The sequence below is a fragment of the Pocillopora damicornis genome, chromosome 7 (assembly GCF_964200805.1).
Source record: "Pocillopora damicornis chromosome 7, jaPocDami1.2, whole genome shotgun sequence".
NCBI classification, from domain to species: domain Eukaryota; kingdom Metazoa; phylum Cnidaria; class Anthozoa; order Scleractinia; family Pocilloporidae; genus Pocillopora; species Pocillopora damicornis.
In genome coordinates this window covers 8,200,901-8,261,848 of record NC_142676.1, presented here as the reverse complement: position 1 = coordinate 8,261,848, position 60,948 = coordinate 8,200,901, and the positions used below count along the sequence as shown (strand labels likewise).

The window sequence follows — 60,948 nt, the reverse complement described above, 5'->3', positions numbered from 1 at the left end:
GAAAACTAAAGAAGCAAACTTCAACCCTAAAAACGTTCAAATTAGTCATAGGGTTTAATACAGTGGTAGAGTTAGTGAAATTGTAGTGTTTTTCTGTCGGCTAGATTATACCGTAATATAAAAAAAAAAAGTTATTGGTCGCCAATTAAAGAGAAATAACAGATTAGAATCATCCTGAAGTACGAAAGTTATCAACTCCATTTCTTGGTGTTAAAAAAAGAGGGGGGGGGGAGGTTTTCATATTGAATCGGTTAACTTATATTTTACAGAAGTAAATTAAAAGTGTATTATAATCGTGCTCAATAATCAGTTCCTTAATGGATTGATGGTACTTTTGCATGTTCGAGAGAACTGCGACAAAATTGCAAAGCTCTCAAGACATCGGATCAAACGTGGGTCTCCACTTGTTGTTTGCACTTTATCTTTAAATCAGCATTAGTTTAAAAATTTATGCAGTGACGACGTTCTAATTAAAGGAGAGTCTTTTCAGATATCAACGAATGTGCTACAGGAAGACAGAACTGCAGTGCTGATGCTGTGTGTAACAATACTAAGGGATCGTACAACTGTACATGCAAACAAGGATACTATGGAGATGGAAATATCTGCCGTTCGGGTAACATTTTACCTGCTGTATTTCTTAAGCTGGGTAAATTCGCGGCTTCGCTGCTTTATTCTCATATCTAGCGCATTAGATACCGCTAACAATTCAAGTTACGAAAACACGAGTGACCAAGAACGTTGTGTATTTCCTATTCCACGCGTAAATTTTCCCTTTGAGAGCATTTCAAAACTTCATCCCATCTTTTTTTCCTAAAGGGTTTATCACTGTTGATATGCCTTTTCTTTTTTTCAGGTTCGACTTGTAAGGAAATTTTCGACCGGAATGTGTAAGTCAATTATTCACTAAGAACAAAACCGGCGCGGAATTTAATGAGAGAATATGAAAATAACAGTAGTTCTAAAAATGATAATTCTGAAAATGATACTGCGCTAAGCATAGCAACCTTCATAATAAACTTGCACACTAGCCTCCATCTTGAAAACTTTCGCCCCATCGAAAAGTACTTTGTGTCATTTACTAAATATATGGAAGCCATGGCCCTCATCAAGTTTCAACTGAATCTCTCTATTTAGGAAGATTCTTTATTTAGTAGATCGAAAAATAGTGGCGAGGTAACCCTGCACTTATACCCCATTCACACCAGCAAAACATGTTTTGTTAAACTGGTTTTCATTGAATGAAAATTATAAACAGAGAACTGAAAAACTTGATTTTCCCTTGGATTCAAGTACTTGCTAACTTGCATTTCCAATGTGCTACATTCAAGTCAAAAATATTCGGCTAAATAGTTTCTATGAAGAAAAAAAAATTAAACTGTGTTTAACAAAACAACTTTTAAACATGTTTAAGCTTTGGTGTGAATGGGGCATTAGACTCAAAGCCAATGTCTGTTTTCTCTCAAATGGGAGACTTTGGATGCGGAGATGAAGGGTGGACGCCGATCATGAAGACTAATCGCAATAAGGTAGCAATTTATCCGCGAAGAAATTCAGTGTTGATACAGGACAGTGGGATAAACGAGAAAGGGGATTAGAAAAATCTGCGGCTGTTTCCCTGAAAAACGTCAACGGTTGTCAAGAGTCGCTGACCTTTCAGGTTTGAGTTCCTTCTGTATCCGCTTCCCTACGACAGTATACATAATGGCGTCATCCTTCAGTTACGTTGGGGCCACTAAATTCTTCGCCAGCTGGTAAGTTTCTACTGAAATATTTGCTAAAAGTACGGCCTCCTTCGTTTTAGCCTCCGTGACTCCATTTGCGAGAAAATAAAAACCCAGCTGTTCGGTGTATAACTCCCAGTCCGTTCCCACAACCTACTTTGTCACTTTTCCGATGGCTTGACTCGTGTTGACGTTCGACGCTTCGTTCGGCATTTCCTGTCGTGCCTTCGTCAACTTCAGACGTGATTCGTGTTTACCGCTTGTGCTTGGCCAAAAAAAGATCCCATCCTCGTCGCCAGCTTTGATGTATTAGTCCAAGGTCCAGAAAACAAGACAATATTAGTGAGACAAGATCTGCCAAAAACTTCAACCACATGGTCAAATCCAAATATGGAAAACTGGTCGCGTGACATTGGGTATAAGGAAAAATCCAAACGGAAGGATTTAACAGTTCTAGTATCGATGGACTTTTCTAGCTTGTAAACAAATATACCTCAAGAAGAAGGAACGAAGATAGTGTGTGAAGCATACGAAAGTTCCAAAACCATAAAGCACCGATCCCAACGCACTACCTCAGGGAAATTTTTGGATTAATACTTAGAGAAAATTCGTTTTAATTCAATTAGGAGAACTTCCTCCAAACACATAGAACCGCTGTGGGTACGAAAATGGCAGTGTCATTCGCTAATATTTTCATGGCGTTAACTGAAGCGAAATTAATCCAACAAAGCGAAACTAAGCATAGAGAATGGAAATGTTGTATAGATGACGTTTTGTTTTCTCTTTCTCTCGCTGACCGAGCCTTTTTTTAAATTTGCATACCTTGCCTCGTGCTAGCGACCAGACGTAAAATACGGTATCAAGAAAGGCGAGGCAATAACATGGCCTGGAACTAACTCTTCGAAAGAAACATTTGAGGAGGACCTTTTGAAATTCAAACAAGGCCTCAAAGCGAGAAGGTACCCAGAAAACATCATGGAATGGTCTCTGTCAGGGGTCAGCTTTGCCTCTAGACAATCGTTTCTTGCACGTACACAAAAGCTAAAAGGTCACCAACGTTTATTGTGGAGGGGGACAGGGGGCGGGAGAGGGCAGGAGGCGGGAGAACAAGGGGCGGGAAGCAGGATCTATATGAGGGCGGGAAGCGGGAGCAGAAATAAAGAAGGCGGTAGTTTGTTGTTTATTACTGGGTATTATTTAGTCAAAAACACTCATCTATTAAAGTTTTGAAATTTCCATTTAATATCCACCAAAGGCCAGAAAATGAACAAGAATGTTAAGTTTTGGCATAGTTTGAAAATTAAACCGGGGTTTTTGATCCTCTTGATTAACCTGAAGACGGGAGCAAGACAATGAAGGGTGAGAGTCGGGAGTTAAAGTGGCATAAAAGTACGGGAGGTGGGAGAACATTGTAGGGGGAAGCAGGAGACTCTGACCCCCCTGTTTCCCCACCCCCCTCTTCCACTTAATTGTCTTTTATCACAACGTACCACCAGGCAGTTAAAAACTTACAGATACTACAAATACTGATGGAGCATTGGAGTGTAATACGCAATCAGCTCTTACTGAAAACAAATGGTGAAACAGAGAATTAACTCTGAAGTGTAAATTAAAGTGCTATTTAAACCCATGAATAACCCACAGGGCGTTAGCCCTAATAAAAGGAAACAGGGAACCACACGAGGCAAAGAAAAAATCTTTTGACCTCGGTGGGAATCGAACCCACGACCTCCGGATTAGATCTACCGTTACTCTGCCGACTGAGCTACGAGGTCGCACAGAGAAAGTCGGGGACGATTTAGGATGGTGAATCGCGGCGAAGAGAAAGTAAGGGTACATATGAATGTTGTGCCGCGTAGCACTGGGAACACAAATGGTGAAACAGAGAATTAACTCTGAAGTGTAAATTAAAGTGCTATTTAAACCCATGAATAACCCACAGGGCGTTAGCCCTAATAAAGGGAAACAGGGAACCACACGAGGCAAAGAAAAAATCTTTTGACCTCGGTGGGAATCGAACCCACGACCTCCGGATTAGATCTACCGTTACTCTGCCGACTGAGCTAAGAGGTCGCACAGAGAAAGTCGGGGACGATTTAGGATGGTGAATCGCGGCGAAGAGAAAGTAAGGGTACATATGAATGTTGTGCCGCGTAGCACTGGGAACACAAATGGTGAAACAGAGAATTAACTCTGAAGTGTAAATTAAACTAACGCCCTGTGGGTTATTCATGGGTTTAAATAGCACTTTAATTTACACTTCAGAGTTAATTCTCTGTTTCACCATTTGTGTTCCCAGTGCTACGCGGCACAACATTCATATGTACCCTTACTTTCTCTTCGCCGCGATTCACCATCCTAAATCGTCCCCGACTTTCTCTGTGCGACCTCGTAGCTCAGTCGGCAGAGTAACGGTAGATCTAATCCGGAGGTCGTGGGTTCGATTCCCACCGAGGTCAAAAGATTTTTTCTTTGCCTCGTGTGGTTCCCTGTTTCCCTTTATTAGGGCTAACGCCCTGTGGGTTATTCATGGGTTTAAATAGCACTTTAATTTACACTTCAGAGTTAATTCTCTGTTTCACCATTTGTGTTCCCAGTGCTACGCGGCACAACATTCATATGTACCCTTACAGAAAACAAGTTTTCAAAACATCCAATCATCTCGTAAAAAAAAGGGAGTATCCCTTAAGGACACGCCTGTGAAAGTAGAAACATAATTTGATGGCGATTATGGGACGCGACTACAAAAGCCACATGGGGAGTCCGTGCTGGTCTCTCTATCCCTTATCAGATTTCAAGAAAGTAAGCAAGATTTGATTGATTCATCTATGCTTAACAAGCGGGAGACTGGTTCAAGTTAAAATCGATGACAAGTCGATTCTAGCACTAACAATTGAGTTTTATCACTAGCGATTGATGTTTTAGCACGAATAATTGAGTTTATCACTAGAGATTGATATTTTAGCACTAACAATTGAGTTTGTTACTAGCGATGGATATTTTGGCACAAATGGCTACCCATAAGCTGATTCAATCTTTTTTAATTCCTCTTTTTCTTTAAGGTCGCGACGAAGCCAAGTATACCCGCTGATGTTTGGTTCACAAACGATTCCTGTTTTCTGTCACATGAATAATTCTGGATGTGGGGATGGAGGATGGACGCTGGCCATGAAGATTGCCGGCACGCAGGTTAACTCCCTGTCTCCTTTGCGAAACTCTTGATATCACTGAAATGAACATAGGCAAATCAAAAAAGTAATTCTTGTCTTTCAGAGAACTTTCCATTACGATTCCCAATTCTGGAGCAACAGAAATGGTTATAACTTTGCTGGAGGCAAGACTGGCTTTGACTCACAAGAGACCAAGTTACCAACCTACTGGAGCACACCCTTCTCCAAGATCTGCCTCGGTATGAAGATTGGTCATCAGCTCAGGTTCATTGTCATCAACAGGCACGCCAACTCACTGTTCTCACTGATCGCTGATGGGAAATACCGTGCCACCTCATTGGGTCGTAACACGTGGAAGTGGCTGATTGGTTCCCCGGCCTCCCTGCAGCGCAACTGCAGTAAGGAAGGATTCAATGCAGTGGGAAGCAACCCTCGTTATTCCAAAGCAAGAATCGGCATCACTGCTAACCAGCAGAATGACTGTGGTTCCTGTAACTCCCGAATTGGTTTTGGCACCGGAGGTCTATTTAATGATTCTAACACGTGTGGAAATGAGGCAACGCACTCGCCAGATAATGGAAACAAGCACATCAAAGCCATGGGGTACATCCTGGTACAGTGACAGGGGACACAATCCAACTTCCCACATTTTGAGCCGAGAAGCCATCATGAAGAAGAAAATGTCGTGTCCTAAAGCTTAAAGGCTAATAAAGCAATAGGTTTAACCTTATATTCTCCTCTGGTTAGCTTTGTCTCTAGTATAATTTTTTCAATGAAATTCAAAGCATTCCATTTGCGCAAGGCTAATTCAGGATTTTTCTACGAAGTAAATCTTGGCAAAGAAGCCATATTCGATGTTTGTAATACGTCCACGTCATTAAGTGTGAGCGGTGAGCGAATCAAGGGAGTGTAACACAGAAAAGAAGAAGCACAGAAAATGTGACTTCCTTTTTTTTTTTTTTTTTTTTAAATCGCTCGTGTTGTTCTTTACGCTCACCTCGCGCATCTTTCTGCTTTAGCGAAAAACATGAAAAATGTCGCCGGTTCAAAGTAACTACGAGGCCACGGGCGTTAACGATTTTTATAGAAAATAATTAGCTCAGATGTGAGAATTAACAGAATACAAAAGTAATACCCTTTTGAAGTATTGCTTACCTTTCTCGCTTTCACCAGAATGACAGAATTTTTATGTATTATATGTTCGAGACGTCAGTCTTTGTGTTAAATATGAACGTACATATTAACAAGATGATTATTAGCTCACCATTCGAACGAAGCTCTTGCCGGGATATTTCCCGAGGTCATGACGTCCTAAACCACAATTTCACATATCTTCCGTTAAATTCGAAAAATTGGCCTAAAAAGATCTGTACGATCTCATCTCGTGATGTCACTGGCTTTTTTACTCGAGCCACATAAATCGGTCCTGGTTGGTTTAAAGTTCAGATCATGGGGAAGAGATAAAATCAGGAAGTAACGGACATTTAAAAAAAACGATGAAGAAGAATGCCACACAAAACTATCTTTTTCTGTCTGTAATTACACGTTTAGCTCGCGATTTTCGGACTTTATGATTCTAGGGAAACAAAAGTTACACCAACACCACTCTTAAGCCAAACTGTTCATGGGATGGTGTCAGTTGTCTCTTTTTTGCAGACGCACACGTGTGCTGAAAAAAAAGGAAACGAAAATCCAAAATTGCACTATTTCATCATATAACTAGCATGATGAAAGTTAACCATTGGTATCCTTATCCTCGGCAGGCCACCAAATTTGGCAATTTCATGACCTTGTTTCAAAAGGATGGTAATTTTATCTATCACAACCTATTAGATCCCGTACAACCATTTTTTGCCTTTCTTCAGTCTTTTGGGAACTGTAGCAATTAAATGAACAAACTTATCTGGAAATTTTCAATTAAGCAATTGTTATATTATGAAAGCATGATTGAAAACTATTACTCTTTCTTTCCTTTCCTATCTGGGGTAAACTCCAATGGCAGTTCTCAGGCCCTTCCTAACAGTCTCCCGGTTACGACTCCGACAATTCGATAGGATTTCACTAGAACCTAAGCGACGGAGTTGTGAGAGATAACGATATTTTTCTTCCGTTTCTTTGTTTTGATTTTCACCCGATCATATCGCTCTGCTCTTTTGATTACGACTGCAATCGAATGTATAATTAAACCTCTGGAAGTGTTGGCTTGATGCAGCCTTTGGATCACAGAGGGTTCAATCTTAATAAACGCAGGGTGCTGACCACAAAATAAATTTTGTAAGTAAAATGGCTTTGAAATGATTGAACCGTTTAAGCTCTAAGTGTTCCAGTTTTCACAATATGATTAATCAGAATTTATACTTGTACAACAACTTTATTCTTGTTGGCTGAACCGTATTTAACTGTAAAATTAACATATTTGAAATAATTTATTTACAATTGCGTAATCTCAATAAAAGTGTTGATGTACCTGCAAATTCTTAGGCGTGTTACTTGACGCACGACTACCGCATGAGTCATACTTAGCCAGTTCCAAATGGCAAACGGCGCTATAGGAGCGAGGGAAGCTTGGGTCATTACCAACCTACTGGAACTTACGCACTCGACCCAAAATCTCCCTCGTATTTTTTTTCACTCCTCCACCACTCTAGGGTGGTTTAGTATAGCACTTCGTTTTCCTGACAGAACGCCTGAAACAGGATGGTGATGCTAGGCCACTACATAATTTTGATCTTTATCTGCTTTGAGACTACTATAATTTATGCGGTTTGCATCAAATTCCAAGGTCTGCCTGAACTTGGAAGGTTACCGGTAGTAGTGGGGCGAAACCTCCAGATACGCGAAAAGGAGACCACTCAATTAGCAAAATCGGATGTAAACTGAATTTACTCTGAAACACCTTGAAACACTTTCAATCGGTTTCACGTAGGAAACACTTATTTGATTGACATTTCACTTAATGGATTCAGAGAAACTGTTTACGTGTTCTTTCTGTGCTCTGGCCTAATCTTGAACAGATTTAATTTTCAGGGAAGGAGAATTTGTTTCTTATATTAGAGTAAAAAGTTAAAAAATCTTCAGAGTTTGGGGCAACCTTGTTATTGTGCTTTGAGAGTGCAGACAGTCATGACAGACAAATGATCTCCCACAAGTTGTTTCAAACATGGAAAGCAACTGTAACGCTTATCGAGCAGCACGATCCACAAACGAAGTATTGAAGGCCATAAAGGCTGTAAATGTACAGAAGTTATAGTCATGTTAAACAGCCCCGGTCACTTTATTTAGATGCTGCCTAAGCTTGTATTATCAACATTTGTAAACAAAGTTTATAAGGACTGAGGAGGTTGAAGCTGGTCCTCAAGTTGGTCCCGGAATTAAGGTTTCAGTTTCCCGTTTTAAATCTGTATTAGCCCAACAAATGTTTTATGTTGAACCAAGGCAGAATGTCAACATAGAGTGATCTGATATCTTTTTGATTTTGTGTAAAGCTTTAATTTATACGAGATAATTTGGTTTTGTTTACTGAGTTGTTAATATTCGAGCGTAGCCCTTGAACAGAGCTTTCGAGCTTTCGCTCTGAACAAGGGCTAACAATCGAAATATAAACTTTAGATGATGTTTACAGTTGCCAAATTAGATTATCAACTTAGCTGAAAGAACCAAACTATCGTGTAATATCCCACCGACGCAAAACCCCAGTATCCCTGGAAACCCAGCCACTTTATGTATTTATACAACTCCGTTAAATGGCAATATCTCACTTTATTCATTGACCGGGAAAATGCGAAACTAGTGAATGTAACATTCCGGTTGCCAAAAGCACAGCCCTCGATAAGCCCATCACCGTCTTTACCGTTTTACTCATTTATATCAAAATATATGGACCAAAGACAAAACAATCAGTGTCTTCGTTGAATATGTGGGCATGCATGCATGCAAAAATCATGTAGTCAATTCCTTAAGATAAACAGAAAATTAGTTTGAATTTATTAAATTGCATTATCACCGCTCAAAAATCGGCCGTTCAACGATTTTTCATCAGATAGACAGCTATACTGTGAGCAGATTTTCAAAGTATATTTCAAAGCCCAGTGAATTAACTTAAAAATAATCTTCAACTTGGAACCTGTCTATTGGATGTCGCTGAGTGCGAGCAAGAAAATTCTAGTTGTGTTTGACGATGATAACTTACAATTACGAAGCAAAATCATCATAATCAGTTATTGACAGGTTGAGCAGCACAGAAAATATTTTCCAAAGTCAATCAATTCTCAAAATGGGCTTGCTGTTTGCAGTTCATTTCATCGCAAATATCCTTGCGGTGTTCCCTGTTTTAAGCGACGCCAGACAACAGTCATGTACCGCCATTAAGACTCTAGAAACGAAAGTGGACAATCTTATTGCGCTGGTTAAGGACGCTTTGCCTCGAAAGCCTTCAGGTACATTTTCGATGATATTGGGATATGGTATTTAATGTTTTCATATTTCAATTATTCTCAACACGCTCAGATCTTAAAATGGCGGTCTTATTTGTCTCACAGCCGGTCACTTCTCCTCTTGCAAGGAACAGTTCGACACGGCAAAGTAAGTATAGAGCAATCTGTTTTGATTGCAAGATTCCAAATCACTAACTTGATGCATATTTACATTCCATTGTGGTAGATATGAGGACGTTACGTTTGCATACAGACTGACTCAGTATTTTTGACTTCCTCTTTTTACATAAGGTCGAGACGAAGCCAAGCCATACCCGCTAATGTTTGGTTCCCAAAAGATCCCTGTTTTCTGTCACATGGGAAACTTTGGATGTGAGGATGGGGGATGGACGCTGGCCATGAAGATTGATGATGTGAAGGTTAACTACCTCCTTCTTTTATAAAACTCTCCATATCGCTGAAATTAACGAGGGCAAATAAAAAATGCAATTCTTTTTTTTCAGAGAACCTTCCATTACGATTCCCATTTCTGGAGCAACAGAAATGGTTATAACTTTGCTGGAGTCAAGACTGGCTTTGACTCACAAGAGACCAAGTTACCGACCTATTGGAACACACCCTTCTCCAAGATCTGCCTCGGTATGAAGACTGGTCATCAGCTCAGGTTCATTGTCATCAACAGGCACGCCAACTCACTGTTCTCACTGATCGCTGATGGGAAATACCGCGCTACCTCACTGGGTCGTAACACGTGGAAGTGGCTGATTGGTTCACGGGCCTCCTTGCAGCCCAACTGCAATAAGGAAGGATTCAATGCAGTGGGAAGCGACCCTCGTCTATCCAAAGCAAGAATCGGCATCACCGCTAACCAGCAGAATCACTGTGGTTCCTGTGACTCCCGAATTGGTTTTGGCACAGGAGGTCTACAAGATGATTCCAACACCTGCGGAAATGAGGCAACGCACTCGCCAGATAATGGAAACAAGCACATCAAAGCCATGGGGTACATCCTGGTACAGTGACAGGGGACACAATCCAACTTCCCAAATTTTAAGCCGAGAAGCTATCATGAAGAAGAAAATGTCGTGTCCTAAAACTTAAAGGCTAATAAAGCACTGAGTTTAACCTTATATTCTTCTTTGTTAAGGCTTGTCTCTAGTATAATTTTTCATTGAAATTCAAAGCATTTCATTTGTGCAAAGACAATTCAGGATTTGTTGACGAGGTAAATATTGGCAAAGAAGCCATATTCGATGTTTATGATACGACCACGTCGTTAAGTGCGAGGGAATCAAAGGAGTGTAACATAGAAAAGAAGAAGCACAGAAAATGTGACTTCTTTTATGTTCTTTTTGTTTTTTCTTTCCCGCACGTATTGTTCTTTACGCTCGCCTCGCGCATCTTTCCGCTCGAGTGAAAAACATGAAAAAGAACGCCAGGTCTACAAAGTAACTAGGAACCCACGGGCGTTAACGATTTTTCTAGTCAATAATTAGCTCAGATATGAGAACTAACAGAATGCAAAAGTAATACCCTCCCGAAGTATTGCTTGCCTTTCTCGCTTTCACCAGAATGACCGAATTTTTGGGTACCATTTGTTCCAGACGTCATTGTCTAAGTTAAATACGATACTAATATTAACAAGATGATTATTAGCTCACCATTCGAACGGACTTCTTTCCGGAATATTTCCGGAAGTCATGACAGATATTCTTCGTTAAATTCGAAAAATTGGCCGAAAAGGATCGGTACGATCTCATCTCGTGATGTCATTGACTTTTCTACTCGAGCCTCGTAAATCGGTCCCATTTGGTTTAAAGTTCAGATTGGAAGATATAACAGGAAGTAACGACCATTTTAAAGCACGATGAAGAAGAGTGCCCCACCAAACTATCTTTTTATGTCTTTAGTTACACTTTTAGCTCGCGACTTTTGGATTTTACGATCCTAGGGAAACAAAGGTTACATTAACACCACTCTTAGGCCAAACTGTTCATGGGATGGTGTCTCCTCACACCTTTTCAGTTGTCTCTTTTCGCAGACGCGGACGTCTGCTGATACAAAAAAGAAACGGAAATCCAAAATTGCAATAAACACTACCTTTAAAAACAAATTTTGTTAGTAAAATGGCTTTGAAATGGTTGAACCGTTTAAGCTCTCCTTTGCAACATTTATTTGATTTAATAGCAATCAAAACCGAAATGATGATGATGATGATGTGGAAGGTTTGGATGCAGTGTTCCTGTTTTTACAATATGATTTATCAGAATTTACCCATGTATAGGCCTTTCCTGATTATGCTACTAAAACTGGCATTGTATGCTCCTAGAAATTCCGCTCTACGCCAAAAAAAAAATGCTCAAATTATGCTCGATTCTCAAAATAATGCTACTTTGGTTTCAGAAAATGCTTTGTTTAATTTCAAGCAAAACGCAGAAACTCAGGCATCATGTGTGTATCAGCAACTGATTAAAGTTAACAGTGTTAAATCGTTTGTTTATAAAACTTCTGATACAGTAAAAACTTGTCCAGTGATTAACAGTTAATTAATGTTCGAAGTCCTTAGCTTGTTGTACTGAGACATGACGCTGGCTTGGAGGTAGCCAACAAGAGCACAATTCCGTTGCTCGTTGAAGGACGCCTTTAGTATTGAAAATACTCTTTCTGCCGTAGCAGATGATGGTTGGACAAGGAGAACTTGCTTCACTGTGGAAGCCCAACGAGGAAGTTGCTCCTCGTTCCCACACCACCATTCGACTTTCTTCTCTTCTGTCGGGATAACAACATCTTCAGCGGCAGCCAAATAGGCAGGAAGCTCAGCTTTGAGACCGTCGATAGTAGTATCACTATCCAAATGCTCTCAGGGACTTTACTAATGCATATGTGGGCTTAAAACATTGGATCCTAACGGGGCAGAATAGTCTGGCAGCCTTGAATACTACCACTAAATCATAAAGATTGACATTGAACTTTCTCAGAAACCACGTAATTGCCGGCTCAACACAAGCCTTCGCACTCCCTTTAGGTGCCGTTACGTTCTGACATGGGTCTTCCTTGGCAATTGCAGTTGCAATTGCACGGACGTTTGGGAAACAAGAAGTTTGAAAAAATTGGGAAACGGCGCTTAGTTTCTCGTAACAAGAAAAAACCAAAGGACCATCCCCTTCCAAAAAATACGTGGCTTTCACAAAATGTTTGCCAACATCAACTGATAATACACCTCCCATTTGGACCACTATCTGTTAGATCCTTCTATAACAGCTTGGCTTTACAACTATGGCGAAACATTCTAATCCAAAGGCTTCCGAACTCTACCAGTGTATGAGAGAAGCACACGACATTCAGCATCTTAGAGAATATAAATGCCATTCTGTCCAGTGCTGCTTGGTTAACGCTTGCACCGTCTCTCATGGCTGCTAGCAAGGAATTTGCTCTGACCCCATAATCGACAGACAGGTACTGATTAAGAACTTGTGCTAGTTTGTTGGCATTAACTGACTTAGAGCAAACATTAATTCTCACAAGCCGTTGGATGTTCCAGTTATTGTCCACAAAACGAACTATTATAGCAATTGCTTCCCCTTGTCTGGTGTTGCCGTCAAAAATGATTGAAAGGTCCCATGCCAACTTGGCCAGGCATTTCCGATTCTTGTTTAATCCGTTCAATTTCCTGTTTCAAAGTCATGGAAACATACTGTCCTATATAGGAGTTTCCAGTGAGTCGATAGCTGTTCTTCTCCAACAGAGACCGTAGCAAGTCTATTTTACCGATCGGGATATCTGCCTTCAAAAACTCACTGACAACTTCTTCATTCTTCCACGGCAACGTGCTATTTTTTGAACTTCCTTCTCTTCTGAATCCCTCGATTATGGTCAATTTCGACTTTTTCAACTTCTCTATACCGTTTTGATGCCTCTTGGACGAAATATGGATTGTTAGAACACTAGGAAATGTAAACAGAAAAGTTTGGAGAACACGAGTATTTATGTTTAGGTGCAAAGTGTTAATTAATTCAGAGAACCAGCTTACTTTTTCTTTTGGTATTTTGGTTAAGAAATTTTATCTTCAGGAAAGATGGATTTGTTTTTCATGTTAGAATGAAAAGTTGAAAATCTCAGGACTTGAGACAACTTTGTTGAAGGGCAAATGCTTGAACTTAACCCTTCAACCCCTTAGAGTGATTAGCATCTAATTTCTCTTCACGATATCACCCCTGTATCACACATCAAGGTCATGAGAATAAAGGAAATAATCAGCAACTAAAGAAGCTCTTGATTGTTAAACAAATTCTCCTTGTCAGGACTTCAGGAAATATATAGAGAACAGTATGGAGAATATTAATACTGATGTTGGGGTGTAAAGGGTTAATTTCTATCCTGTTTTAAAAGCATTATTCTTTGTCGGCAAAATTAATTCATTATATGCTTCGACGATGCAGGTAGTCGCGATAAACAAATCGCGGAAGTTGTTTCAAGCATGAAAAGGTACTGGATAGGTTATCGAGCAGCGAGACTCACAAAAGATCTGTTGAACGCTTTGAAAAAATAGACGCTGATGTTATGTTAAACTGATACCCCTGTATCACACATCAAGGTCATGACAGTATAGGAACTAATCACCAACTAAAGAAGCTCTTGTTTGTTAAACATATTCTCCTTGTCAGCACTTTAGGAAATATATAGAAAACAGTATGGACAATATTCTCATGGCGCCACAGAAACAAAACGTTACTGCGTAACAATTGAAGTATCATCTTTAGGCAAATTTATAGAGTATATAAACGATGGTACGAATATTCTTAACAATAAAATCCCCTGATTAGTGCGCATTCACGAAACAGGCTTGTAGGGATGAAAGTATAGTCTCTCTGTTTTTTTCCACTATCGCAACATATATCGCGCACTACTTCTACGTATCAAGCACTGTAAACGGAAAAATCAATACACAGACTTCCTATATATATATGTATATATATTTTTTTTCCTTCTAAATTTCTAAGACTCTTTTCATGCAGACCAATGTTGATAAAATGTTGAAATTTTACGCCTGAAAAAGCATTTGATGGAAGACGTTTTATAAACTACGTGATTCGCATCTTTGAAGTCATGTCAATGGATTTTTGTGACAGCATGTGTTTGTGGAACCTGACTGTGTCAGAATTAATCTTGATAAGTGAGTGAAGAAAGACAAATAAGAAGGACCATTACTTTGATAATCCAGCTGACATAAGTGTTGCATCATTAGCAAATACTCATTTGTGGAAAAAGTGAAAAAAAGTTTCTGAAATATTTATTACTATTTGCCGTTAAATGCTCCAGGTACTAATAAGGGCCTAATAAGGGCAAAATTACTCACTCCTATTTCTACCAATGAAGCCAAGTAAAGCATCAGAAGCATTTATATTTTCTGTTTAGCTTCTTGCTAAGAATATGAATACCGACTTTTAGACTTAAACCGCTGTCACGTCCGAACGATTGATTATTAGATGACCCGTCGAGAGGCTTCGTGAAAGTTAATTTATTTTCATCCAGTGAATTGTTTTCGTGCTGGAACAAGGGTCAAAGATATCAAATTAAAACGAAAAACAGTAAGGAAACACCCATGTCTCATTGTTTAAAAAAAAAAAAAAAAAAAAAATTTATCATAACAAAAACAATTCAAATAAGTTTTTCGCATCAATTTGCGCATAATTCCAGAAGTCGGTCGCGGAAACCTGGCGATCCGCGCGATGAAGAAGTCGATTTTTATCTTTGTTCTGTTACTTTCGTGCTTCATGATACTTGCTTATGTTTCATCACAAGGTGAGCCTCACCATTACTCATTTATGTAGAGAAGAGACATTAGTCCTTCATAGTCACAGTAACCGTTTAACACCTGCATGTTATATGTTTTAAGGAAGTTTTGTTATTCATCTCCACAATGGAAAAAATGTTTAAAGATAGCTTAACACTTTCTTAAACTTCTTAACCAAATAAATTATTGGTGATGAAAAGATAATTTCGCAGACAGTTTGTTTGAGTACCTTTATGTGAATTTAACTGCGTATGGTTTTCTTTTCTCCTTTTTGTTTTGTTGTGGCTTTTTTCTTAATTAATTCTTTCTTTTATCGAGCTCGTCATCCAAGTTGATATATTGTAATATTTCTTACCTCTCTATCACTTCTTTATCAATTTATTATTTTTTTTTTGTATTTTGTTTTCGAACATGTAAAAAGTTCACACTCGTAAATTTTATTGTCTTCTTAGTCTTTTGTTATGCCGCTCAGTCTTCTTATTTGTGTCGGCTGGAGTTGTTTTTGTGTTTATTGCGCTGGTAAAGTTGGATTTTTGCCTCAGTTGTGGTTAAATTTTTCTCCAGTGAATAACTCCCAACGTCAGGGAAGATCAAGAAACTTGCGATTCCTGTTAGATATGTAGCTTTTGAGGAGTAATTTTTTTCGGAAGAGGAACACGGTTTGCAATAAAGATCTTCTGCAATGACAAGCTCTTTGCAAACGTTCTTTGTGCATTAATCTGGTTCATTTATGGATTTCTTCAACAATTTAGTCCGCTATACAAATCAAAACCGGCGAACTTCCTCGTTACTGAGAAAATTTACTGCTGTTTATTTTTGGGGAATTTTTTCAATGGAAAATCTTCTTACTTAAATATGTGCATTTTTGTGGAAATTAATTGCCATCTGCAAGTTTCCTGCGGATGGCAGTACGGATAATTGTCTGTAATTTATCTAGAAAGGTATTCATCTAGATGAAAAAGGGAAGCAAATGATGGATGAATTGAAATGAATATATTCCAACGGAGAAACTATCAGTAAATCTTCAATTGTTATCATCATTTTGACGTCCCTTATGGCCATCTCTTTTTCTAGTGCTTTCCTTCTTTCATGTTTTTTTTATGAATCTTAAAGGCTTTTGTGACGCAGACCAATGCCGCGTGTTGGAGTTTACCCCTGAAAAAGCATTTGACGGTAAACGTCTCATAAACCACGTCATTCGCATCGTTGAAGTTCTGACAATGAGTTTTTGTGACAACATGTGTTATATGGAGCCTGAATGTGTCAGCATTAATGTTCATAAACAAGTGAGTGGTCATGGAGGCTACAAATGTGAACTGAATGATGTTACTCACGAAAGACACGAACACGACCTGGAGATGAAAGACGATTATTTTTATCATGCAGCTGAGGTAGGTGTTGCATCATTAGCAAATGCTAATTTCAAGTGAAAGAAAATACTAGTTTCCGGTCGTAATCGTTGTAATTGTTGCTTGAATTCTAATATCACTGTCAATATTTCTATCTTTAGCATTATCATTATTGTTGGTTTAAATGCTGCTCGTTTTCCATTTTATTCATGTTTCAATGTATGATATTATTTTCGCTTCAGAGCGCTTGTGTTGATAACCCTTGCGATAACAATTCTACTTGTCAAAGCGGTTTTACTAACAAAGGATATCGCTGTTTGTGTACCACTGGATTCAAAGGTCCAAGGTGTAAGAAAGGTAACTCCTGTCATGTCTAACCGGTCGTAAGCTCGTGTTCACTACAGTTTTATACACAACTTCTAAAGGCACCTGTAAAAGTTAAGGTTCGGTTTTTTTATAAACTCACACAATAACCATGCAGCTCTTAACTAACCCTTTGCTAAAGAGCTGCTTCAAAATTGCAGGACTATGACGTCGTATCCCACGTAGGTCTCAATTTGTTTTTCACATCTTATTTTTACATCTCCAATGATGACGTTCTAATTAAGGAAGAATATTTTGAGATATCGATTAGTGTGCTACAGGAACACAAGACTGCGGTAAAAATGCTGTTTCCAACAATACCAAAGATTCCTATAACTGTTCAAATAAACCTGGATATTCTAGAGATGGTTGCAAAGGTAAACGTGATCAAAGCCCTGATTTTATTTTAACGAACAAGGGAATGGAAACTAAACACACACATTTCAACCCATAAAATGATTAAATTGGTCATGTGTTTCTATTGAATCGGTTGCCATGAATTTTACAGATATAAACGAGTGCGCTGACGGAACATCCAAGTGCAGTGCTGATGCTATGTGCAACAATATCGAGGGATCGTATCGCTGCAAATGCAAACCAGGATTTACCGGGAATGGACGGACTTGCAAAGGTAAAACAGAGCCTTGTTTCAGAGTCTAATGATAATTAACTAGATACTGATAAATGTAAATATATGTTGCCTTATTGGTATCATCAAGCAAAGCGGCGGACAACTTTGTACTTTTAAAAGTAATAAACTTTATACAAATGGTGAAGTTGAAAGAGGGACAACTTCTGAAAGTACTTGTAAAAGTTTAGTTCTGGTATATTATAATCGCACTCAATAATCCATACCCAGATGGGTTGATGGTACTCCTGCATGGCCAAGATAACTGCAGGAAAATGGCAAGACTCTCACGACATCAGGTCCAACGTGGGTCTCCATTTGATGTTTACACTTTAGTTTTAAATCTGCATTAGTTTTAAAATTAATTGCAGCGTTAACGTTCTAATTAAAGGAGAGTCTTTTCAGATATCGACGAGTGTGCTACAGGGAAAACGAACTGCAGTGCTGATGCTGTGTGCAAGAATACTAAGGGATCGCACAACGGTATGTGTAAAGCAGGGTACTATGGAGATGGAAATATCTGCCGTTTGGGTAAAATTTCTCCTGCTGTATTTTTAAAGGTAGTTTTTGTACTGTTTCTCTCTGTTTAGACTATTATAATAATAAGTTTTGTAATAATTATGTATATCGAGATATAGATATATAGTAAATCGATACAAACTTCTATAAATGCCTTGTAGAAACTTCTGAGAATTCACACTAAAAACACACTAACTTCTTGATGGACATGGGAACGCTTGCCTGCGTAGATAGCAGTCTTACAGTGTGCATTTGAAGCGTCGAGCGGCTTGAGTAAAATCGGTGAGGCCGCGAGAGGTTTTGGATACTGCTTAAATTCGCGGCTCCGCTGCTTTTATTCTCATCTCGCGCATCACAAACCGCTAAGAATGCAAGCTACGAAAACACACATGTAACCAAGAACGTTGTGTATTTCCTATTCCACATGTAAATTTTCCATTTGAAAACGCTATCCCATCTTTTTTTCTTAAAGGGTTTATAACTGTTGACATGCCTGTTATTTTTTTCAGCTTCGACATGTGAGGAAATTTTGGACCGGAGTGTGTAAGTCAATTATTCACTAACAAGAACAAAGCCAGAGCGGAATATGATGAAAGAATATGAAAATAACGGTGCTACTTCTAATGATAATCCTGAAAATAATATTGCACTATGCATAGCAACCTTGATGATAACCTTACACATTAGCTTCTCTCTTAGAAGGAATCGCCTCATCGAAAAGTACATATATGTTGTTTGCCGGCTGGGAGGTCCGTATGGTGAAAAACTGTGACCGAGGTCTTGAAAATACTGCCCGAGGCCGTAGGCCGAGGGCAGCATTTTCAAGACCGAGGTCACAGTTTTTCACCATACGGACCGACCCTTAGCCGGTAAATAACATATTTATTGCTTTTAAACTTGACGAAATTCTTTCCGAAAGAACCCGAATTGATTTATGGCCGTAAATACGGCAAGATCTTCCATAAACTGAACAATTTTTGAGTGAGTAAATGGTAGTTAAAATAGAGGTGATGCAAATTTAAGAGAGATGCCTCAGCGAAACATTTTCATTTCCGTAACGATAAAGGTGATTTAAAGGCTTCGAAACAAACTTTTAAACATTATTTTTACAAGTATCTGTCACAATCTGACACCTGTCAACTAGAGAGCGCGCAAGAAAAAAAAAAGCGTAGGAACATTTGAAAACCAACAGAACTAGTTTGGGAAGGACTGTCATGACAATGTTTTCTTCAAAATCAGTTAATGATCTAACGGAAAGTATTATTCACTCTCATCGACCATTCATTCATGTACGAAGATTTACCTCTGTTCATTAAGTAAACGGCGAGGAAAGTAATTGTGAGTAAATTCAATTTTTTTATTTTGAAGTTGTGAGAGTTTGCTCGTTTGTTTGCTGTAATGGCGTGTTTAACTCTGATCTTTCCTTCACAAAAACTAAATTCGAACGGCACACTCCAACGAGACGCAAGGGAATGTAATGCGGCCTTTTCTCAATAAATTTCTTCAATTTCTGTTGTGCAATTTAAGGTACAAATGTCCAAATTGAACGGAATTCAACGGACTCACCAGGAGCGTATACTTGTTGTAGAACTTAAATTAAAACTTCGCTCGCTCTTTCACTATGAACAAATTGCTCGAGAAAATTCAGATATTAAATGAATGAAAGTTCCGTCGTTCAGTTTAACTGTAACCAAATACCTCACGTTTCAACTTTCTGGGTACTTTTTGTGAACGATTAAAATTAATTGCAGACGGTTTTTAGGCCGCTTGTCAACCAACGTAATGACACTGTTGTTTATACAAATTCATTCTGAAACCAATATTTTTCTGTCAACCAAAGTGATTTGATAGAGAGAAAAGAGAGGATTCATAAGTTATTTATCGGCTTGAAGTAGTGACCAACGTGTTTGCTTAAAAATGCTGCCCAGCCGGAAAACGAGGTATATTTATGAAAAATGACAACAAAAGTTGGGATGTACTCAGCGACTCACGAAAGCGTTACCGTGGCCCGTGGGCAGAGATAGGAAAATACTGACCGGGTAAAGAACCAATCAGATTGCAAGATTCGTTACCGTGCCCTCTAAAAAAACAATAACTCATGTTATTTACTTAGTATATGGAGGCCATGGCCCTCATCAAGTTTCAACTGTCTCTTCCTTTAAGAAGATTCTTTATTTCGTAGGTCGAAAAAGAGTGGCGAGGTTACCCTGCTCTTAGACTCAAAGCCAATATCTGTTTTCTGTCACATGGAGACTTTGGATGCGGAGATGGAGGATGGACACCGATCATGAAGATTAATGGCAATAAGGTAAAGATTCGCCTGCGAACAAATTCACTTTTGATACACGACGGTGAAGAGAAGCGACAAAGGGAATGGGCAAAATCTGCAGGTTTTCCCTGAAAAACTTCGAGTCGTCATAAGTCGCTCACTTGTCTTCGCTGAGTGGAAGCCTGAAACAGACTTTCACTGATGTCCTATTGAAAATAAGAAAATAAAAATTGTATTTTTTTTCATTAATTTCAGAGTACATTTCATTACGATTCCCATTTTTGGAGCAACAGAAGTGCTTATAACCTCCCAGGAGGAAAGACTGGCTTTGACTTACAAGAGACAAAGTTACCTTCATACTGGACCACATCCTTCTCCAAGATCTGTCTCGGTATGAAGATCGACAATCAGCTCGGATTCACTGTCATCAACCAGCAGGCCGACTCTCTCCACTCCCTTATCGCTGATGGGAAATACCGCAACACCTCACTGGGTCGTGACATGTGGAAGTCGCTGATTGGCTCGCAAGTCTCCTTGCAATCTTACTGCAATAAGGAAGGATTCAATGCGGTGGGAGACGACACTCGTCTATCTAAAGCAAGAATCGGCATCATTGCTAACCAGGAGAATAACTGTGGTTCCTGTGACTCTCACATTGGTTTTGGCACAGGAGGTACACAAGATGACTCCAACACGTGTGGAAATGAGGCAACGCATTCGCCAGATAATGGAAACAAGCATATTAAAGCCGTGGGGTACATCCTCGTACAATGACAGGATCAAAGTTAATTTCCCAAAGTTTTAAGAGAGGTCACCTGGAAGTAGACAATGTAGTACCCTAAAGCTTAAAAGGTAATTAAACAATGGGTTAAAAATTGCCCTCTGGTCGGATTTGTCAAAAACATACCTTTTTGAAATGTTGTCAAAGGTCTTTCAATTTTTGCGAAGCCAATCAGGGTCTTGTAAATGATGTAGAAAATTGGCAAAGAAGTCATATTTTATGTTCAATATACGTCGATTTCGCACAGAGAAGCCACGCAGTTAAGGAAGGGCACGAAAATTAGGACTCCCATATTTTTTTTCTCGCACGTGTCCCTTTTGTGCTTGCCTCGCGCTTTTTTTCGCTTGGTTGAAAAACGCGAAAAAACTATGCCTGTTCTGCAAACTAACCAGGAGCTAACAGTTCCTATTTGTGAATGGTTTCGTCCACATGCAAGCAATTATCCTTTCGTTGCGCCGTCCTTCCGCTTTGTGTGCTCTGGATCGATTTGGGTGCCGGTGAGTAATCCCTTGTCTGTAAAGAAATTTAATGAAACATCCACGTTCAAGGAAGACAGACAAATTGTTAACTCTTCTCTTAGAGTCTTAAGCAGAGGGTCTTCAGGGGATAAACCATTAGCCTTAAAAATGAAAAAGATTTTCACATTTAGGCTTGAAAATTGACATTTTTTAACGGCTAGTCCTAAAATACTGAGTTAACCGTAAAAAATGTTTCTTTAAAACGTACTGGAAAGAGAGTAGCCGTTACCCATAAAATGCAACATTTTTAACTGTAAGCCGTAAAAGCCACGAGACCCTATACTCAGATGTCCTGCAATGAAATAGTTAAGGAGTGCGGTCGTTATACAGCTCTTTGTCGGTGAGAACAGCTCAGCTATTTTCTTAGAACTGCTCAATAGATTTAGCAGAAGATTTGTTTTGAATTAAAATCTGAAATCTGACAGGCAGCTACACTAAGTGGTTTTATTGATCTGTTCTTACTGTTAGTTTTAATATTTAAAAATCCAGTTTCTGTACTCTTTCCTTATCTTACGCACATAAACAAACTGCATTTGCACTTAGACCGACTAACCATATGACGCAATTGTTCACTGGCCAGACGGAATTTAAAATATCATGTTTTAGTTAATGAATGTACATTTAAGCCTTGAAGTAAGTTGTAGTCAATGGATAGAAAAAAGAATCGATCGTTTAGTATATAGATAAATATTGAACTACCATTTTGAACTCAATGGTTTGATGATCTCGATCATGATCAACGTTAACCTCATATTTTCGTATTTTCGTCATGCCAGTTTGTCATATGATGTACACCTGTATAATGACAATAAAAGTTTCTGAAATATTGATAACGATTTGTCGTTAAATGCGCCAGGTACTCTAGTTTTCAGCAATTTATTTCAGGGAGGGAGGAGGACGATTTTGGGCCTGAGAGAGATAAAATTGCTCACTCCTAGTTCTACTACTGAAAGCCAAGGAAAACAACAGGAGCATTTATATTTTATGTTTAGTTTCTTCCTAAGAATATGGAAACGGATTTTCAGACTTTAAGCACTGTTATGTCTGTACGATTGATTATTAAGTGACTCATCGAGAAGCTTCGTAAAAGTTAATCAATTACTTTTGGTATGCCTTTTTTTTGAGCTTCGACGTGTAAGGAAATTTTCGACCGGAATGTGTAAGTCAATTATTCACTAACAAGAACAAAGCTGGTGCGAAATTTAATGATAGAATATGAAGATAACAGTACTACTACTAATAATAATTCTGAAAATAATATTGCACCAAGCATAGCAACCTTGACGATAAACTTCCACATCAGCTTCTCTCATGAAAGGAATCGCATTATCGAAAAGTACTTTTTGTGTCATTTACTGAATATATGAAAGCTATGGCCCTCATCACGTTTCCACTGAATTTCAAAAGAAAATTCTTAATTTATTAGATCGAAAAAGAGTGGCGAGGTTACCCTGCGCTTAGACTCAAAGTCAATTTCTGTTTTCTGTCTAATGGGGGATTTTGGATGCGGAGATGGAGAATGGACGCCGACCATTAAGATTAATGGCAATAAGGTAAAAATTAATCTGCGAATAAATTCACTGTTGATACAAGACAGTGGAAAGAAGCGGCAAAGGGGATGGGCAAAATCTGCGGGTTTTCCCTGAAAAACGTCAGGAGTCGCTCGCTTGTCTTCACTGAGTGGCAGCCTGGAACAGACTTTTACTGATATCTTATTGAAAGTAAGAAAACAAAAATTGTATATATATATATATATATATATATATATATATATATATATATAACTAACTGCAATTATATATATATATGTCAATTTCAGAGTACATTCCATTACGATTCCCAGTTTTGGAGGAACAGGAGTGCTTACAACCTTCCAGGAGGCAAGACTGGCTTTGACTTACAAGAGACAACGTTACCGACAAACTGGACCACATCCCTCTCCAAGATCGGTCTTGGTATGAAGATCGACAATCAGCTCAGATTTATTGTCATCAACAAGCAGGTCGACTCTCTCCACTCCCTCATCGCTGATGGGAAATACCACAACACCTCATCGGGCCGTAAAACGTGGAGGACCATGATTGACTCAACAGCTCCCTTACAGCGCCACTGCAACACGGAAGGGTTCAATGCTATGTTTAAGAACCGGGCCTCCAAAACAAGAATCGGTATTATTCACTTGGCTTCAAGGTATAGTTTTTATCTTCCTTATTTAACGAGGCTCCGTGAGAGATCTTTCGAATGAGATTCATCACGTTTAATATCAGAACATTTAATTCATGACATGCAAGAAATTAGCTAATACTTTCAGAAGAAATGAAAGGGTTTTCCCATCGATTAAATTTCTTGGGCGTAATTTAATTATTTTACCAAAAAGATAAAAAAGAATTTAAAACGAAGTCAATAAAACTTGGCATTTGTGGCTAAAACGTCCAAGACACAACGTTAAAAACTTTTTTTGGTTCGAATGAAGAGAAAACTTGTCAAATTATCGTTTACATCCAGCTTTGCCCATTGTTACGGGTAAATTTACTGATTTTTCCGTGTGTTTGGTTGGAACATAATTATTCGTAAACTTATACATCTAACCATTTCTAATTTATTCTAGTTCATTCAAGTTCTTTCATTCTAGTAAATCAAAAAATGTATAAAAACCACAGTAGCTTTTGGAATAGATTTTGCTTGTTACTCGCTTTCATTATGCACCTGCATGTCGGTACTTTTGTTCATCATTACTAGTGAAATTTTAGGTAAATGTAAGAGTTAATAGTCCATCTGGAAAATTTGGTTTTCATGGTAGTTAGCAGCTGAGTTTATAGGTAGGTTTCCACACCAACTTTGCATAGCTAAGCAGAAACTTTTATTTACTGTTCCACTTTTATTTCCTAAGCTGCTCCACTGTAATTAAGATAGGTATATTTTCTATATCAGAGCTGTGAATTCTCATCTAAGTTTCCTATTTTAATGGCCTCGAGTTTATTGTATCCGTCCTTTTAATTTTGAGATTCTTTGAGAGATGGAATATTTAAGTAGCTTTCGTTTAACTTCAAAGAGACTTTTTTCCTTTCCTTTTTGTCCTTATTCAAATATTGTGATTTGTGTAACAATGGAACCTCACACCAGTTCATATTTAAGCAAGTACTTTGTAAAGCTTTTTCGATTACATACATGACGGCGTGCTGATTAGATTACCTACGACGGCGTGCCGATTAAAGATCACTAGTTTTGACTCTGGCATGATGTGTGTCAGAGTGCTCTTTGAATAAAAGTCTACTGTGGAACCCTAACACTGTCTCTTCCTTGACGTCCGTACAAGCTCACTCGAAGTAGATCTCCGTGTACTAGGAAATCGTGACGAGTTTCCGTTCTCGTTAGCCGGGTGGTCTCTACCGAGTTCGCGAAACCTTATCGTCACACCATAAATCCATCTGTGTTATTCATTCTTCACCTATTCATTAAACGGCTTGCACATAACAAACCAAAATAAGCTTCAGTGGAAAATGTTAACGGCACAGAAGGAGTAAAACCCAGTAACTATATCGCTTTTGGCATTTAAGACAAAGTATTTTCTCTTACGGAAAATGAGTCTGCACGCACTGTGGATAAATGTTCTTAATTTTTGGTCAGTTTTCAGCTATCAGGTTTTTCTACGAGAGCTAAGAAAGCATTTTTATGTGATAATTATCCTTTAATATATGAAGCATACGACCCCGCGCGCTCTTTTCTTTGAAAATTTATGACAAAAATCTTCCTCTGAGGGCGGTGCGCGATGGCGTAAGTTGGGCCGCTAAAATACCTACTGCTTTGCGCAGTGTGAGCTAAAAAAAAGTAAAAAATTAATAATAATGAGTAGCATTCAATATTATGATTAAGATTAACTCTGATGAAATCCTCGGTCTTCAGACTCTATTGAGAGACAGAGAGACAGAGAGACAGAGGGACAGAGAGACAGAGAGAGAGAGAGAGAGAGAGAGAGAGAGAGAGAGAGAGAGAGAGAGAGAGAGAGAGAGAGAGAGAGAGAGAGACAGAGAGAGACAGAGAGAGACAGAGAGAGACAGAGAGAGACAGAGAGAGACGGAGAAAAAAATTTTAATTCGGGTCATAAGATGCAAAGCTTACCCATAAGGTCCTGATGACCTTAAGGGCCATAGGGGTGGGGTATAGAAAAGAAAAAACGACGGTGAAAAGGTATTTCACTTTAACTCGTGAGCCAGATGTTAGGTTTAGAGGGATAATTGGACTTGTGACTCGTTGATGAAAAAAGTTATCACCACTTAGTAATACAAATGGTTGAACCACTTCTTTATGTAGTCATCATGCTCACCATAAGCGCGAATTAAGATTTACAATGCATTGCTGTAGCTATCACCACTCCCATTAGATCTGTCTCGGTATGAATCTTTACCAGCACCTCAGTTTTGTTGTATAAACAAGAAGGCTAACTCCCTGCCCTTACTGATGGGCAATACCGCAACGCCTCACTGGGACGTGATAGTGAAAGACGACGATTGACTCAGAAGCCTTCCTAAAGTACAACTGCAACAAGGAAGTGTCAATACCATTGTTGAAAGCAGCCTTTCCAAGGAAGAATTGGCATGTGAGTCCAGAGGTGGCTTTTTCAAAGGACGATACAAGAATGAGCCCAACACGTGTGGCAAAGAAAAGCATGGACCAATTCGTTAGACGGTGCAAACAAACACATCAAAGCCATAAGATATATCCTGGTCCAGTGACAGGGAAGACAATGAAATGTCCGAAAAAAGATCATGAAGTTACATAAATTAACAAATAGAGAAGCCTTGTGCTCTGTTCTGTTATAAAGCACGCAGGAAGCGGCTAGAGCACGAAAGAAGTGTAGGGAGAAACACTCGACTACGTCTCGTGTTTCTCCCCACTTCTTGAATGGACTTGGATATTCAAATAATCTGATTGGTTCTACAAGACAAAAGCTGTCAAAAGTGTCAAACCATCAAAGTTCAAAAACCATCAAAGTTCACAATCTGCGATAGTTTACAAACTAAAATAGTTCGGCAGGTCGATTTTAAAACTTTTGCCTGAAGTTTTTAATATTGACTTCATATTTTTTTAAAGCTGAAATAAAAACACAGTATTTAATTCTTAATGTCTAGGCTTTCAAATATAAATATTTTTGGTGCTTTGTCGCCAAAAGATACTCAGCTTATTGACAGAAAACAAAAGAGGAATACTACTAATTGCAAATCATGATAAAATGATTCTTGTTTCTCCATAAGTTTTGATTTGGATGAAGAATCTATATTCTATATATCTGTTATGGGAGGCTTTTTACATGTCTTATTACAGCGTTGTATCTCCAGAAGAAGCAAGACTTAAGACAAGGGGTTATGGGTCTTAATAAAACGTTTTAAGATTGTTTTTTGTTTTTTTTTTTTTTGCATCAGAGTACTTTTGCAAAAACCTTTCAAGAACAAATCCGCTTGTCTGAGCGGTTTTACTAACAATAGTAATAAGTGTTTGTGTTCCACTGGATTCAACAGTCGGACTTGCGATCAAAGTAAAATATGTTTGCATATTCTAAGTTGTAAGGAGAAGATGTCATACTTTCCGTCCGTGACTTGAAAATCCTAGTATGAGCTCCACGGATGGAGCTTGGGAGAAGTTATACAAATGAATTATTACAAAACTGGTTTCGATTGGTCAATTGACAATTTAAAGTATTTTTTGTCATAAAGGATAGACGCCCATTAATGGTATTAAAAGACTGACATCTCAGTTTGTGAACCAATACCAGATATCTTTGCCATAAGCCTAAGGGGTACCTTATCTCAGAATTGGTTTGGGTACAGGAGGGCATAGGTCAACTCCAACACGTGTTATAGCAGGTATATCTTGGTTCAGTAACAAGGAAACAATAACCTGCCTCAAAGCGGCGCCCAAAGTGTGGCTGTAAAATGCAGATGTATTTTAAGTAAAAGGCAGAAAACAAAGAAAAACGAAGAAAGCCGAATAGTAGATTGAAACCGGTTTAGTCTCGTTTGCTCAGAGTCTCTGAAATGTACTAAGGAAGGGTTGAGTGCTACGGTGACCAAGGTTTTCGATTCAAAGCACGAATTAATCAGTATCACTGGTAACTAAAAGAATATCTACTTGTGTTGCGACTTCAATATTAAACCTGTTACAGAGGGGCTTCATTATGACTCCAATATCAACCCTAAGAAATAAAGCAGCAAATTCATCGGAATCGTCGATTGTCTCATCGCAGTGTTTGGAAAGGTGAACCACGAGAAACAATAGGACTTCAGGTAAGAGTTTAGTCATTTTATGCCTGCTTCTCCTCTGAGTAAGAGATTCTAATTCAACTCGCTTCCGATTTCGAGGATTAGACAGCTAGGGGATGTGGTCGCTATCGTCGACCTTGCCATTCCGCCGGGACCTCAAAAACTTATTATGGAAGCCAGGTCATTTCAAATTTATGAAATGCGAGAGTTTTAAGAGATCTTTCTACCAAAGTAAACATCCCGTGCTCTGGTCACAAAGACACGCTAGATAACAACAGGCTATATATTGCGTGCATATGCTAATCAATAAATGACAGATGAAGACATGATGTGATAGGAAGAAAAGAGTGGCACGCCAGTCAAAGCTTGTCATCTTCCAGCCGTTTTTCCTTTTGTTTTTTTATTTCACATTTCGTGATACTCAATGCCTTGTTAAATGTTTTGCTGAATAATTCGATAGTTAAATGGGAGATAAAAAAGGAGAAGGAGAATGAGAAATATTAGCATATACCAATTGTACCACTGTAAGAAGAGTAAAAAATTTCAAAATGAATTAAAATCGCCTCGCAGTTTTGTCATAAAAAATATATTTTAAAAAAGTTATTAAGTTATGATTAATTAACCGATGAAAATTTCAGCTGAGTGGATAGATGAACGGTTTGCATAATTGGAACAAATTACAATTATATTATACAGCAAAATTAGGTTTTTTTCGTGAACTACTTTCAGAAATAATTCTCCTTATCCTCCTGAATGATTTTTATCAAGCTTTGATGTTATTTTTGAAAGCAGAAAGTGGCCTGGCCTCTTTATGATAGTCAGACTCAGACTGATTTACATAAAAAGAAGCTGAAACGCAGTCGTCAGACAATGGAAACAAATATATCAAAGAATCGGTAAAAACTGGTTAGTTTGGCCACCTCATATCACAACGTTGTGATAATTTATCAAAGTTTACCTAATGAGAGTATTGCTAAGCCTTTATGATAAATCATAGTCAGTGTATATAAAAACAAATTTATAGTAAAGTGCATAAATTCACTCGCAGCACCTCCAATTTTAGCTTATAACTTTAATGATCTCGATCGTGACCAACCTATAATTTTGGTATTTTTGCCTTGCCAGTTTTTCACATGATGCAGACCTATAGAATGAAAATAAAAGCGTCTAAAATATTCAAAACAAACTATCGTAAAATGCACCAGGTGGTGTAGTCTTCATGTTCTTGAATGACGCACAAGGCTTGTTGAGTGTTGGTGCAAAAAAGCGTTCTACGATTGGTTACCAGAGATAGTTACCCCCTTAACTACCATCAATACTCAGATTTCATTGGTTAAAGGAAGTCAGGAAGTTAAAAAAAAGAAAATGATAGAGAATTTAGGCGTCAATTTGTATGTCTTTCGGGAAGTCGGTCTCCAGAGGGCTCAGAGCCATGAAGAATTCGATCATTATCTTCGTTCTGTTAGTTTTGTGCCTCATGATGTCTGCACTTGTGTCTTCGCAAGGTTAGTTTCCCCATTACTCATTTCTGAGCGGAGGTCAGTGAGGGGAAATTAGTCCCTCTCAATCGTAGTTGAGATGCAGTCTCTCTAAGAAGTGGTCTAATGAATTTCGGTTAAAAAAATCGATTTCTTTCACATTTTGCCATGAATCTGTTTTAGTCTTAAACTTTGAAGATTTTTATGCTTGAATATGCCATGCGAGAGAGAGAGGAAATTCTCCATTCCCATCCAGAAAAATACCGTCGCCTAAGGTGGTTTTTCGCTGTATAAACGACCTATTGCTTTGTTTATCATTCAATTAAAGAGGAAGAAAGAGGGAATTCACTAAAAGTCAAGATAAATTCGAAATAGTCAAGTTAATCCTAAGTCATTATTAGTGTCAATTTGGAAAGTGTTCCTAAGAATGGTATTTAAAGTGCAGTCACTTTAAATTCGATTAAGCTTTGTGAGTGTCACTTAATGGAGAGTGCAGATGGTTTTCGTTGCTTTCGTATGTAAATTTTGATTTACTAGACTGGTTCTTCGTTTATATCCAGTAAACGAACCAAGTTAATCAAGTGTGTGTTTTTTTTTTCGTTTGGTATTACACCCTCGGGTATGGAAAAAAAATATGGCAGTGTGAATGCAGCTTTTATCCTTAAATTATGCCTTCATTATTCTTTGTGTCTCCTGCAATGGTTATTGCCCACGCGTTGTCAACTTTTTCACTAAAAAATGGACTATGACGTCCACAGTCCACGGGAAAAATATAATGTGCGACTCATGTTTCGTTTGGAGCCTCTGAATAGGAATCTGTTCGGCTGTGGAACAGGAAGTTCTACAAGAAAGCTCGTCTGTCGTCCAGGCTGTTTATAAAATTTCTTGTGATAGTTCTGGCAGAATGGGTAGCTCAACCTTTTGGAAACTTAGCAATTCACTGTACTTCACTAAATTTAGAAATAACGGCCTGGCTGAGCAAAAGCAGCACTTCTAATTTTGAATTTCTCCTATTCAACTTGAATGTATACCGGCGAGTTTGAGATAGTAAATTTCCTATTTGTGCGTTTATCTCTGGTAATAAACGCCTGCATCACCCAAGTCTTCCACCGGTGGCAATGGATACCATCGACTACAAGACAAACAAAGAGGTTTAAGAAAAAGGAAAAGGAAGTATACTAGAAAATAATTAGGGTGAAATATTATCACTTTTGAAAGTTTGAAATAATTCGAGGTTCCTTCACAAAAAGTTCATAATCAGATCTGCCAAAAGCTGTTGGTTGAAAAGGATCTAGGTAAGATCTGCAAGCTTCCTTTTTTTCTACGCCGGTTTTTATTTTAATAGCTCTTTTTGTTTTGGCGAAATGAATACCTTTTCGATCTATTGTCGGTCACAATAATTTTAATCGCGAACAATTATTCATGGCAAGTGCAGGTAGACTACGCACTCTAATTAGTTGTCCCTGAGTAAGTGTCATCAAACATCTAGTCCTAAAAGTAAGCATTTAGAAAAAAAAACAAAACAAAGGAAACATATCGACAAAAGGCGCGTATACTCTTAACCGACAGGAGCAGCCAGTTTAGAGCCCGACGACATACTAGCGACTTCATCACAGATATCCAGGCAAGGTCTGCTCTCGTTCGACAAGTTTCGTTATCTCGATGTACCTAAGCTTGACGAAATTATGGTGTACGACGACTTTGAATGCACATTTAAATGCCTTCACCATCCTCTGTGTGTTTCCGTGAACCTGGCTGCTGAAGGTGATTTTTGGTGTGAGTTGCTGTCTTTTGATAAGTACAGCAACCCCAATGAATACAAAGAAAAAAAGAGTTCGCATCACTATTTCTTTGAGGTAAGGTTTAATTACACCTTGAATGCATGACTTAAGGAATGATTTTGAAACACAGCAGGAAAATGCAGTTGCAAAAAGAACAATGTTACTTAGGGCACGAATCAGACTAGATGATTTTAGGAAGCACGAAACCTATTTTTTATATCATTCAGCTGAGGAGGTAGTTAATTGAAAAATGCTACGATACCATAGCAATTACGTTTACGATCACGAGCATGAAATCATCGTTTCAATTATTATAATTAAATACATTTGTCATTGCTATTCATCTATATGTTAATTGGCAAAGGATCAATTGTGGTATGTTTGCCAATCTCGAAAAAAGAGAATTTTAGTTGGAGAAAATTGATTGGGGCTTCATTGGTGTGTTATCATTTTGCTATAAGAGGCTCACACATGGTCAACGTCAGGTGGACTCTTTCCCAGCTATGAAGATTTAATACCGAGTGCAGCGTAGGTTTCTTTGTTTAAAGCTGAAATAAAAGCACAATATTCAATTTTAAATGTTCAGGCTTACAAATTTAAATACGTTCGATACTTAGCTTACTTCCAGAGCACAAAATGGGAGCATAGCTAGTTGCGTATCATAATAAAACGATTCTTGTTTCTCCCTTACTTTTGATTTTGATTAAGAGTCTATGTATTTGGAATGTGAGGCTTTTTACAAGTCTTATCACAACGTTGCATCTCCAGAAGGAGTAAGACTTATAAGACAAGGGGTATGGGTCTTACCAAAATGTCTAGGATTTTTCTTTTTATTTTTGCATCAGAGTGCTTGTGCAAAAAAACCCTTCAAGAACAACTCCACTTGTCTCAGCGGTTTTACCGACAAAAGTTATCAGTGTTTGTGTTCCGCTGGATTCAAGGGTCGGACTTGCGAGGAAGGTAAAATACGTCTGCATGTTATAAGTTTTATGGAGGAGATGTCAGTATTTCCATCAGTGACTAAAAATTCTTTGTATAAGCTCCATGGATGGAGCGTAGGGGAAGTTAAACAAATAAATTATTAATAAACAGGCTTCGATTGGTCAATTGACGATCAAATTCCTTTTTGTCATTAACGAAAGATGCACCCCAATGGTATTAAAGACTGTCATCCTCAGTTTGTGACATGATATTTACCAGAAAATCTTTGGCATAAGCCTAAGGGTTAAATTATCAAAGTACATTGTACTTAACTTTAATATACTCTACATCAATGAGCTTGAATCTTGCAGACATAAACGAGTGTATCGAGGGAACATCCAATTGCAGTGCTGATGCTGTGTGCAACAATACTAAGGGATCGTACAACTGTACATGCAAACAAGGATACTATGGAGATGGAAATATCTGCCGTTTGGGTAACATTTCTTCTGCTTTATTTTTTAAGCTAGTTTTTGTACAGTTTTTGTCTGTTTAGACTACTGTAATGAGAAGTTCGTTTACAACAATCATGTATATCGAGAAATAGATATAAAGTTAGTCGATAAGAACTTCCATAAATGCTTCCTTAGAAATTACCGAGAATTCAAAATAACACCAAGCTAAATTCTTGATGGACGTGTAGATAGCAGTCTTATGTGTGCATTTAAAGCGTTTAGCGGCTTGAGTAAAAGCGGCGAGGTCGCGCGGGGCTTGGGGTGCAGCTTCAGTTCGCAGTTCCCCTGCTTTGATTTTCATCTAGCGCATTAGACGCCGGTAACAATGCAAATTACGAAAACACGAGTGACCAAGTCACGATTGCTTTCATCCTCTTCGCATAGTGAGTATCTGCACCAATCACAAAGCTCACCAAAGTCAAACCAGCGCAAAAAACTGGCTCATGGAGAATTTCATAGCCATTACAACTAAATGGAGTTGATAACTTTCGTACTTAAGGATTATTCTAATCTGTTATTTCTCTCTAATAGCGACCAATTACTTTCTTAAACCTGGATTACAATGTTATATATCTGTTATTCCACATGTACATTTTCCCTTTAAGAGCATTCAAGACGCCATCTCATCTTTTTTTTTTTTTCAATTTTTTTCCCATTTTTTTTTTCTCGAAGGGTTTATTGCTGTTGGCATACTTTTTCTTTTTTTCAGCTTCGACGTGTAAGGAAGTTTTCGACCAGAATGTGTAAGTCAATTATTCACTGACAAAATCAGAGCCGGAGCGGAATTTAATGAGAGAATATGAAAATAACAGTACTAATAATAGTAATAATTCTAAAAAATAATGTTGCACTAAGCATAACAACCTTGATAATTAACTTCCATGCGAGCTTCTCTCTTGAAAGGAGTCGCGTGATCGAAAAGTACTTTGTGTCATTTACTGAACATGAGGAAGCCCTGGCTCTTATCATGTTTCAACTGAATCTTTCCTTCAAAGAAGATTCTTTATTTAGTAGATCGTCTAACCGCACTTAGACTCAAAGCCAGTTTCTTTTTTCTGTCACATGGGTGACTTGATGACATGACTAAGAAATGGCTTTCACAAACTCCCAATCCACCTTGAATACCAATATTCTGTAGGCTCTCGAAAATACATAAAACTACACTGGTCGGTAGACCTACAATCTTAGGTTCTGACGGCCCTTCTGAGAAAATATCATCTTTTGTGGAGACGCTACTCCAGCCTATATAACAACTGCAAAAATCCTATGTAAAGGATAACATACCAAGTTCTTCGAAAAAACAAAGATAGACAAAGATACTAATCTGAGCCCAAGGTCCAGAAAACAAGACACGATTAGTGAGACATGATGAGGATAACGGTTTTGGTAATCTGCCAAAAACTTCAACCTCATGTACAAATCTAAATATGAAAAACTGATCCCGCGACATTATGTACAAGAAAAAACCTAAACGGAAAGATTGAACAATTCTAGTATCAATGGACGTTTCTAGCTTATACACAAATATACCTCAAGAAAAAGGAACGAACATAGTATGTGAAGCATACAAAAAGTTCTACCATCATAATGCACCGATCCCAACGCACTACCTTAGGGAAATGCTTGGCTTAATCCTTTAAGAAAATTCGTTTCAATTCAATGAGGAGAACTTCCTCCAAACACATGGAACCGCTATGGGTATGAAAATAGAAGTGTCATTTGCCAATATTTTTATGGTGTAAATCGGAACGAGATTAATTCAACAAAGCGAAACCGACCATAGAGAATGGAACCGTTTAAACAACACCTCAAAGCAAAAGGGTACCCTGAAAACATCATAGAATGGTCTCTATTAGAGGTCAATTTTGCCTCAAGACAATCAGCTCTTACACGTGCACAAAAGCCATAAGGTTACCAACGTTTATTGCCGTCTGTCGCAACGTACCACTCGGCGGTTAAAAATTAAAAATAAAAATACTAATGGATTGGAGTCTGATACACAACCAGCCCTTGCTGAAAACGATTTTTACAAAAGCTCCGATCATCTCTTACAAAAAGAAAAAATCCCTGAAAGACACGCTTGTGAGGGCAAAAATATACTTTGAAGGCAATAATGCGACGCGACCACAAAAGCCACGTTGGGAGTCCGTGCCGGTCTGTCTGTCCCTTATCAGATTTCAAAAAAGTAAGCAAGACTTCAATGGTTCATCTTTGATAAAAATTGATGACAAATGAAATCGAGGCTAGCACCAACGATTGAGATTTGTCCCTGGTGATTGGTATTTTAGCAGTAACATTTGAGTTTTGTCACTAGTGATTGATATTTTAGCAGTAACATTTGAGTTTGTTACTAGCGCTTGGTATTTTGGCACAAATGGGTACCCATAGGTTGACAATTTTTATTTTTACTTCCTCTTTTTCCTTAAGGTCGCGACGAAGCCAAGTATACCCACTGATGTTTGGTTCACAAACGATTCCTGTTTTCTGTCACATGGGAAACTTTGGATGTGGGGATGGAGGATGGACGCTCGCCATGAAGATTGACGGCACGCAGGTTCACTCCATGACTCCTTTAAGAAAATCTCGATATTATTAAAATTAACAAAGGTAAATCAAAGGTGTAATTCTTTTTTTTCAGAGAACCTTCCATTACGATTCCCAATTCTGGAGCAACAGAAATGCCTATAACTTTGCTGGAGGCAAGACTGGCTTTGATATACTAGAAACCAAGTTACCGACCTACTGGAACACATCCTTCTCCAAGATCTGCCTCGGTATGAAGATTTTTCATCAGCCCAGGTTCATTGTCATCAACAGGCAAGCCAACTCACGGTACGCACTCCTCGCTGATGGAAAATACCGCGCAACCTCACTGGGTCGTAACACGTGGAAGACGCTTATTGGTTCGCCGGCGTCCTTGCAGCATAACTGCAACAAAGAAGGGTTCAATACTATGGGTAGTGATAACGGCTCTTCCAGAGCAAGGATTGGTTTCCTTGGGAATAATGAGGGAGACTGCGTAACCCCTGATTCTAGAATTGGTTTTGGTACGGGAGGATATCATGATGACACCAACACGTGTGGAAACGAGGCAGCTAATGGCCCATCTTCAGATAATGGAGGCAAACACATCAAAACCATGGGATACATTTTGGTGCAGTGACAAGGGTGACAATAAACCGTCCCTAAGCTGATGGACCTCGAGCCACACCCATATAGACCTTAAAAAGTATATGTAGCTTAAGGGGTAAGAACTAATAAAACATCAAGATCAAACTGATGCAGTATTTTTTGTTGAGGACTTTATCAAAGGTGATTTCCAGTTTCTAAATTTCAGAACAAAGTTGTCTTTTTCTGAGATTGCAGTTGAAGAGCGTAATTCAATTGAATCACTCAAAACAAATTTAAATTTTGTAACGAGGAGAGAAGATACAAGTGGAAAAGCTAAGGGCGAGAACATATCCACAGTGATTAATATCAGTTCTGGTCAGAAATAACCACAAAAACCACTCAAAACATCGTTTAGATCTTCTGCATAAACTTAGCATCTATTCGATCCTTTTTGATCTACTAACGTTTATTGGTTTCCAAAAAGAACTCAGCCTTGCCATTATTCATCTGTTGCGTTGAGCCAATCACTGAACGTTCCATGTCTTGAAAAAAAAATCAGTTTTACCATCTTAAGTGCTTGGCCTCAAAACACTTAAGCGAGCTACAAAATTGAAGGCATTTCTGCTCAAATATTTTTGAGCAGAAGCTGAGTTCGATTTGATTGTGCTTGATCCGTAAAAATCGGGTTCATGTGGACGGATTGGCCTGTTCTGTCGCAATTTCATGGGTTGTAGGACTTTAAAGTGCGTAAGGCAGTCGTGATTGATAATTTTCGATCTTTAGGTACAGTCAGGTCGTTCTGCTTGGCTCTTTTATAATTTAAAAGTCGTGAGTAAGATTTTCATACGATTGCGGTGGTTGAAGACATCTGTTTAGGAGAGTCTGATCTAGAAGTGATCCACCTTTACAAATGTAGTTGATGCAATTAGTAAGTCCAATGCAAAGAGTTTCAGTCTCAGTATCAGTCTTTAGAAAAACGTGGTTCGAATCACATTGCTGACTGGGACGTAGCAAATGCCAACCACTTCAAAATTGACCAATCAATTTTATACTACCAAGTGGAAGCGTAGGGCGAGAATTATTTCTGTTAGTTCACAGTTAACTTTCCTTCTTACGCGGTCGATGCAATTTTTACGGGGAACTATGACGACTCTTAATAATGTTCGCGGATTCGTGTTTCCGTCACTAAAACTAAGAAATATTACACCGCGAATATCTCTCTTAAGTTACCATTCCGAAAAGGTCTGATTATAGGACCCTTTTTGTTTGTTTCTTTTCGCCGAGTTGAGCTGAAATGAAAGAATTACGTCCTACCTATCTTTTAATCATTTTATTTATTTGGTACTTATGGATTATAACAGTGAAAAGTGTTAGGGCGTAAAAAAGTGGAAACAAGCGATAAACGTAACCGGAAATAATCGCAGCGGAAATTTTACAAGACAGTAGTAAAAATCGATGTTGGAGTTTGTTGAGAACAGGAAATACATGTCTTGAAGTGCTATTTGTTTTATTAATCTTTAATGTGGTTTATGGGGCACGGGTTACAAAAGCAGGTTATTCCACCTCTTTGTTCGTCAGCCACACAGGCTGGCTAGGGTAGGCTAACATTAAAGACACTTAAATAACTCAAACGAAATCAGGATGGCCAAGGATGGAGCTTATTAAGGTAATTTTGGTATGTTCCTTTAAATCAAAGCTAAGTGCAGCAACAGTAGCATCCATATTCTCCGTTTGGTTCTTGTTAAGAAAAAAAAAAGCAATTTTCAAACTTAATCCGTAGTTATGTCAGTACGATTAATCACCCCGAAACTTAGTAAGATAAACAGTCTTTTTTCTCCCGATGAATTGAATACCTGCTGGCAAAATAACGAAATTTATTGTTTTTTTAGAGGGCACGGTAACGAATCCTGCAATCTGATTGGTTCTTTACCCGGTCAGTATTTTCTTATCTCTGCCCACGGGCCACGGTAACGCTTTCGTGAGTCGCCGAGTACATCCCAACTTTCGTTGTCATTTTTCATAAATATACCTCGTTTTCCGGCTGGGCAGTATTTTAAAGCAAACAAGTCGGTCACTACCTCAAGCCGATAAATAACTTATGAATCCTCTCTTTTCTCTCTATCAAATCCCTTTGGTTGACAGAAAAATATTCAGAATGAATTTGTATGAACAATAGTGTCATTACGTTGGTTGACAAGCGGCCTAAATACCGTCTGCAATTAATTTTAATCGTTCACAAAAAGTACCCAGAAAGTTAAAACGTGAGGTATTTGGTTACAGTTAAACTGAACGATGGAACTTTCATTAATTTAACATCTGAATTTTCTCGAGAAAATTGTTAGTAGAGAAAGAGCGAGCAAAGTTTTAATTTAAGTTCTACAACAAATATAGGCTCCCGGTGAGTCTTTCCAATTCCGTTCAATTTGGACATTTGTACCGTAAATTACACAACAGAAACTGAAGGAATTTTTTGAGAAAAGGCCGCATTAAATTCCCTTGTGTCTCGTTGGAGTGTGCCGTTCGAATTTAGTTTTTGTGAAGGAAAGACCAGATTTACACACGCCATTGCAGCAAACAAACGAGCAAACTCTCACAACTTCAAAATAAAAAGATTGAATTTACTCACAATTACTTTCCTCGCCGTTTACTTAATGAACAGAGGCAAATCTTCGTACATGAATGAATCGTCGATGAGAGTGAATAATACTTTCCGTTAGATCATTGACTGATTTTGAAGAAAACATTGTCGTGACAGTCCTTGCCAAACTAGTTCCGTTGTTTTTCAAATGCTCTTATGCTTTTTTTTTTCTTACGCGCTCTCTAATTGACAGGTGTCAGATTGTGACAGATACTTGTAAAAATAATGTTTCAAAGTTTGTTTGGAAGCCTTTTAAATCACCTTTATCGTTACGGAAATGAAAATGTTTCGCTGAGGCATCTCTCTTTAATTTGCATCACCTCTATTTTAACTACCATTTACTCGCTCAAAAATTGTTCAGTTTATGGAAGATCTTGCCGTATTTTCAGCCCTAAATCATTCGGGTTCTTTCGGAAAGAATTTCGTTAAGTTTGAAAACAATAAATATGTTATTTACCGGCTAAGGGTCGGTCCGTACGGTGAAAAACTGTGACCTCGGTCTTGAAAATGCTGCCCTCAGCCTACGGCCTCGGGCAGTATTTTCAAGACCTCGGTCACAGTTTTTCACCGTACGGACCTCCCAGCCGGCAAATAACATATATATATATCAAATTAAAACAAAGAACGATAAGATGACCGTCACGTTTGCCATGCCAGTTTGTCATACAATGTAAACCTATAGACTGATAGTAAAAGTCTCTGAAATATTCATAAAGAGCTGTTATAAGAGGTGCCAGTTGATCTAGTTTTCAGCAAGTTCATTTCAAGGCGGAGGAAAATTTTGGACCTAATAAAGGCAAAATAGTTTACCCTATATTTCTACAAATTCAAGCCAAAAACAGCAGCAGTAGCATTAATTTTTTTTTTTCCGTTAAGTTTGTTGCTAAGAATACAGAAATCGATTTTCAAACTTTAACAGCTGTTAATGATAGCAATCATCGAGAACCTTAGTAAAGTGAGATGAAATGATCCTTTTTCTCTCAATGAATTGAAAACCCGTTGGTAAAATGAATAAAGATCGATATCAAACTAAAACAAAACACGATAAAGTAACATCCAGGTCTCATTGGTTAAAAGAAGTCTGGAAGTTTTTACCATAAGGAGAAAATTAAATAAAACTTATTCGACTAAGTTGCGCATCTTTCGTAAAAGTCGGTCTCACAAAGCGATCTGTGTCATGGAGAATTTGATTCCTATATATGTTCTGTGACTTTGGTGCTTCTTGATATCTGTTTCTGTCTCATCGCAAGGTGAGCTTAAGCATTATTCATTTCTGATGAGGAGTGGTTCTTCTCAATTATAGTTACCGTTAAGCACCTGTATCACTTTTTTCAAATTCGTGACCAATATGCTGTGAGTGAATAGATGATGAATGAGCAGATGGTTTTTGTGTATTTCTTTCGCAACCAATCGTGAAAGATTTTCTTTTCTTTATTTCTCTCTCTTTTTTTGTTGTTTTTTTTAGACTGCTTCTTTGTTATTGAGCTTGTCATCCAAGTTCATCACTTGAAATATTTTATACCTATTTAGCCACCTCTTTCGTCTTATCTTAATTTTTTTTACACTCATGCTCGAAAAGTTTAAATGCAGGAGTTTTTAATTTTTTTTAGTATCTGGGCCGAAGGCGCTATGTAACAGAGCCATTTAAATTTACGACAAAACAGCTTATATAAAACAGTACTAGTAAACAACCCTTATGTAATTAAGGTCAAATGAATAGCCTTATGTAATAAATGTTTTTAAAACGTACGACCTTAAAGTTTGTAAAAAGCACCCGTTAAATGTTCGTAAAAGGCTTGTCGGGAAATTGTAGTTGCTTCCTTTTTTCCTCTTAATATATATATATATATATATATATATATATATATATTTTTGCAACAATTGCATGTTAAGGCCATGCAATTGTTGCAAATATATATATATATATATATATATATATATATATATATATATATATATATATTAAGAGGAAAAAAGGAAGCAACTACAATTTCCCGACAAGCCTGTTTCGTGAATCACTTCACTCTTCAGGGGTTTAATCATTAAACCCCTGAAGAGCGAAGCGATTCACGAAACAGGCTTGCCGGGAAAATGTAGTTGCGTCCTTTTTTCCTCTTAAAATATTTATTCCGCTCTGCGTCATAAAGATTTGTCGTTAAATGCGCTAGGTACTCTAGTTTTCAGTAGTGTATTTTAGGGAGGAAGACGATTTTGTGCCTAATAAGGACAAAATTGCTCACCCCTATTTCTACCAATGAAAGCCAAGTAAAGCAGCAAAAGCATTTAAGTTTTCTATTTAGTTTCTTACTAAGAATATGGAAACCGCTTTTTAGACTTTAACCACGTCGGAACTATTGATTATTAAGTGACTCGTCGAGAGGCTTCGTAAAATTTAATATATTTTCATCCAATGAATTGTTTTCGTGCTGGAACAAGGGATAAAGATATCAAATTAAAACGAAGAACAGTAAGGAAACACTCATTGGTTAAAAAAAAAAATTATATATATATATATATATATATATATATATATATATATATATATATATATATGAAAGCTTTTACCATAACAAAAAGAATCTAATTAAGATATTTCGCAACGATTTGCATATAATTCCTGAAGTCAGTCGCAGAAACCTGGCGATCCGCGCGATGAAGAAGTCGAAGCTGTTGTGCTTCGTGATACTTGCCTATGTCTCATCACAAGGTTAGCCTCACCATTACTCATTTATGAACGGAAATAGAGGAGAGACATTAGTCCTTCATGATCATAGTAACCGTTCAACACCTGCATGTTATATGTTTGAAGAAGGTTTTGTTATTTATCTCCACAATAGGAAACTGTTTAAGGATAGCTTAAAACTTCCTTAAACTTCCTAACCAAGTAAATTATTAGTGATGGAAAGATGCTTGGGCAGAAAGTTGGGTCGAGTACCTTTATGTGGATTTAATTGCGAATGTTTTTCATTTCTCCTTTTTGTTTTGTTCTCGTTATTTTACATAATCTTTTCTTTTTAGTCGGGCTCGTCATCCAAGATGGTATGTTATAATATTTCCTACCTCTCTATCACCTCTTTATTCATTTATTCATTTTGTATTTTGTATTCGAACATGTGAAACATTTACACTCGTAAATTATATTGTCTTCTAAGTCCTCTTTTGTTATGCCGCTCAGTCTTGTTTGTGTCGGCTGGAGTGGTTTTTGTGTTTATTGCGCTGCTAAAGTTAGATTTTTGCCTCAGTTGTGTTTAACTTTTTATCTAACAAATAACTCCCAACGTCAGGGAATATCCACAAATTTGTGATTATTGCTAGATATGTAACTTTAGAGAAGTAATTTATTCGAAGAAAAAGAAGTTTTGCAATAAAGGTCTTCTAGAATGACAAGATCTTTGCAAAAGTTCTTTGTTCATTGATCTGGTTATTCGTGGATTTCTTCAACGATTCAGTCCAATTTGCTAATTAAAACCTATGAACTTCGTCTGCGCTGAGAACATTTTTGGGGAATTTTCGAATGGAAAATTACATTTTTCTGTGGAAATTATTGCCATCGGCAAGTTTCCTACAGATAGCAGTACGGATAATTGTCTGTAATTTATCTAGAAAGGTATCAACCTAGAAATTAGAATGGAAGACAAAAAAGGAAGCGTATGGATGGATGAATTGAAAAATTTGGGATACCTAGATATATTCCGACGGAGAAACTATGCTTAACCTCATTGCTAAACCTAAACATTATAATAATTAATATTAATATTGTTATCATCATACTCACTTCTCTTATGGCCATCTTTTTTACCAGTGTTTTCTTTTATTGTATTATTTATAATTATCGAAGACTTCTCTGAAGCAGACCAATGCCGACAATTGAAGTTTACGCCTGAAAAAGCATTTGACGGCAAACGCCTTATAAACCACGTGATCCGCGTCGCAGAAGTCACGACAGAGGATTTTTGTGAGAACGTGTGTTTTATGGAACCTGACTGTGTCAGCATTAATCTTGATAAACGAGTGAATGGACATGGAGGGTACAAATGTGAACTGAACAATGTTACTCACGAAAGACACGAACACGACCTGAAGAATGAAGACCATTATCTTTATCGTTCAGCTGAGGTAGGTGTTGCATCATTACCAAATATTCATTTCAAGTAAAAGAAAAAACTAGTTTCCCGATCACAAGCGTTGCAATCGTTGCTTTAATTCTAATATCACTGTCAATATTTTTATGTCTAGCATTATCATTATTGTTGGTTTATGTGCTGCTTGTTTTCCATTATATCAATATTTCAACGTTTGATATCAAAATTGTTGCTATTTCTTCCTTTGGCCTCAGAGTGCTTGTGTTGATAACCCTTGCGATAACAATTCTACTTGTCAAAGCGGTTTTACTGACAAAGGATATCGCTGTTTGTGTATCACTGGATTCAAAGGTCCAAAGTGTAAGAAAGGTAATCCCTGCGTTGTCAAACCAGCCATAGGTTGGTATTGACTCCAATTTTATACACAACTTCGAAAGGCACCTGTAAAAGTTAAGTTCCTTTTTTTTATAAACTCATACAATAACCGTACAGCTCTTAACTGACTGTTGGCTGCAAAGCTGCTCCAAAATTGCAGGACTATCACTTGGGATCCCACGTAGGTCTCAATTTGTTTTTCACATCTTATTTTCACATCTGCAATGATGATGTTCTAATTAAGAAAGAATATATTTAGATATCGATGAGTGTGCTTTAGGAACACAAGCCTGCAGTGAAAATGCTCTTTGCAACAGTAACAAAGGTTCCTATAACTGTTCATGTAAACCTGGATATTCTGGAGATCGACAGACTTGTGAAGGTAAAAGTGACCGAAGCCCTAATTTTATTTAACGAACAAGGGAATGGAAACTGAAAACACAAATTTCAACCCTTGAAATGATGAAATTGGTCAAGTTGTTAGGGTTTTTCGCTATTGAATTGGTTGCCATAAATTTTGCAGATGTAAACGAGTGTACTGACGGAACATCCAACTGCAGTGCTGATGCTATGTGCAACAATACCAAGGGATCATATAGCTGCAAATGCAAACCAGGATTTACTGGGGATGGACGGACTTGCAAAGGTAAAACAGAGCCTTTAGTTTCTGAGTCTAATGTTAATCAATTAGATACTGAGAAATGTAAATATATATTGCTTCTTATTGGTATCATCAAGCAAAGCGGCGGAAAATTTCATATTTTTAAAAGTAATGTACTTTCTAAAAATAGTGAATTTGAAAGACGAATAAATAAAGGGGTAAGTTTCTAAAGAAACTGTGGTGCTGCGTCGGTGGGAGAGTATAGCATGTAATTTAGTGTTAACAACTGGGTTGAAAACGTAAATTAGCCACCGTAAAGGGTAAAAAAGCTGACGTTTCGAGCGTTAGCCCTTCGTTAGAGCGATTGACGAAGGGCTAACGCTCGAAACGTCAGCTTTTTTACCCTTTACGGTGGCTAATTTACGTTTTCAACCCAGTTATTAACACTAAATTACCTGCTAATTTGAAAGACGGACAACTTCTGATGCTCAATAATCCATACCAAATTTGGGATGATGTTACTCTTGCATGGCCAAGAGAACGGCAGAAAAATTGCAAGACTCTTAAGACATCGGATCCAACTGGGGTCTCTAGTTGCTGTCTACACTTTATTTTTAAAACTGCATTAGTTTTAAAATAAATAGCAGTGATGATGTTCTAATTAAAGGAGAGTCTTTTTAGATATCGACGAGTGTGCTACAGGAAAAACCAACTGCAGTGCTGATGCTGTGTGCAAAAATACTAAGGGATCGTACAACTGTACATGCAAAAAAGGATACTAAGGAGATGGAAATATCTGCCGTTTGGGTAACATTTCTCCTGTTGTATTTTTTAAGCTAGTTTTTGCACTGTTTCTGTCTGTTTAGACTACTGCAACGAGAATTTCGTTTATAATAATTATTTATATCGAGGTATAGATATATAGTAAGTCGATAGAAACTTCGATAATAGCCTTGTCAGAAACTACTGAGAATTCAAACTAAACACAAGTTAACTTATTGATGGACGTGAAGACGCTTGCCTGCGTAGATAGTAGTCTTATGGTGTATATTTGAAGCGTCAAGCAGCTTGGGTAAAAACAGCGAGGCCGCGAGGGCTCCCCAGCTTGTATTCTTATCACTTCTTACACGAGTGACCAAGAACGTTATGTATTACTATTCCACACGTAAATTTTCTCTTTGAGAGCGTTTCAAAACTCTTTTCTTTCTTAAAGGGTTTATTGCTGTTGATATGCATTTTCTTTTTTTCAGCTTCGACGTGTAAGGAAATTTTCGATAAGAATGTGTAAGTCAATCATTTACTAAGAACAAAGCCGGCGCGGAATTTAATGAGAGGGTATGAAAATAAACGTACTACTAATAATGATAATTCTGAAAATGATACTGCGCTAAGCATAGCAACCTTGATGATAAACTTGCACACAGCTTCCATCTTGAAAACTTTCGCCTCATCAAAAAGTACTTTGTGTCATTTACTAAATATATGGAAGCCATAGCCCTCATCAAGTTTCAACTCAATCTCTCCATTTAAGAAGATTCTTTGTTTAGTAGATCGAAAAAGAGTGGCGAGGTTACCCTGCACTTAGACTCAAAACCAATTTCTGTTTTCTGTCACATGGGAGACTTTGGATGTGGAGATGGAGGATGGACGCCGATCATGAAGATTAATGGCAAAAAGGTGTGGCTTTTTCACTTTAACGCTTAAATTTTTTATTGTTTGGTACTAGTAAAATGCCATTTCCATTTTGTATAACAGTGTTTTTTGGGATTATTAATGATCGGTGATTTAACATTGAAATCAGTTTTCCTCTGAAAATTTGAAAATTTTGAAATCGATTTTTTGCAGAATTTAAACCCACACGATTCATTTGTCTCTCCACGAGCAACTTAGTAGAGTACAGCGTATGCAAGTGTCGTAAATATTACGGGATCTTTTTCTATTGGCATTTTTAACAACTTTAAGTAATTTGATATTCAAAAAGCTTTCAATATTTAAAATTTGATGGCGATTGGTCTACCACCACTTCTGTATTTTTTTCCACGTTGTTATTGTTTAATACTTATACTTTTCACTTATGTATATTTACAGCGAACGTTTCACTTTAATTCGTCATTCTGGAGCGACAAAGCTGAATACAATCTTAAAGGGGGTATGAATGGGTTTGACTCACAAGAGACCCAGCTTCCATCCTACTGGAACACATCTTTTTCGAAGGTCTGTCTCGGTATGGGGATTGGCTTTCAGTTCAAGTTCATTGTCTTTAATAAGCGCGCCAGCTCACTTTACTCGCTGATCGCTGACGGTCAATACCGCCAGATATCACTCGGTCGTGACACATGGAGGACCCTCATTGGCTCAGAAGCTTCCTTACAGCCCCACTGTAACTTGGAAGGGTTCAATGCTATGGTTAATAAATGGACCTCCAAGGCAAGAATTGGTATCATTGCCAACCAAGAAAACCATTGCAAGAGCTGTGACTCTAGAATTGGGTTTGGTACCGGAGGGTATCCTAATAACTTCAACACGTGTGGAAACCAAGCAAAGCACAAAGGAGATAATGGAGACAAACACATTGAAGCCATGGGGTACATCTTGGTGCAGTGACAAGGAAAGCTATGAACAGCCTTTAAAACCACGCCCTATGCGCACCTTCAAAGTGTAGATATAGCTTAAGTTAAGACTATACAGGCAAAAACCAAAATATTAAGCGTAAGACTTAAAATTAAAGGCAAGAATCAGCATCACTGCTAACGAGCACAATAATTACTTTTTAGTGAATTCAATATCAAATTTGTTTTAGAAGGGCTTCATTGCTGATATCGTTGGGAAAAGTTGGTATAATGTATAAAGCTAGTCTTTAACTTTATGTACTTTATCACTGTGGCGCTAATAAAATGATGAAAAAGGAGTAAACTGTGCCTCCCAAGTTAATTGACATCATTGGCAATATTCCTTTCATCTGTTCTAGCAATAGTTTCTATGGACTAGACAGTTTTTTATTTTTATTTTTTAATACAGAAAATGGATAACACACAATCCTGGTTTCAGATGCTGAAAAGCCTGAAATTCTGATTTGAATATTTCTTTCATTCGAACTGATTTTATGTGGTATCTCTCTCCTTCTTTAACATCATTATAACTTTTTATCATTTTGTTTATTTGTTTATTTTGTTTTGTTTTGCTTCCTTGTTCATTAGTTTTATTTAATAATGTGACGAAATTGATTAACCATCAAATGGCATCCACGTCGTCTCGCTCAGGAGTATGAATTTAAGACTTTCGTTTCTCTTGACCATGATCCTCCGTAGGTATTTTTAGATCAGAATTAAAATTAACAATTGGTTCATACGTCACCGTGCGTTCATAGAGATATGAAGCACGCGGGAAGTTTAGAGAGCACGAAAGATGCGTAAGAGTTGCTGAAAGCGTAGCCTCGAGCAACTCTTAGGCATCTTTCGTGCTCTCCAAACTTCCCGCGTGCTTCATATCTCGATGAACGTACGCTAACGTATGGACCAATTGTTAATTGAATTCAAATTCAGATTCTCCCCTGCACCCCTTCCCTTCCAAGTCGTAGCTCTCGTCCCCGAGTCTAACTCTGATGAAATTCTCGGTCTGTTCGCCAAATATTTTTTCGTCCGGCTCTCACACTCTACTGCAACCTAGTAACTCTGGGTTTCAATATTGCTGGCCGGTAACCCTGAGAAAGGGGGGGGAGAGAGGGAGAGAGACGGCGAAAAAAGTTTTACTTCAGGTCACAAGATGCGAAGGTTATCCAGAAGATCCATGTTAACTGTCATATGGCTGATTACCTTAAGAGCTATAGAGGTGGGGGATGGAAGCTGATAAAAAAAAAAACAGATATATATTAATACTAATAAAAAAAGAAAAGAAAAAACAACGGTGAAAAGGTATTTCGTGTCACTTTGACTCGTGAGTCAGTTGTTCGATTTTGAGGGATAATTGGGACTTTTGACTCGTTAATGAAAAAAGCTATTTCCACTGAGTAATACAAATGTTTAAACTATTCCTGGTGTCCTGGTGTAGTCATCATGCTCACCAAGCGTGTGAAGTTGCGTTTGGAATGAAAAAACTTTGTACTCATTGTTTTGGGACTGTTAACTTCATTTCCTTTGGAAATTAGGAGCAAATGTTACCAAAAATGAAACATTTTTTAAATTCCGAGGCAACAGCTCAAATATCAATTTGGCCCATAATGTCCTGTTAGATAGACCTTAATGTAAAACAAAACCCTGCATAGTTCATTTTGCTAAATATCGATTGGTTTTCGAGGACATCGATAATCACTAAATTTTGTGAAAACGCCGCTTTTTTAATGCGAAATTTAGGGCGATGCACGACGCCCTGCGTTACAAAATAAGGTACTCAAGGGCAATAAAATCAACCATGTATTGTAGAAAGATGTCAAAATATACCGTAAAAACAATTTTTAGCAATTATTGACTATTTACTTTTACAATCTAATTTAATTTGACTGACTTATTTTAATCGAGAAGGAAACTTATCTAAAGTTAGCCTATTATTTAAGCTTGTGGTACTGCAATTCGTTCAAAACCTAGCGTTTAAAAGTGAAAGAGTTGTTCTTCTAGAGCCCGAAGGATTTTTTGGGGAAATGATTCAGAGCGAAAGAATCGATTTTTAATTACACTTGACAGGAGCACCTAAAAAGTTAACCAGAAAACATTAAGTCTATACATTAACGCATAGAATCTTACCTTTTCATCTTCAAATCAATGATGAAGGAAACTGTATTCCTGAGGGTCTCGTTTGGTTGCTGAACTAATCGTGCAAAATCATTTCTCACTTCATAGCGGTGGTATTGTTTGTTTTGCATACTTCGAACGTTTATGGCTTTTGTTGTGCGTATTCACTTCCTCCATTTTCCTCAAAAATGGTCTTAGAGTGCCGATCGTTAAGTCTTCTTTGCCGAAACATTAGTTTTGAACTGAACAGCAAACCAAAGCGAAACTAAGAGACCTCAAGTCAAAAACATATGTTATCAGGTGGATGTTGTGAAGTACCGCTTCGAGTGAAATCTACCACTGCAGAATTGAAACATGAAACAAATGACTAGTGGATCTTAGCGGTTTTTCATTAGGTATCAACTTAGTAAAAAGGGAAGACAAACAGAACCCTGTTTAGGAAAAAAAAATGAAAGCAAAAGAGTGACAAATGCGACCGCTGTAAAAAAAATCATTATCTAAGGAAACAAAAAAATGTTTTGCGGCGTTTCCCTGGGGAAACCTTGTAAAATGATAAAAAAAGTCGTCCCCATCATTTTTATTCGAATGAATTTAATTAAGAATGTCAGTATTAATTTAAAAACAGATGTCAGTTTTTGTTTGTTTTGAGCGAACTGAGACAATTTGTCTGTAGTGTAGAAGTAGAGTCGTCACTTTGTAACAGTTTTTAGATAAACGTTCGTAAACACAGCGAGTTGCAACGCGTGTTAATGAATGAATATGGAGGTGTCCTGTTCTTTTAAGTCTATCGTAACAGGAATGTGTGGATTTGACACTAGATACAGGACAAAAGAAGCACAAATTATCCCTTAATGACCTGTTCAAAACCAATTTCCAACCATACAGCAAGCATAGGATTTTCCGGTGCAGAGAACGAAGTTGACCTTATCCTCAGCCGAGCAGCAGTATTTACACAACCTGCAAACATAAATTTTATGACCATCTGTCCATTATATCGCGAAAGGCTTGGTTTGGGCTGGAGGCGGGGATCTACTGCGAGGTGTAAAGTGCCATAGGCATTATTCAATCATGACAGAAGAGGCAAAAAGTGGCCGAAATGCGACCGAGGAATCGGGAAAATTGATTCACATATAACTCTAAAGAAAACTTGAGTGTTTCTTCAAATAGGCTCAGGTAAGTTTGCTCTTTGTAAACTTGGCTTCACCCCACTGACTTCTCTTCGTTTCCTAAAACAAAACTGACTTTAATTTTCTTAGGTATTTGCGCATCTTATCGAAAAACTCTCAGGCTGCTTATAGAAAAAGACAAAGAGTCGACAGCCACAGTAAATTCGACTCCTCGTTCCATTGACACCAGTATATTATGCAGATGAAAATATTGAATCTGTTAAGCTTTAATCCACATTACGATATTTACGTATACGGTCAGCTCGCCTTCTGTCATTCTGTTAAGTATCAGGCAACACACACCATGCAGGTTCTCCCTATTCAATTTTTTTGTCTCTATAAAGTTAGAGGAGACTGGTGACTACTCACACCATAATTTTTGTTTTGAAAATACTTGGAATATTTGGCTGGTTCACGCAGATTTTCGCTGGGGTTAGTTACAGGAAATTAGCACTGCTAAAACAGTTCTGCTATCGGCTTCTGTAATGCAAAAGACAGTTTTATGTTTATATGGGATTTTGACATGTTTGAATCTACACTCTCACTAAAATATAACTTAAAAGGAAAGGTAACCGTGAGGAGACTAGAATGAATGATTGGTTTCTGTAGTTGACCCCTGTTCAATAGATTGTCATAGATTTAAATCTATTTGCAATCTCTTTCCCCCCCTCCCCCTTTTCCCTTACTGTATTTTTCTCCTTCATTTTATTTTTCCCCCTAATTCTCTTCTCTTTCATTTGGTTTTTGTGGTTTAGAAAGAGAAGGATGAAGGGGAGGGGTTGGAAGAAGAAGAGGAAGATGAAATATCTTATATTAGAAAGTAATCTCTATGAACCATCTTTCGCCGAAGAAAAAACTGTAGCTTCAAGGGAGAAGTTGAACAAATTCCTGATTTCAGAAGATATAAGTCCAATTCGCCATTCCCTAGAAACACCATGGGCAGAAGCTTCCGAGCGGACAAAAAGGCTTTATACTAGAAAGGTACGACATGTTGTTAATGCATGCTTGGATGATATTGTTCCTGGGGAAACTGAAACTGTGTTGTTTTCACTGGTTAAATTAGAGCTTGAGGAAAGTGCTATTGACTCCTCTCTGATGGAATGTTTGGCCGAATGTTATAACAACGCAGACCATTTGAGCTCTCGGAGGCAGATTTTGTCCATTATGGCAGATAAATTGAATGTCAAAGATTTGCAGAGATGGACACCTAATTTGTCCAGGTATCGTTTTAACATAACTAGACATCATTTATTACTTCGCGGCAAAGGCACGAACGTAAAATATGTTAAAGGCACAAGAATGTACATTGCGCTAGAGAAACTTGATCATTTTCTGTCGTACATCACCAGTAGCCACATAATTCATGGCTTGCCTTTTTGCGAGATAACTCTGAAACTGTCCTCAAATACGGAAATAAAGGTTCCCAATGTTGTTCGAAGTCACGTGGGCCAAGGTTCAGAAAGAGAAAATTCATTTAGCGAAACGCTACCTAAAAGGTGACTATAAGGTAAGACTGTTTCTCTCTAGGATGTTTTAACTTTCTTGGTTTTGCTTCCACGTTAGTGCTCCTTAAAAGGATAATAAACTATATCGGATTTAACAGAGTAAAATTCTGGAAAGATAGACATATTCGGTATATTCGTAATGCCTTTCTCCTAAGGAACGAAAACAGAAACACTGAGTTTCTTGGCACTAATTATGGTGCTTGAATTTGTAGCCGAAAAAACTGTGATAGGTAATGCGAAGAATGACTTTTTATATAGTGTCGTGTTATTTTAGAAGCTATGGACATTTGAAATCAGAGCCAAAGTTACCTGTGTATACGTTTTTCTTATGCCAGGTTGGTACATTATACTTTCATTTTCAATTATTGGTATATACTAAAAAGTTATTGGTGTTTTAAGGTTCACGTATCTAAAGATTCGACAGTCGCTGATCATTGTCGGACATATGCCCTCAGTTATCCTCAAGATAACGATTACACCACAGTCTGTAATCATGAACACGACTCAAAATGCGATAGATGCGAGCTTCTCCCAAAATTATTTCGTGAAGTTAGGTCAGTTATTGGCAGTGTTAACTGTAGCGCAGAAGAACGAAACGAGAAGGAGTATGAAATCTCACAATCAGAATGCCGTAAGAGATGAAATTCTCAAAAATCTTGATGCACGGGCAGTGTTAATGGTGATGGACTGGGCAATGAAGTTCCTGGCGAGAAAATTTTCTGAAAGTCAAAGCGACTGGTTCGTGCCAAAGGTCAACTCTGTTTATATGCGAAGTGATAACGCAGGATGCTAACACTGCGCGTTTACATTACTTTTAGTCTATCATGTTACCAGTGAGCATGCAATTGAACTAAAGCGTTCTGACTTTTCCGACCCCCAAGGCGGAAAAGGATCTTGTGATAGTAAGGCCGCCACAAGTAAAAGTCACATGCGCACCCATCTCAATGCTGGCCACGACATAGAGACAGCCTCACAAATGATGACGGCTATCGAGTCATCTGGCGGAATTGCTGGAGTCCGGGTAACGGTGAGCGGTCCACAACCTACTGGTTTAAGATGAGGCTTCACAGAACAGATATAACAGCGACGAAGATGACATCTGTAAAGACGAAGGAAGAGATCTGTTTTTCTGTCCAGAAGAGGGATGTGTCAGGTACTTTTAACAATACTCATCGTTAGAAAAACATCTGGACTGTGGTAAACACCGATAAGCCTTTAGGATACTTGAATATTCAGTATGTCCTTAGGATACTTCAATATTCAGACGGATAAATTTCTAAACCTTATCATTAAAACCCATTATTATAAATAGTGTTATTATTAACATTCTTTTTATTATTATGACGTTTTTTATTGTTGTAGGGATAATCAATCGTATTTTTCTTGGACATATTGTTTCGTTTTATGTTGTTTTGATCTATCTCATTCATGCCAAAGCCGTTATTTTGAGTTTACGCCTGAGAACGCATTTGACGGCAAACGTCCTATGAACCACGTGATCCGCATCGCAGAAGTCATGACAATGGATTTTTGTGAGAATATTTGTCACATGGAACCTGACTGTGTCGGCTAATCTTGATAAGCTAATGATTGGACATGTAGGGTACAAATGTGAATCAAATAATGTTACTCACGAAGGACACGAACACGATCTGGAGGAAGAAGAAAGTTATTTTTTATTATGCAGCTGAGTTGAGTGTAACTTCATCAGCAAATACTCAGTCTCGGTAAAAAAAGAAAAAAAATATTACTTACACGATCACAAGCACTGAAATGATTGCTTTAATTCTAACATCACTGACATTATTTATATCATTGGCATATCACTGGCATTGTCGTTATTGTTGACCCCCCGTTTTCTAATTCATTTTTATTGATTGTTCTAAATTTGAAATTACAAACTTGATTTTTAAGATACACTGTAACTGATCAGCTAAACTTTGTTATCAATATTTCAAGACTCCAAATTGAGATGGCTTCAGAGCGCTTGTGTTGATAACCCTTGCGATAACACTTCTACTTGCCAAAGCGGTTTTACCGACAAATGATATCGCTGTTTGCGTACTACTGCATTCAGAAGTCAAACCTATGACGAAGTTAAACTTTATGACTAAGACTGGCAAATACGAGCACTACCACTTCTCATTCTCATAGAAAGTCAAGAATCCGAGCTGTTCTAGGGGCTGTGGGACTCAATCATGGCAGCTAGTTGCTTAAGATTACATTAAGAAGAGATCTGATAATTCATTGGTAGTCTTTTTTGTTTGTTTCCTTATTTGAGAGTATACTCGAACAGAGGACATTATCAGTGTTAGATGCATTTGTTTGGGCTGAGAATATTTTACACAAATAGACAGTAAAAGTTATTTTCAGATGTCTTTGAATGTGTTAAGGTATTACACAACTAAAGTGCGAAATATGCAATTGTTGAATGATGATGATGAATCATGACCCAGAAAATATTTTTTTTTTGGTTTAAACGCATCATGTGACCGAATACCCTCGGCTTAAACTGGGTGATATCCGACAAAAAACATAAACAAATAAAATATTAATAAACTGGCTTCAATTGGTCAATTGAAAATTAAATTCTCTTTTGTAGTAAACTGATATCTCGTAAAAAAGGCTGTGATTATTCGTCGTGGCGAATAACTATAAACGCTAAGTTTTTAGTTTGTCTCACGTTGTAGTCATGTGAGATGTAGATTGCAACGTTTCGACTACATGCTGCATACTGCTTGTCTTCATCATAAAGCATGATCTGCTGTGATTAGTTGTTTTTCAATAGCTCTCATTGGTGTATTTCGATCCTTGCTGTTTCACTCCGTGATTTGCTCCCTCGGCGGTCCGCCGTCGCACGGCTTTCCTGTTGTTGTGTTTTTTGATCGTGGGCATCCACGCTTCTGGAATTTCTATTCCACTATCCCTGTTGATGTTGTCGGGGTGAAGTCTTATATGAATTGGCTCTTTGACCCTATGCGTGTAGTAATAAGGGTAACAGTCAATAAACTTCACTTAGTTCCAGAGTGGCTTGTGTCCGGTGTTGTGGGCATGCTCTGAAACGGCGGAGGTCTCGGTATGGGCGGGTTGGATGTCTCGATCGTGCGCCTTAGGTATGTCTTGCATGGGTCTTCTAGTGTCTCTGATGTACACCTTGTCGCATTCACAGGGAATCCTGTAAACTACGCCATCTTGTTAAGCGGGGTCGACAGTTTCTTTTGGTCGTACTAGCTGAGATCTCAGCGTAGTTTCCGACTTGAAAACAGCGCGTACGAGTTGTTGTTGTAGGGAACGGCGAAGCTGTTCGGACAGAGGTAAAATTCTGGTAAAACTCTGGTAAAACTCTACTACACTGCAGTAGCTTTGAACTCTTTTGTATTCGGCACTTTTGTTTGGTTTTCCGGTCTTGGTAAATTTCTTACTGCTCACTTAATCGTTCCGCCTTTACTGAATTTGAAGTGAAGATTAGAGCGTCATTAGACATTATGATTCAATAAAATGAAGCAGAAAAAAACTTGATCTGTAACTGGTGATTATGGAACTTGTTGCGACGTGGAGAGCGGGACATTTTAGGACAATTACAGTTTACTTAGTTAGATGTGCGTAGCGCAAATGGAGTTGCCTTAAGATATAGTCATTTCATCGAGGGCACAAAGTTATTAGAAATGGGAATAAGAACCGAGAGAAATACATGCTTGTCTGGTTATCGAGTTTTATCAGCTTTATGAATTGCAGAGAGGATTACGAAACCGTACTATGTTCTTGAATACCGCAAAAGGCTTGTTGATCGAAAGGCGCGACTCAGGACTTTAGCAAAAAACTAAAAGCTTAATAAAGTTTGCTTTAAAAAGATGCTTCAGTAGTGATTATTGACAGACCAGGACATTTAATTTCTACTTCATAAGTTGTCTTTCGGTCCTTTCATACAGCACTGAGACGATCTCACTTTGATTTCTCACGGAATGACTTGTAACATTCCTACTTGGTTAACGGTAGCCTAGTAACCTCCGAGATTCAATTTTTTTTGTTATAGAGGGCAGGAGAAATACAATAAGGAACCATGGCGCCTGACATCCTGAGAGAAAGAAAGTAGCGTGTGTTATTTCCTTAGTCTAATTCGTGACTGTCTGTACGTCTAACATGTGTAAACACCTGTGAATGTTGCGTTACATTTCAACTGTGGGGTGTGTCACAAATACTCAACGGTAATTGGCCCACGTCGGTCAAGTGGTGCAGAATAGCTCTCTATGATTGGTTACCAGGGATAGCGATCTCCTTAACTACCAGTAATAATCAGATTTTATCGGTTAAAAGGCACCAAGGAAGTTAAAAAAAAAACTAAATAATAATAATTATAAGATCGAATTTTGCCATCAGTTTATGTTTCTCGGGAAGTCGGTCTCGAGAGGGTTCAGCGCCATGAAGAATTCGATCTTTATCTGTATTCTGTTAGTCCTGTGCCTCACGATGTCTGTACTTGTGTCTTCGCAAGGTTAGTTTATCTATTACCGATAACTGAGCGGGGTTAGTGATGGGGTAATTAGTCTCTCTCAACCGTAGTTGAGATGTAGTCTCTCGAAAAAGTGGTTCAGGCATTTCGGTTAAAATCATCGATTTTTTTCAACGAATTTCTCTTAGTCTCAAAGTAATGGAAACCATCTTGTTTTTTTCGATTTATTGCAGTTTTTTTTCTTTCCAGAGCGAAAATCGCTCCGGCGCTCAAAGGCCCATTTCTAAAAGCGCCGATCATTAAAAATGGCATAAATTGTCGTGCTCGCATTTTTGCAAAGCTCGTGTTGAGGAATTTGTTTGGTTGGCATATTTAGTTGGATCCTATTTGAGAACAAGTTACATAAGTTTTCCAATTTGAACGGTTTTTTACATTGAAGATTATTTTTTTCAGTTTGACACTTATTTTGTCTTTACCGCGACTTTTAATCTCGGCTGAACACAAAATTCCAACTCCTTTCCCATGATATATTTATTCAGGTTAACAAAAGTAATATATTTATTCAGGTTAACAAAAGTAAGGTAGACGAGTATGGAAATATAAAGATATGTTGTTGTTTTGACGAAGTTCTAGCACAGCCGGCCAACATGTTATGCACAATTTCGAAATTCCACCCAATAATGCACAAAAAATAGACTCAATTATGTACGAAATTCACGTCTACAACCTAGGTTTGAAGCCTGAATTAAATACTTTGAAGCTTTATTATGCTTGAAGATGCCATGCGAGAGAGAAAATCTCCTTTCCTATCAAGGAAAATATACCGCCGCCGAAGGTGGTTCTTCCCTCTATAAGCGACCTCTTGTTTTATTTATTACTCAGTTAAAGAGAAAAAAAGGGGAAATTCAATAGTCTGGAAAGATTTGAAATAGCCAAGTTAATCCAAAGTATATCTTAGTGTCAATGAGTAAAATGAATAATGGTATTTAAAGTGCGGTCTTTTTAAATTGGAAAAAAGCTGCAATCTTACGAGGTAGTGCGCCACAGGAATAATTTATTCAAAGGACCCCCTCAGCTGAGTTTATAACCGATGAAATCGCTAGTAAATAGTATAGTTACGAAAATGCCCAAAATAAATCAGGTGGAGTGTTGTTTTTGTCATGTAGGTAGAGGAGTTAGGAAATATAAAGGTATGTTGTGGTTTCGAGGAACTTCTAGCATAGCCGGCCAACATATTTTGCTCATTTTCGAAAATTCCAACCAATAATGCACTAAAAGCAGAACCAATTATATGCGAAGTGTACGTCTTAAAATTGTGGTTGACACTTTAATTTAGCACAATGAAGCTTTTTATGCTTGACGATGCCATAAATAACAGAAAAATTCCCCATCCTCATCTAGAATAATAGTGCTGCCGAAAGTTGACTCTTAGCTCTGTAAGCGACCTGTTGTTTGTTTATGACTCAGTCAACGAGAACTTTTAGAATGATACAAAAAAAAACTTTCAAATCAAAAGAAACTCAAACACAATCGCCAGACAACGGAAACGGTAAAAACTTGTTAGTTTGGCCACCTCATATCACAACTTCGAGATAATTCATCATAGCCCACCTGATGATTGTATTATTAGGCCTTTATGTAAAATTAAAGTCAATGTATACAAAGACAAATTGATAATGCAGTGCACAAATTCACTTCCAGCACTTCCAATTTTAGCTTATAACTTTGATGATCTTGATCGTGACCAACCTTAAATTTTGGTATCTTTTGCCATGCCAGTTTGTCATGTGATGCAGACCTATAGATTGATAGTAAAGGCTTCTAAAATATTCGAAACAAACTATCGTAAAATGCGCTAGGTGGTCTGGTCTTCATTCAATTCATTGCGAGGCGGAGGATGATTTTAGTCCAATAAGGGCGGAGTAATTTCGACTTTTTTCTGCAAATTTAAGTCAAGTTTAAAAGCAGAAGTATTTCTGTTCTCCGTCGAGTTTCCTGCTAGGAATTAGTGGAAGTCGATCGATTTTCAAACCGCTTTTATGTCAATTCGATTAATAATTAATTGACTCGTCAAGAAGCTCAAGACAAATATAACTAAAAAAATTATTATTTTTGACTTGTTTAAAGAGAGTTTTGTTTTTGTTCTCCACAGGAGTAAACTGTTCAAAGGTAGTTAACACCTCTTTAAACTTCTTTAAACTGCTCGATCAAATAAATTATAGGTGAATAGAAAGATAGTTGGGCAGATGGTTTTATGAGTCAATTTACGAGAATTTCATATTCGAAATTGCGAATGGTTTTCGTTTTTCTCTCTCTTTCTCTCTCTCTCTCTGTCTCAAGTTTTGGTTATTTTATTTTTCAACAAGCTCTGTTACATATCTGAACATCGGGAAGATCAAAATTTTGCCATGTTGTATTCAAATGTATTGATTTTGCACGAAATTACTCGTATCATTATCACGTAGTACTCAGCTAAGCGCAGTCCCGCAATCATTGTATATGAAGCAAACACTAGAGCGTCAACAGGACTTAGCGATTCAATAAAATGAAACAGAAAAACTTGATATGTAACTGGTGTTTATGAAACTGGTCGCAGTGCGTAGAAAGAGCGGGACAGTTTGGGACAGTTACATTTTACATGCTTAGATGCGCGCAGCGCAAATCTAGTTGCCTCAAGATGCAGTCATTTCATCTAGGGCACAAAGTTGATAGAAATGGGAACAAGAACCGGCCGGGAGAAACACATGCTTATCTGGTAATGGAGTTTTTTCAGACAAAGGAATTACAGAAAAGATTGCGAAACTGTACTATGTTCTTGATTGACGCACAAGGCTTATAACCAATCATAGGGCTCTATGATTGATTACCAGATATAGTGACCCTCTTAACTACCAGCAATACTCAGATTTCATTGGTTAAAAGGTAGTCAGGAAGTTAAAAAAAAATAATTGATAGATAATTTAGGCATCAATTTGTATGTCTTTCGGGAAGTCGGTCTCCAGAGGGTTCCGCGCCATGAAGAATTTGATCTTTGTCTGTGTTGTTTTAGTTTTGTGCCTCATGATGTCTGCACTTGTGTCGTCGCGAGGTTAGTTTCACCATTACTCATTTCTGAGCGGAGGTTAGTGAGGGGGAAATTAGTCCCTCTCAATCAATTGTAGTCTTTCTAGGAAGCGGTCTAGTAAATTTCGGTTAAGAAATCGATTTCTTTCACATTTGCCCATGAATCTGCCTTAGTCTTAAAGTCGTCGAAACCGCCTTGTTTTTTCGAATTATTGCAAAATATTTGTTTTTTATTTTCCGAGCGCCGATATCTTTTTCTTTTAACAGCGTCGATCATCAAAAATGGCATAAGTTTGCCGTTGTCGTATTTTTGCACAGCTCTTGTTTGGGGAATTTTTGTGAAGTGTTCCTAATAATGGTATTTAGAGTGTTGTCATTTTAACTTTGAGAAACCTGCAATCTTATGGGGTAGCGCGCGACAAGAATTAATTTGTTCGAAGGACCCATCTGCTGTGTTTATAACCCATGAAATCGCCTTTAAAATACTATGGTTACAAAAATGCCCTAAATAAATCAGTTGGAGTGTTATTTTATTAGCAGGTGGAGAAATATGGGAAGATAAAAATATGTTGTGGCTTTGGCGAACTTCTAGCCCAGCCGGTTGATATGTTTTGGACATTTTCGAAAATTCCACCTGACAGTGCACAGAAAGCAGACCCAATAACATAAGAGATTTACGTCTTACAACGATGGTTGACGCTTGAATTTAGCACATTGAAGCTTTTTTTTGATGATGCCTTAAAACAGCATTTAGGAGAGAAAAATATCCATCCTTATCTAGAAAAATAGTGTTGCCGAAAGTTGTCTGATAGCTCTTTTAGCGACCTATTGTTTGTCTGTCACTCAGCTAACGAGTATTTTTAGATCAAGACAGATTCATGAAAACCTTTGAAAGAAATCGATTTTTTTTAAACAAAATACCCCGGAGCGCTTTTAGAAAGACTGGATCTTAATGTTTGACGCCAGTTGGTTGTTAAAGAGTTTGTTTTGTTTTTCATTTTCACAATAGTATTAGTTAAATCGTAACTATGCACTCTCTTTAACTTATTAAAACTGCGTAACCGATTGAGCTTTGTGAGTGTCATTTAATGTAGATTGCAAATGATTTTCGTTGCTTTCGTATGTAAATTTTACTTTACTAGACTGGTTCATCGTTATCCAGTTCATCAACCAAGTCAATCAAGTTTTTTTTTGTTTGGTATTGCACTCCCAGGTATGAAAATAAAATATGGCCGTGTGAATGCAGCCTTCATCCTTGAATTATGCCTTCCCTATTCTTTGAGTCTCCTGCAATGGTTATCGCCCACTTGTTGTGAAATTTTTCTCTAACAAATCGTCAATGACGTCCACAGTCCACAAGAAAAACAAAATTTTTGGAAACTTAGCAATTCATTGCACTTCACTAAATTTAGAACTCACGGCCTGGCTGGGCAAAAGTAGCACTTCTAATTTTCTTCTACTTGAATGTATACTAGCGAGTTTGAGATCGTAAATGTCGTATTTGAAGACAGTTTTGTGCGTTTATCTCTGGTAATCAACACTTGCATCACCCAAGTCATCCACCGGTGGCAATAGATATAGTCGCCCGCTGGACAAACAAAGAGGTTTAAGAAAAAAGAAAAAGGAATTGTACTAGAAAATACTTATGAAAATTAGTATCAAAAATTATCACTTACGGTAAGTTTAAATAATTTGAAGTTTATTCATAAAAAGTTCATAAACAGATCTGTCGACAAAGACAAATGGTAAGCTTTCTCTCCACCGACAGGAGCAGCAAGTTTAGACAACGACAACATACTAACTACTTCGTCACAGATATCGAGGCAAAGTCTGCTCTCGGTGGACAAGTTTCACTATCTCGATGTACCTGAGCTTGACGAAATTATGGTATACGACGACTTTGAATGCACATTTAGATGCCTTCACCATCCTCTATGTGTTTCCGTGAACTTGGCTGCTAAAGGTGATTTGTGGTGTGAGTTACTGTCGTCTGATAAGTACAGCAACCCCAATGAATACAAAGAAAAAAAGAGTTCGCACCACTATTTCTTTGAGGTAAGGACGATTTACACCTTGGTTGCATCACTTGAGTTGTACTGTTTCAAGAAAGATCTTGAGAAACAGAAGGAAAATGCAGTTGTAAAAAGAAAAATGTTACTAAGGGTACGAAGCAGACTAAAAGAATCGAGGAAGGACAAAACCCATTTTTTATAATTCAGCTGAGGAGTTAGTTCATTCAAAAATGCTCTGTTATCAGAGCAATTACACTCACGATCACGAGCATGAAATCATCGCTTTAATTATTATAAATACATTTGTAATTGCTATTCATCTATGTGCTTATTGGTAAAGGATCGATTGTGAAATGTTTGCCAATTTCGAAAAAAGAGAATTTGAGTCGGAGAAAATTGGCCTCCATGGCGTGTGTTCATATTTTGACGTAAGAGGCCCACATATAGTCAACGTCAAGTGGACTCTTGCCCAGCTATGATAAGTTAATACTAAGTGCAGCGTAGGTTTCTTTAATTTGTTTATGGCAGAAATAAAAGCACAATTTTTAACCATAAATGTCCAGGCTTTTAAATTTAAATATTTTTGGTGCTTTGTCGCCAAAAGGTACTTAGCCTACTTACAGAAAACAAAACAGGAGTATACTAGTTGCATATCATAACAAAATGATTCTTGTTTCCCCTTAAGTTTTGATTTTCATTAAGAGCCTATGTATTTGGAATG

General features: G+C 37.8%; 7 protein-coding genes and 2 pseudogenes across 10 annotated transcripts in view; 8 read left to right on the top strand and 1 right to left on the bottom strand.

Moving 5' to 3' along the window:
• Positions 1 to 861: 861 nt before the first annotated feature.
• LOC149042371 (putative skeletal organic matrix protein 5) lies at positions 862 to 5,624 on the top strand. Of its 2 annotated transcripts, XM_089213004.1 has the most exons (3): positions 862 to 890; positions 4,787 to 4,913; positions 4,998 to 5,624. In XM_089213004.1, the coding sequence occupies exons 2-3, from the start codon at positions 4,815 to 4,817 to the stop codon at positions 5,514 to 5,516; spliced, it is 618 nt and encodes a 205-aa protein (XP_089069130.1). In that variant the 5' UTR covers positions 862 to 890; positions 4,787 to 4,814; the 3' UTR covers positions 5,517 to 5,624. The 2 variants fall into 2 exon arrangements, with proteins under 2 accessions (XP_089069130.1, XP_089069131.1); XM_089213005.1 differs by lacking the exons at positions 862 to 890; positions 4,787 to 4,913 and adding an exon at positions 1,452 to 1,529.
• A 3,966-nt stretch (positions 5,625 to 9,590) lies between these two features.
• Positions 9,591 to 10,454, top strand: LOC113682650 (putative skeletal organic matrix protein 5). The gene is made up of 2 exons (XM_027199815.2): positions 9,591 to 9,746; positions 9,831 to 10,454. The coding sequence occupies exons 1-2, from the start codon at positions 9,648 to 9,650 to the stop codon at positions 10,347 to 10,349; spliced, it is 618 nt and encodes a 205-aa protein (XP_027055616.2). The 5' UTR covers positions 9,591 to 9,647; the 3' UTR covers positions 10,350 to 10,454.
• A 1,415-nt stretch (positions 10,455 to 11,869) lies between these two features.
• LOC149042370 (uncharacterized) lies at positions 11,870 to 14,435 on the bottom strand (annotated as a pseudogene).
• Positions 14,436 to 14,551: 116 nt separating this feature from the next.
• Positions 14,552 to 22,349, top strand: LOC149042369 (putative skeletal organic matrix protein 5). 2 transcript variants are annotated; one of them, XM_089213015.1, is made up of 7 exons: positions 14,552 to 15,129; positions 16,235 to 16,512; positions 16,713 to 16,827; positions 17,867 to 17,992; positions 18,490 to 18,521; positions 20,163 to 20,288; positions 20,505 to 22,349. In XM_089213015.1, the coding sequence occupies exons 1-7, from the start codon at positions 15,057 to 15,059 to the stop codon at positions 21,021 to 21,023; spliced, it is 1,269 nt and encodes a 422-aa protein (XP_089069141.1). In that variant the 5' UTR covers positions 14,552 to 15,056; the 3' UTR covers positions 21,024 to 22,349. The 2 variants fall into 2 exon arrangements, with proteins under 2 accessions (XP_089069141.1, XP_089069140.1); XM_089213014.1 differs by lacking the exons at positions 14,552 to 15,129; positions 16,235 to 16,512; positions 16,713 to 16,827; positions 17,867 to 17,992 and having other exon boundaries at positions 18,089 to 18,523.
• A 7,750-nt stretch (positions 22,350 to 30,099) lies between these two features.
• LOC149042368 (uncharacterized) lies at positions 30,100 to 33,215 on the top strand. Its single transcript, XM_089213017.1, has 2 exons — positions 30,100 to 31,139; positions 31,910 to 33,215. The coding sequence occupies exons 1-2, from the start codon at positions 30,969 to 30,971 to the stop codon at positions 32,147 to 32,149; spliced, it is 411 nt and encodes a 136-aa protein (XP_089069143.1). The 5' UTR covers positions 30,100 to 30,968; the 3' UTR covers positions 32,150 to 33,215.
• Positions 32,370 to 35,726, top strand: LOC113682700 (putative skeletal organic matrix protein 5). The gene is made up of 2 exons (XM_089212998.1): positions 32,370 to 35,054; positions 35,139 to 35,726. Exons 1-2 carry the CDS (start codon positions 34,875 to 34,877, stop codon positions 35,661 to 35,663), a joined length of 705 nt encoding a protein of 234 aa, XP_089069124.1. The 5' UTR covers positions 32,370 to 34,874; the 3' UTR covers positions 35,664 to 35,726.
• Positions 35,727 to 40,901: 5,175 nt separating this feature from the next.
• On the top strand, positions 40,902 to 42,834 carry LOC149042367 (uncharacterized). Its single transcript, XM_089213574.1, has 4 exons — positions 40,902 to 40,956; positions 41,268 to 41,288; positions 42,088 to 42,365; positions 42,553 to 42,834. Exons 1-4 carry the CDS (start codon positions 40,902 to 40,904, stop codon positions 42,739 to 42,741), a joined length of 543 nt encoding a protein of 180 aa, XP_089069700.1. The 3' UTR covers positions 42,742 to 42,834.
• Positions 42,835 to 43,165: 331 nt separating this feature from the next.
• LOC149042366 (putative skeletal organic matrix protein 5) lies at positions 43,166 to 46,543 on the top strand. Its single transcript, XM_089213573.1, has 4 exons — positions 43,166 to 43,352; positions 44,558 to 44,591; positions 44,858 to 44,984; positions 45,396 to 46,543. Exons 1-4 carry the CDS (start codon positions 43,166 to 43,168, stop codon positions 45,909 to 45,911), a joined length of 864 nt encoding a protein of 287 aa, XP_089069699.1. The 3' UTR covers positions 45,912 to 46,543.
• Positions 46,544 to 49,962: 3,419 nt separating this feature from the next.
• LOC149042365 (uncharacterized) overlaps positions 49,963 to 60,948 on the top strand; it is a 14,120-nt pseudogene continuing 3,134 nt past the window's right edge. Inside the window, exons 1-6 of the transcript XR_016188798.1 lie at positions 49,963 to 50,693; positions 51,102 to 51,440; positions 51,537 to 51,729; positions 51,773 to 51,855; positions 52,140 to 52,370; positions 59,984 to 60,270. The product of XR_016188798.1 is annotated as an uncharacterized LOC149042365 (transcript). The remainder of the gene's footprint in view (positions 50,694 to 51,101; positions 51,441 to 51,536; positions 51,730 to 51,772; positions 51,856 to 52,139; positions 52,371 to 59,983; positions 60,271 to 60,948) is intronic.

What these genes read in the sequence shown, in the direction of transcription:
- LOC149042368 (XM_089213017.1), top strand. Translation starts at nt 30,969, where the DNA reads ATGGTGTACGACGACTTTGAATGCACATTTAAATGCCTTCACCATCCT. An exon ending in CGCATCACTATTTCTTTGAG is followed by an intron (nt 31,140 to 31,909) that starts GTAAGGTTTAAT and finishes TTTTTGCATCAG; the next exon opens with AGTGCTTGTGCAAAAAAACC.
- LOC149042366 (XM_089213573.1), top strand. Translation starts at nt 43,166, where the DNA reads ATGATGAAATTGGTCAAGTTGTTAGGGTTTTTCGCTATTGAATTGGTT. An exon ending in GGATGGACGGACTTGCAAAG is followed by an intron (nt 43,353 to 44,557) that starts GTAAAACAGAGC and finishes TCTTTTTTTCAG; the next exon opens with CTTCGACGTGTAAGGAAATT. An exon ending in TGAAGATTAATGGCAAAAAG is followed by an intron (nt 44,985 to 45,395) that starts GTGTGGCTTTTT and finishes GTATATTTACAG; the next exon opens with CGAACGTTTCACTTTAATTC.
- LOC149042367 (XM_089213574.1), top strand. Translation starts at nt 40,902, where the DNA reads ATGAAGAAGTCGAAGCTGTTGTGCTTCGTGATACTTGCCTATGTCTCA. An exon ending in CGGGCTCGTCATCCAAGATG is followed by an intron (nt 41,289 to 42,087) that starts GTATGTTATAAT and finishes TAATTATCGAAG; the next exon opens with ACTTCTCTGAAGCAGACCAA. An exon ending in ATCTTTATCGTTCAGCTGAG is followed by an intron (nt 42,366 to 42,552) that starts GTAGGTGTTGCA and finishes AACGTTTGATAT; the next exon opens with CAAAATTGTTGCTATTTCTT.
- LOC149042369 (XM_089213015.1), top strand. Translation starts at nt 15,057, where the DNA reads ATGAAGAAGTCGATTTTTATCTTTGTTCTGTTACTTTCGTGCTTCATG. An exon ending in AGGAAATTTTGGACCGGAGT is followed by an intron (nt 18,522 to 20,162) that starts GTGTAAGTCAAT and finishes TTTATTTCGTAG; the next exon opens with GTCGAAAAAGAGTGGCGAGG. An exon ending in TGAAGATTAATGGCAATAAG is followed by an intron (nt 20,289 to 20,504) that starts GTAAAGATTCGC and finishes CATTAATTTCAG; the next exon opens with AGTACATTTCATTACGATTC.
- LOC149042371 (XM_089213004.1), top strand. Translation starts at nt 4,815, where the DNA reads ATGTTTGGTTCACAAACGATTCCTGTTTTCTGTCACATGAATAATTCT. An exon ending in TGAAGATTGCCGGCACGCAG is followed by an intron (nt 4,914 to 4,997) that starts GTTAACTCCCTG and finishes CTTGTCTTTCAG; the next exon opens with AGAACTTTCCATTACGATTC.
- LOC113682650 (XM_027199815.2), top strand. Translation starts at nt 9,648, where the DNA reads ATGTTTGGTTCCCAAAAGATCCCTGTTTTCTGTCACATGGGAAACTTT. An exon ending in TGAAGATTGATGATGTGAAG is followed by an intron (nt 9,747 to 9,830) that starts GTTAACTACCTC and finishes CTTTTTTTTCAG; the next exon opens with AGAACCTTCCATTACGATTC.
- LOC113682700 (XM_089212998.1), top strand. Translation starts at nt 34,875, where the DNA reads ATGGGTACCCATAGGTTGACAATTTTTATTTTTACTTCCTCTTTTTCC. An exon ending in TGAAGATTGACGGCACGCAG is followed by an intron (nt 35,055 to 35,138) that starts GTTCACTCCATG and finishes CTTTTTTTTCAG; the next exon opens with AGAACCTTCCATTACGATTC.